Source organism: Theobroma cacao, chromosome 4, assembly GCF_000208745.1.
Source record: "Theobroma cacao cultivar B97-61/B2 chromosome 4, Criollo_cocoa_genome_V2, whole genome shotgun sequence".
NCBI lineage: Eukaryota > Viridiplantae > Streptophyta > Magnoliopsida > Malvales > Malvaceae > Theobroma > Theobroma cacao.
Genome location: NC_030853.1, coordinates 24,422,916 through 24,494,302, shown reverse-complemented (window position 1 = coordinate 24,494,302; position 71,387 = coordinate 24,422,916). Strand labels below are relative to the sequence as shown.

The 71,387-nt window shown below is 34.2% G+C and overlaps 6 protein-coding genes across 10 annotated transcripts in view; 1 reads left to right on the top strand and 5 right to left on the bottom strand.

Annotated features, from left to right (window-relative positions):
* LOC18602450 (flowering time control protein FPA) overlaps positions 1-9,375 on the bottom strand; it is an 11,406-nt gene extending 2,031 nt beyond the window's left edge. The window contains exons 1-5 of the mRNA XM_007033834.2: positions 8,959-9,375; positions 5,591-5,836; positions 5,344-5,433; positions 4,219-5,216; positions 2,237-3,549 (exon numbers count right to left, since the gene is read on the bottom strand). Coding sequence (XP_007033896.2) covers positions 2,253-3,549; positions 4,219-5,216; positions 5,344-5,433; positions 5,591-5,836; positions 8,959-9,240 — 2,913 coding nt within the window. The 5' untranslated portion in view covers positions 9,241-9,375 and the 3' untranslated portion in view covers positions 2,237-2,252. The remainder of the gene's footprint in view (positions 1-2,236; positions 3,550-4,218; positions 5,217-5,343; positions 5,434-5,590; positions 5,837-8,958) is intronic.
* Positions 10,974-19,684, bottom strand: LOC18602449 (3beta-hydroxysteroid-dehydrogenase/decarboxylase). Its single transcript, XM_007033833.2, has 12 exons — positions 19,158-19,684; positions 18,011-18,100; positions 17,759-17,892; positions 17,488-17,658; positions 16,992-17,108; positions 16,827-16,906; positions 15,974-16,172; positions 14,946-15,063; positions 14,208-14,382; positions 13,325-13,481; positions 11,651-11,717; positions 10,974-11,564 (listed from the first exon to the last, which is right to left on the bottom strand). The coding sequence occupies exons 1-12, from the start codon at positions 19,432-19,434 to the stop codon at positions 11,359-11,361; spliced, it is 1,791 nt and encodes a 596-aa protein (XP_007033895.2). The 5' UTR covers positions 19,435-19,684; the 3' UTR covers positions 10,974-11,358.
* On the top strand, positions 21,533-26,786 carry LOC18602448 (cysteine--tRNA ligase, chloroplastic/mitochondrial). Of its 3 annotated transcripts, none has more exons than XM_018120471.1 (9): positions 21,533-21,953; positions 22,074-22,137; positions 22,748-22,909; positions 23,579-23,749; positions 24,455-24,736; positions 24,849-24,974; positions 25,366-25,566; positions 25,968-26,069; positions 26,295-26,786. In XM_018120471.1, the coding sequence occupies exons 1-9, from the start codon at positions 21,577-21,579 to the stop codon at positions 26,529-26,531; spliced, it is 1,722 nt and encodes a 573-aa protein (XP_017975960.1). In that variant the 5' UTR covers positions 21,533-21,576; the 3' UTR covers positions 26,532-26,786. The 3 variants fall into 3 exon arrangements, with proteins under 3 accessions (XP_017975960.1, XP_017975961.1, XP_017975962.1); XM_018120472.1 differs by having other exon boundaries at positions 21,539-21,953; positions 22,070-22,137; XM_018120473.1 differs by having other exon boundaries at positions 21,702-21,953; positions 22,714-22,909.
* On the bottom strand, positions 44,441-51,448 carry LOC18602443 (probable hydroxyacylglutathione hydrolase 2, chloroplastic). The gene is made up of 8 exons (XM_007033826.2): positions 51,288-51,448; positions 50,235-50,417; positions 48,234-48,437; positions 46,515-46,638; positions 46,220-46,320; positions 45,578-45,652; positions 45,386-45,484; positions 44,441-44,777 (listed from the first exon to the last, which is right to left on the bottom strand). The coding sequence occupies exons 1-8, from the start codon at positions 51,339-51,341 to the stop codon at positions 44,631-44,633; spliced, it is 987 nt and encodes a 328-aa protein (XP_007033888.1). The 5' UTR covers positions 51,342-51,448; the 3' UTR covers positions 44,441-44,630.
* LOC18602442 (calreticulin-3) lies at positions 52,525-60,356 on the bottom strand. The gene is made up of 14 exons (XM_018119421.1): positions 60,101-60,356; positions 59,543-59,650; positions 58,242-58,434; positions 56,346-56,604; positions 56,023-56,079; positions 55,880-55,927; positions 55,557-55,643; positions 55,419-55,476; positions 54,961-55,028; positions 54,411-54,506; positions 54,276-54,332; positions 54,090-54,173; positions 53,662-53,694; positions 52,525-52,912 (listed from the first exon to the last, which is right to left on the bottom strand). The coding sequence occupies exons 1-14, from the start codon at positions 60,210-60,212 to the stop codon at positions 52,901-52,903; spliced, it is 1,272 nt and encodes a 423-aa protein (XP_017974910.1). The 5' UTR covers positions 60,213-60,356; the 3' UTR covers positions 52,525-52,900.
* On the bottom strand, positions 62,041-70,611 carry LOC18602441. Of its 3 annotated transcripts, none has more exons than XM_018119420.1 (5): positions 69,554-70,610; positions 68,718-69,453; positions 67,781-68,089; positions 67,040-67,131; positions 62,041-63,462 (listed from the first exon to the last, which is right to left on the bottom strand). In XM_018119420.1, exons 1-5 carry the CDS (start codon positions 69,700-69,702, stop codon positions 62,592-62,594), a joined length of 2,157 nt encoding a protein of 718 aa, XP_017974909.1. In that variant the 5' UTR covers positions 69,703-70,610; the 3' UTR covers positions 62,041-62,591. The 3 variants fall into 3 exon arrangements, with proteins under 3 accessions (XP_017974909.1, XP_007033883.2, XP_017974908.1); XM_018119419.1 differs by having other exon boundaries at positions 62,592-63,462; positions 68,718-69,782; positions 70,223-70,611; XM_007033821.2 differs by having other exon boundaries at positions 68,718-69,680.

Genomic DNA, 71,387 nt, shown 5'->3' with positions numbered 1-71,387 from the left:
ATTTATTAATCAATTTAAGTACCTAAGCCGCTCGTCCAATTAATTGCAACTGTATTTTTTTTTTCAAAGGTTTCATTGCAACTGTATTAAGTGAGATTAAAATATTTGGCAAATAATATGTCAACATATTATGTTCCAGTTATCTGACCAATTCTTTTTTAGTTCCTTGACCTTCCATAGTGTTTAAATTTTATCAGTGTTCCAACTCCTCCCACATCATCAGCAAGGAACTCTATTCCCCTGAAAATATGGTAAGGAATGTCAAATTTGGTTGTGTTTACGAATCTTTTACACTGTAAAATTTGTGGCTTTCAGAAACTTGGAGAAAAAGATGGTGACAATAAAAAAGCGTCTTTAATTTCACATAATTGACCTTCATAAACTAAAATAGTGAACATAGTTTCTTGGTCTTCAGATTATTGAGGGTACTGAATTTAGGTTAAGTTTTGGACTCTATATAAGAGCACTACTCATACGCTAGAGACTACCGCACCTAGCTTAGTGGTAAATGCTTGAGTGAAAAAACACATTTTTAGCATTTCAACATAGCCTTTCAAATTTAGTAAAAACATTTTTACAAAGTAAAATTACATATTTGAATCCCATAATATTTACATTTTAAGAAGTCTAAGAAAGGCTTATCCTATTGTCTAGTGAAAAGTGCAAACTAAGGCAACAAAAAGCTTCAAAATCTATGCAACAGTAAGATAATAATATAGATGAAAATATAAATACACAGTAATAATGCTTGCAAACAAAAGAATAAAACAACTAACATATCATATACCGCTTGGAGAAAAAAACATATGCATACTGTGATAACATCAATAAGGAAGATTAAACAGTGAAGAGCCAGAAATAAAACCTTAGGAGCAAAAATTAAAACTTATGCTAAAAACAAAATCAATTAATGCACCAGACAAAAATCATCTCCATGCATCAAAACCAGAGAGGAAAAAGATATTAGACATCAATAATAACATGCAGAAGGCATGTCAACACAAAATGTACTCAGATTCAATAAGGATCATAATTATTTATAGAACCAACTATCTATATATAATTTTATCGAAGAAAAAATCTGCCTACCTATAAGCACTAGAAAGAAGTGTCAAATGAACACACAGTAACCTTCATAACTTCAGCTAGGTACCTCTCATAATCTCAGCAAAGAAAACTCTACACATTTGATAAATCAGGATCAAGCCCAACTAAACAGCCACTCCAAAAATGCACCAATTAAATGTTTAACTATCCAGCAATTCCATAGACTAGATCAATCTGGAACCTCTTGATGGCACCATGAAACTTGCAACTTAGTCTACTGCCAGGTACTGAAACATTTTCCAAGACATCACTTCAAAAATAGACACCAATCATTACTATCCTCAATTCATGGATAAAATCTTTTGACCAACATAAGAAATGACCAAAAATTCTTGCCTCAGGTCAAACCACTTCATCCTAGCTTGAACTATTAAATAATCATCATCCTTCTTAATCCAAGAGGTAAAAAAATCAAACTGCGGTAATACAGCATTGAGAATAGGCAAATGACTGACAAGGGAAGGCTAAGAAGAATGGTGCGCAAAAAGGTACAATATTGACCCCATACTAACATACTACAAAAAGAAAATAAAAGAAACCTGACTCCAATCAAAAGCCTTAATTGTGGACAAGAAAGTTTCAACTTTAGAGACCACAGTCCCTAAGGACCACCTAAAAAGGGAATCAACTATGAACAGTGCATGGTGATATATAGGATATATGACTGATGTAAGTAAACCACCCTGGAAATAACCTCTCCAAATGCACAAATCAGATTAGATCAACTCCCACATCCTTATTGTCACAGCCAACCCCATAACATTTTCAAAATGCCATAAATTCTCGAAACAGTTCAACAAAAATTCAAAGCACCTCATTACATCAAATAACACCCACTACTTTGGCATTGATGCCCCATTTGCTATTTTCAAGACAGTAAAAGGTCTGGCAAACCCCATTAATTACTTGCCCCAACCACTACCACTAAATTTTTCTAAGCTCTAAATCCACAAGATTTTACTTCATATACATAATTTACAGAGTGCATAAGCTGGCCATCTAAAAGAAGGAATAATATCAGTCAACTAACAACTATCATCACATAATACACAAGAAACAAGACCATTCCCTAAATTAACCAGTTTGCATGCATCCATTCAAGAAAACAAGCTATGGCAAGAATAATTACCTAGATGAAGGAGATTTCACAGCTGACTCCCCGTCCCTTGTCCGCCTGGAGTATTTGTTTGCTGCTGCTGAATCTGGAGGAGAAGGCTTGCAGCAAATTGCAGTGTTGACTGGTATCGCTGATTCTTATCGACCTCCACATCTGATGTGCCCTGGCCAGCTCCAGAAAGCACAGATTGCAGCTGCTGTACTTGACTAGGAATCTCCAAATTTTTTCTGTCACCTTGCATGACATTTTGTGGCTGGGAAACATTTGCACCATGAACCTGATTAGACAAAACATTAGGATTGCTGGGTTGCTGAAAAGCTGGTGCACCATACAACCCAGAAGCATCTACCCCATGCATCATTCCATAGCCTTTCTGTGTGTTGGAAGGCACTTCAGGCTGATACGGCTGGCTGATAGGGGCAGAAACTGCACCATGTGCACTTTGAGAAGGAGTATTAAAATTAGTCAATGGCCTTGAAGATGCAGCACCTTGCTGTTGCAGGCTACCTTCAGATTCCTGAAACTGAGTGCTCCCAACGGCCATTTGCGCAGAATGGTTGGGTGTACTTGATATAGATGAGTAATGCTGAATTGGTGGCAATTGCAACTGAGGATTAAACTGTTGGAAAGATGGGGGTGGAGGTTCAGAAGCTTGCTGGTCCTGGTTCCAAGTTTGTGCAGAAGCTCCTTTAGGTGCAAGGGTTTGAGCAAATGGGGACTGTGTAGTTGATGTCACCAATGGAGGCTGAACACCTCCTACAGCAGTAGATTGTGAGGTTGTCGGGAGTAAAGAAGCTAGAGTAGCAATCAGATCTGGTGTCAAAGCAACACCAGTTTGGGACAGTGCTGCAGTATTACTGGGTGGTTGACTTTGCATGGTAGATTGCCCAAGGGGTCTTGCAGGAGGTTTGGTATCCTCATGCAAAACCCTCCCATACTCCATCTGTAGAGCCTGTTCTTCCTTCAAGTGTGAAAGACTATAATCAGGCTGAGAAAGAAGAGGTGGATGTGGTTGCAGTGTTGTAGCACTAAGCACCTGCGGAGGCAATTTTAGAACAACACCATAGAGCCGTTCAGGTCCTACAACTTTTAGAACCTTTGTCAAGAAATCTGATGGAGGCACCAAAAATAACGTTGTCCCATCATCAAACTTAGCAACACCAGCTCTGTTTTTTAAGCCAAGGTAGCGGAGGAATTCAGTGTATGAAGCAAAATCATCTTCACTATCCGGTAAGAAGAAAACTATATCAAATCCAATGGCCTCACGATAGTGTTTTGCTAGCATATCCAATCCTGTTCTGGCTGAACAGTTAACAACTTCGGGACTGACGAAAAAAACAGGAAGTTTAGTGAGAAACATTAAACTTAAGACTGACTGGAAGGAATTCAAACACATACAAAAGAAAAATTGCAACAAAGAAAACTCAAATTTAACATAGTTCAAGGAAGCGAGCCTTTGAAATAAGGACCTTATTAGGCATTGCCTCAACCACAAAAACAAAATAAATTCTTTAGTAAATAAGAAGCTTTCCTCAGATCCCTGAGATAATAAAGAAGTGGTCTATCAGTAAATGTCAAATTGGCAGGTTCAACATAAATAGACCCTAAAGAAATCCGAGAGGAATTTAGTTATCAAACAAATTACAAGAGTGCACAAAATAATTCTAAAAGGGCTCTCCAACTTTAAGCTACTTCATCACACTTTCTCATTGGGCATGTCTGGTGTGTCTGAATGCTTATTAAATTTCACCTTTGATTGCAATAGAATATTCATAATAGAGTATAAAGTATCACACAAAAGAATGTGTGTCCAACAAAGATTTTATAAAAGATCTATCAGGTAAAACCACAATATGCTCTGTTCATAGATTCAAAACTGAAGGTAAGCCACATTAAATGATCTACATGGACCAAATAAGGGATTGAGCATTTTCTTTATAAATGGAAAATCCACAGGGAAAGTAGTCAAGTACCAAGGAAAAAACAACACTTACAGTTCTGTCTCTACCCCTGTTCCTATGGGAACACATCGAGCATGACAAACTGGTGTTCCACCCTTAGCAATAATGCCACGCCATATGTAATCATTATCAGGACGGGCTAGTCCAGGTCCACCAGCAGTGACCTTTCCAGGCACCGGACTTAGACGACCCTTCCCTTGGATAGTTGCAAATGGACCTGAAGCAGCTCCACCAATTACTGGCCCAAGCCCATATGAGTGGTCTGAGCCAGGCCCAAGATCATCCATCTTTCTTAAAGGAAAAGAAGTATCATCAATAGGCAATGAAGCCTCTATCCTTGAACGTTTTGCATCTCTCTGAAATTGGTTCACATCATAAACATCCCATGACCCAGAAGCCTGTCTCATTGGAGGCCTAAAACCTTGGGCAGAAGGGAGAGGAGGAGAAGGCCTTCTCCAATTTGGACTTATAAGAGTTTTAGGATCAGCGTCCTGCATATTATGATGTGCAGATAAATCGTTGAATTCTGAACCCGAAACAAGAGGCTCATAGCTACCTTGATGACTAAAAGGCCTGATTGACACATTTGATCCAAGAATGCTGCCAGGTGGTAATGGTCCAGATACTGAATTTGGTAATACTGAATGATTTTGACCAAACATGTCCACTTGTGAAGGTCTAAATGGATGATCAGTGTAGAGCATGTCTGGCCTTGGCCCCTTTATGCCTGAATAAAAGCCAGAGTAATCTTTCCCAGGTGCAAGTTCACTACTTGAGAACATAATAGTGATCCTTGGATCATTAAATAAACGACCCTGTAAGCCCTCTTTTGCACGCCGAGCTTCCTCCACACTCCTGAACTCCACAAAGGCATAGTGTCTTGAAGGGAAGCTCTTAATTCTCTCAATCTCACCAAACAGAATCATAGCATTATGAAGCATTTGTTCATCAATCTGCACAGAGGGAGGATAACCTACCCACAAAACATTGCTAGGCTGACCATCTCCTCTTCGGCCACCTAATTGAGGATGCTGCAAAGATGATACAACAAATCAGAATGCAAAAAGATTCTAGTTAGGCTATGAACGTAGGTGCAAGAACAAGGTAGAATAATTATGATAAATCTACTTCAGCAGAGGCTTTCAGTTTAAAAATCACCAGTCTTTTTGCCATGGAATGGCCCTCGGAAGGCCCCATCCTACTAGAAAAAGGCCCATCTCTGAGGTCATGAGAATTAGGCCATTGTTCCTGTCAAAAGGATCAAGGAGAAAATTCGTTCAGTATGACACCTAACAGCACATTGACACGTTTAAAATGGATTCTTCAAGATACGTAGAAAAATAAAGAAAAATGTGTTGGAGATGTGTTAAGCACAGGAATTCAGACTTAAAATACATGTACTTACTCTTCTTGAAGGGTGGGATCTTAAGAAATCAACACGTATCTGTTCACCACCTATTCGCTTCCCATTCATGCTTCTCATGGCCTGGGAAGCATCTTCCATTCTGAAATACTCAACAAATGCAGTATTACGATCTCTAAGGAACTTGAAATCTTCAATTTTACCAAACTTGCAAAATTCTTCTTCCAATTCTTCCTTAGAAACAGTTTGGCTAATTCCACCAACCCAAAGATTCTTACAAGGTTTTGCCTGAGGAATTGCACAACAAACACCAAAAATTTCAAAGGTTAGACATGGTTCCTCGCATTAGACAGGTCATGTTAGAGGACAAAGTTAGATGACAAAGTGCAGTTTAAATCAAATTAATTGTTAGAGGACTATGAATCATATAATTGCAAATTTAGATCACAACCTATTCTTCATATCTAATGCTAGTATCCAATTGCTTTAAAATTCATATAATTGTACAAAGCTCTAATACATATTCTCTTGCAAGCAAATGTTTACATCTGGTATTCTACCCTCCTTCAAGTCAAGAATGAAAAGCAAGGAAGAAAAAAGAAAGAACAGAAATCCATTTTCTACATCAATTTCTGCCTTGTGCAGCATATGCTACTCACTTTCCAGTCAAGAGCAAACACAAGAAAGAGACAGAAATTCACTTCCTTTCACAAGAAAATTAAAATTCAGGCATACTGAAAAGATAAAAGAAAGAAAGAGGCAGTCTCTAGGTATTCTAACAAGAACAATTTCTGGCTAATGCTGCACAAGGTGATTCCTCCTTGGCTCTAAATGTCAGAGTGAACAGAGTTTAACCAAGCATAGTAATATATGAATTATAACACTAACAATGATCTTAATACTACACCATCTAATGAAATATGCAGCAAAAGGAGTTATGAGATTCTAACCATCTCAGTTTACTGTCTAATCACATTCAAGAAGACCTAAGAACCTTTTGTGATGTATGAAGTTAGCAAGCAAATGGAAAACTCGAAGAACATCCCGATTTGAAGGAGTTCCAATATTTTAAAGCTTTCTGTAGCTTTCCTTATTAATTAAGATTGAGGACCAGAAGGTCTTCACATATTTTTTTCTTTTGTTCTTTCTTCTCAGTGCAAATACCTAACGTACAGATGAGTTATTGGATTTAGTAGACAGAATGAAGATAAAGATGGATTCTAGTACTATGAAACAAATTTGTATTTTTAGATCTTTTAAAGGCCATAGCTCTAAATAACCCAGCAACTTTGGGACCAAGGCTTAGTTGAGGTGAGTTTAGGGTTTAGGGTTTAGGGTTTAGTACTATGAAACATAAATATTTGTTTTTTCCAACCTCCAGGAAGAAATGGATATATTTGTAAAGGTCATATCCTCATTAAATAGATACACTAGACAATAATTTTGTTAAATTCCACTAAGTCATCCAGCTTTTTGAATTTTCACCTAAATGGACCAAAACTTAACTAAACTGACACAATCTTATTTAATTCTATACACTCAAAGAATAAATTGCCAAAGATCAATTAGCATCATACAAGAAGAAAAATGTAAAAGTATTGGCTGAGGCACAACATCTCAAGAACCAATTTGATCAAATCCTATTGTACAAATAAGGCTATAAACCTTACAATTTCATTCTTTAATCAAAATTCTTTGCCCCGGTAACCTAATGAAAAACATTTAAATATAACCAGTTTTAAAGGAATTACTTCGTTAAATGCCTTGACCATATGTATAAAGGAATGATGTCCATATTTTTAGTTATTCAAGAATTCACCAAAATAAAGTAACAAAAAACATATCTTTTTATTAATTGATCTGGAAAGGCATTTAAAAAAGCAGTGCAATGAATTCACAGAACACTTTGAGAGGTTTCTCTCAATTCATACCATTTTATACAAATTTTCTTTTTGGGAAGTTTCCTGTTATTGATATAAGGACTTATGTTTGCTTTCTCTTTGTTTGGCAAAATACACAATATCTTGTAATTTTTTGTTGTGATAGCACATTAATTACTAGTTGCCTTAAAGAATGGACCAAGGAATGGAGACATTGAAGGTAAAGCAACCCTGATAGTTTTCTACCAATAGTTGTTGTCAAGATCAATGGAAAATAGGTTAAGCTAACAGCTGATTTAAGCTATCTAAGGTGGACTACTTTAACTCGTTTTGAAGAATGATGTTTGTAGCTTTAAAAACCATATATAGCATTTCAGTGATACAAACTTGTTGCTTGGAAATATTTCCCACATTAAAAGAACCAAAGGAAAAGGATGCAGCGCTTATTTGTATATTTCCTTTCATCAACCATTGTTCAAAAAGACCACCACATTGTTATGGTGCACAAGATATCATGTTGATATATTAAATGATACTGTGATTGCATGATATGAATTGTTAGCGTATGTATGAAAGTAAGAGACTTGCCTGGGTCTAGTGGACTATACCCGCATAAGTTTTTAACCATCTGTTGCTAGTTTAATTAAGGGGAGATGTAATAGACACAAAAATGACATTAAAAAAACCAGAGCTTTGCTAATAAGAAGAGAATGGACATTGAGATCCCTTTAGCAATCCATTTAAATGCATTGGCATCCATTTTTCTATTCAGAAATAGGTAATAGAAATACATAACACATTAACATCTGACACAGTTAATCAATTGCTTGCTTTTAACCATGTAACATTATTATTGCTACAAGGAAAAAAGGTAATGTAACAACTGGAATATGATGAGGAACAACAATAAGAACTAGCCTAGAAGTAGTTTGGTATGTGTTAATCTTCCAGTTACTCATTTTTCTTTTGACACGAAGTATCATAAGAGATTAGAACACAAAAAATTGCCTTCAAGATCCTCAGCATTACCGTCCTTAAGCCATAAATCCATAAAATTTGGAACCATTTCTTATTATGTTCAGAATGCCTATGGCAGTAGCAAGGATTTCTAAATTCCATTATGCAAAATATAACCAAGCTTTCCCAGTCTGAGGCCTAAATTGCTTTCCATCCTCGACAACCAGATTAGCTCTTGATTCTTTTCAATTTCAAAATTCCCGTTTAATAATTCAATAATTACATCAGATTGAGCTTGCATTACTTAAGTTTTATATTCCTTAATAAAAATTCCAATTCTTTCAATTAAATATTTCGACTGCATTACTTATATTCGAAATTTCTTGCAAGCCTTCGTTGACACGGCATCTATGATATATGCAAAACTGTGCAAGATATATATACGAATTTGGAACACGTGAAATATCAAATTTCAATTCTGTTTCGTTCAGAATATGAGCACAAATAATTACACAAAAATTGCGAAAAATTTGAACCTAATGAGACGGAAAAGAGAAGAACAACGAAACGAACCGGTCGAGCGAACTCAATCTTGATCTGGTTTCCGTGCAAGGTCGCTCCTTGAAGCGCGTCCTTCGCCGCTTTCGCATCCTCCACGCGCTCAAAGAACACAAAAGCGTAGCTTCTCAACGAGTAAGTTGTGACGCTATCGAGTGGGCCGTACTTGTTGAACAACTCCATTAGATCCGAATCCACCGTCTCGCCCGACAAGTTCCCCACCCACAAATTGTTCGACGGTGTTTCCAATTCATCCGATTCTTTCCCTAGCTTGTGTTGCTTCATAGGCGGCACCATTGTTAGGGACTTTAAAGTTAGGGTTTTAAGAAATTGTTTAGAGAGAGAGAGAGAGAGAGAGATCTGAAACCCTACAATGTTAGGAAATCGGATAAAGGAATATAAAAGAGAACCGATGGAAACGAAGCGGGTCTCGTGGCGGTTGTGGAACTATATATAAACGGCACGTCGGAAGGAGAAAGGATAGGGCTACTCGAAACGATACCGTTTGGGGTCGAAGAGGTGCATCGCCCGTAGTGCCACATCATTAAAGTAATTAAAGTTGTGCGGGCCGTTTCGGTAAATTGGAATAGTTTTAGGGGTAATATAGGATAATAAATTCTAAGTTGCGTAACTGATGAGATCATGAGAACATTTTCGGTTGGGCTGACGTGGCTGTTTTGCTTTTTGTGTCCAGCGTGGACATTTTGTTTGGTAAGAAGAGTAATTAAGCTGACATATAAGCTGTTAGCTCACCAAGTTATTTGTGGTTAAATCAATATTAACTGATTCAATATATTATATGACATATAAGCTGACAAACTGATGTGATGAAAAAAATCAATATTTTGATTAATAACTTCCACAAAGTCATGTTAGCTCACCAAGTTATGTGTCACATGGGTGAAAAAAAAAATCGATTGACAATGAGTAAGAGGACGATAAACTTTCATTAGAATTAAAAGTTTGTTTACATTTAAACAAAAATTTAAAGATTTAATTAAAATGTAAGAGTTTAAAGCAAGGTAATTCAAATCACAATACCAATTGAATTTTAAATTAAATTTTAATTTAGGTCCAATTTAATTCTTAATCCTAACATAAATTTAACTGTTGTTAAAACCAATGTTAACTCACATTTTCAGCTCCAGTGGCATATGATGCATTAGACCATATTAACTTTCACATAACCATGTCAAATAGCAACTATTAAGTGATTCAACTCAGTTACAACTATAATTTTTTAAGAAAAAAAGTGATTCAAATAGCAATACCAATTGAACTCTAAATTGAATTAAATAATATTTTATGCAATAAACGATTAGTATTATTTTATGTAATTATTGAATGAGTTTTTAAACCTTATGAATGAATTGATATGTACATATCTAGCTATTAAATTTATTAAATTAATTTTTATGATTATAGTTTGATAAACAATTCATAACTCTATGAAGCTATTTACTTAAAAAATTCCAAAATATAAAATATAATTTTTGATTAAATTCTGGGTAAGGTTGTTCATACCATGCTAACCATAAACTTAGTCATAATTAAAAATTATCATGTGAGTATTTATGAATCCAATCTTAATAATAATTATGTCAGATTAATGAAAAGTTTGAATCAATACATATTTTTTTCAAATTATTTTTTCTCTTCTTTAATTTTTCCTTACTTTTCCTTTTCAGATAAAAATACGAATACTTTTAAAAATCCTAAATCCCTTTTTACCTTAAAATCAATACCTGTTGCACCTTTGAAACAATATATCAGACTCCCAGACACAAAATCCAATTCCATTTATATTGGAATTAGTTTGGAAAATGTTGAAAGGTAGAACTGTTTCCATGAATAAAATTTTTCTTTTTCGTCACCAATTTCCTTTCTAGTTCCTATCCAGTCCACCTTCCACCATTGCAGGGAACCTGGAATGAAATGATTGCGATGCACACCGCCACCACTGCCTGCCACGGCAGATAGGTGAAAATGAAAATGCTCGATACAGAGCTTTGATCTGAAATCTGGAATCATTTGTCAAAAGGGGAAGTCACTGGTACAATGTAGCTTCACACAGCTACTACTGCCCAGTAGCCACATTTCACCAGGTAGAAATATTTCAGATAACATGAAGATTTAGAATGAACTATTGCTAAGCAAAGGTCAAAGTACATTTTTTTTCTAGTACGCTCCACATGTGCTACAGAAACGTTTTTGTATGTGCATGTATCCCTATGTCCTACTTTGCTTCAAAATGAATAATTGGTATTAATGGAGAAGGGACAGAACTTATGCTGTTTGATTAAACTACTGACCCCATTTCCTTCTCTATTTTGCGAGGAAAACAATTTTTCTGCAAGTCTAACCATGATAGCTGATCACTTACAGAAATTAAAATACTCCAAGCGCTTGATCCGGCTATTTCCACTCCTTTACCACAGCAGGAGCTTTTTCTTGATCCAAAATTTTGTAGTTTCCAAGAAATGATGTGATGGAAGCTGGTAGGGTCCTCATCAACAATCCTTTTGATCCCATGATACCACAGCACAGAACCTTCCCTAATCCATCAATCTCTGATTCATATTGTTCATAAACAAAGAATGCAGTGAAGGCAAAAACCAGAGCTGCATTACCAATTATTTTCCAAAGTCAATACCAGGATAAACCAAAACAACTTGTCATTTATTGGCAAAAGTAAATTGTTACTCACCAATGCCAATAAGCACCGCCATCGAATAAGACAGAATCAACATGACAAAATAAAGAACAACCACAGCCTGAATACATTACATGCATAAGTCAGAAGTTCAATAAATATAGAAGAAAAGCTTGCATAGGTAAAGCAATATTCATCATAGAACTTGATATTATGCTCATCATTGTGCATTATATGGACTTATGCATAGCTTGTCCAGTTATAATCAACCAAAAAAAATTGGAAGTCCGTATTTTGCTAGTTTGCTTCAAGTCAAAGTTCGCAAATTCTCCACATTGAGTTTTGGGCAGTTTATGCATGTATGGCTGATAAATGAGTTTTGGTGTTATTCTTCATTTCCAAGGGGTTGGAGCCTGGAGATAATAGGATGAAGGAGTCAATGACAATCAATATTTGTTTTCTAAACTCAAACCATCTCTGCAAGGGATCTAAGTATACTGTTACAGAAATCTGGTCCTTCAGCAAAATTGTGAGGAGAAATCAACGAAGGTATTTATTTGCTTTTGTTTTAATAGATGAAACCAAAGAAGCTCTAGTCTTAGATAGTGTCACCAAAAGAAGGAAATGCAATAAAGGTAGCAAATTCAATGTTTTTGACAGGGAAACCGGTCTCATATCTAATGAGACACTTCTAATTCCCTCTGGGATCTATCCCATATCTTTCATGTGTATATATATGTCCAAACTGCATGTTCTTTTCATCCTACTCCAACAATCAAGGTGCATGATGCACCTAATAACAATGCACATCAGACTTCATTAAGGCAAATGCTAATGAGTGCCTAAAGTCACTTTTTAGGGTGCTGCCTTTTTAAAAATATTTCACATTTAATGGTTAACTCTAAATGTAGTTATTTCCTATGCACTGAGTAAAACATACTCCTATTTCTTTGATCGATAATCTTAACAAGTTCCTTGGGGCACTCACTCATTAGCAAGACCTTTGTAGTGGGTTTAGGTTCAGTAAGTTAGGACTTTACGGTATGCAGTTGTAGCATAGGAAGAAATACTACAGTTTGGAGGAAAATTTCTGGCAGTGGCAAGATTTTAGGGGTTTAATAATTAATTGGTGCAGTTAGTTGGCAGTGATAAAGAGATATGCACAGGTTTTAGTTGGGGTACCATAGAAAAGAAAACATCAGGATTTCTGGAAGTAGTTTTGATGCTGTAAAGCGTGAAGAAGGATAGGAACAAGAAAGAAAGAACAATAATAAAGAATTTGCCTTCAACCATCACAAGTCATTAATCAAATAAAATAAACTACCTCAAAATCAACACAATTAAGTCCCAATAACTCAAAGGTTTTATATGGGCATAATCCTAAATCCTAAGCACAAAAGTTCCTTAAATCACAAGCTTTGGAAATAATATTCAAACTAAAACTTTAGACCACAAAAACAACCCAATAACTTTATTAGATTTAACCTGGGATGCAATGGACCATTATAGTGGCACATTTTTTTAAAAAACAATTTACTAGCATGCACCTCGATACCAGAACTCAACAGAAACAATGGGAGTTTCAGGGAGACACATACAAGGAAAAGTTCAAGGTTGGAGATTTCATATAATACATGTTACAGAATAAAAACCCATAATACTTAACTCATCAATAGAAGACTTTAAAAATGCATGAAATCACAAAAGAACTGCCATCACTATACAAACCTTGAAAAAATTGCTCCAATCCTCTCCCTTGGCCAACAATCTGATATTACGAACTCCTTTATTCCACATATATGATATGGATCTGATAGAATCTCTGACGGCTGATTCTGAGATTTTAAAGCAAGAAGAAGATATCCTTTGAACAGCAAAACCACATCTGTTGCAAAGGCAATCATAATTGAGACAATGGACATATATGCATGTGTGCTTGTCTGAAAAAGATGTTTCCAAAAATTTATTACTCCAGGAAAAATTAAACTTGCAAATTTCTAAAGTTAATAACAGGAATATAAATACTTCAGAGAGAAAGAAAAGGTTCAGGTATGTCAGGTGCTCTATTCCTTGTAAACAACCAAACTGCATTCTTTAATTGCTTTAGGGGGCAAAAAGGACGTGGCATCTAATAAGCTAGTTTTACTGTATAAGAAGCAAGCCTGGTTGAGTCATGTTCACAGAAATTGTAAAAGCGAACTTGATTAACTCTGAACCAAGGGAAACATGATAAGTACTTCAGAACATCTTTTTAACTATAAAAACTATGAAAAATTACAAAACCTTCTCCTCAAACCCACCCCCCGCCATCTCTTATGACCCAGAGCATAAGCAAAAACAGGGGAATGGGAAGAAAGATAGGTAAGAGCAAGAGGATATTAATCACAAGAGTTTGGCATTGAACACAGACACTGGATAAGAAAAAGGTGAAATGGGACAACCAAGGGAAATGAGGACTGAGCTACTATTTCACATTCCACACAGAATGAATCAATGTGTAAAAAAAGGGGGCTCAACTAAACTGTAGCAAATTGAAGATGAAACATCTTAGAAGGCCTAATGAAATGCCATAATGATAAAACAACCAAGGCATGTAATTACCAATACTCACATCTTTGATGGTAAAATGCCATATCCATAAAGAACAACTGTAACTAGCAGCAGAAGCTTGGCTGCAGATGAGGTAAAAGTTCTTCCACAGAGAAAGAACCAGTAAAATACCAAAGCCAGAGTGAGGAAGCATGTAAATGTTCTCTTTTCATTTCTCCACAGCAAGATCTCCGCAACTGAAGCAAAGCAATTCAACGTCATTATACAGCGAAAATTGCACTATCATGCCTCATTTATTTACAGAAGCCTACTTGGTTGCATCCAAAGAAAAGATGCTGACTCAATAATAATGTCTTAAGTCTTCAATTAGTGATAGATTGGTGCATCTTGTTCTATGCTTCTATCTGATTGTACAGATTGTGAAACATTGGCTTAGGCTTCAGGCTGAAGTTAACATGGACCATATAGCCTGTCAGTTACAGTTACAAACCCAAAAATCGTCACCAGCATTTGAAGAAAGAAAGAATAAAATTTCAACTATTCTTCCCATTGTACAATCTTGTGACGTGTTAGCATGCATCAGAAAGCACCTGAACTTTGAAAATCAGGCATAAGGGCAGTGGCTAAAATAGCAAGGAAAAGAGATAAACAGCTCCAAGATCAAAATCTATGAACAAATTGACCATGTGCTCACTGAAAGGATGCTACTTAAAATTCGTTGGCTAAGCATAAGCTTCAGAAAAAATTCCTATGCAATGCCATTATGGAGCTCTGCATAAAAAATCATATAATGGAATACCTATCCCACTGCCCAGCAGCTTCTCTGCTTTGGATTTTTCATTATAATTGCTGTATCTCATAAAAGATGAGTCTTTGGATGAACATGAGAATGATTCAATGGTCGACTTGACACCATCCTGTATTATCAGCAGCAAGAAACAAAAAAGATGTCAAACTTTCAGATAAAAAACTCATCCTCCCTACTGGATCTTGATAAACTATTTTCTTGTGATTGAAAAAATAGGGCAATGAGAAAAAGAGCCTTCAAATCACACTTCTATATGCTGAATCCAATCACTCTGTGCTTAAATCTAACATTAACTATCTCTTAACGAAGAACAGAATCTAACATGAATGAAAAAGAGCAAATAGGGAATGGAAATTGTCTTTCTGCTTATGAACTCAGCGGAAGGAAAAGAACGAAGACGTAAAGAACAAAAGCAGTTATCGGATTCCACGCCCAACTGCCCCTTTCTTGCTTCAATTCCTTCTACCTTTTAAATTTGGCAAAGCAACAAGAAAACCTGATTCTACCTTCATCCTATCATTTACGTTCAAAGAAATAAGCAGAATTAACCTCACTCTATTTACCTTCCCATCAAATATTTTCAATCTATCCATCACAATGGATATGCTTAGGAATATGAACAACAAAGCCTTAGCATTGTTAACTTATTTACATGACAGCTTGTCAGGAAACGAATGAATTGAACTCAAGAATGTTTAATTGACTGTACAAATCAACTGATGAGTTAAAATCCAGTTGATGCTTTAGAAGTGGAGACCAGCAGTAGTGCTTCCAATCTATAAGAGATGAAAGATATATTCAAAAGCAATACAATCCTTGGCTAGTTAACTGATAAAAAGTACTGTAGTTTCTGAAAAGTCCTAACATAAGTCTTGAAAAACTACAGGTTAATAGAATATCTACACATATTCTATAGAATATAGCAGTTCCAAAAGAATGGACAGGTCAGGGGAATATCATACAGTAGAAAGGAATGCACTGACATAGAAAGAAAGACAGCAGCAGCAACAGAGACTTACTTCTAGGGAGACAACAGGTGAGTATCCAAGATGCTTTTGAGCGGCAGAGCAGTCAAAAGTTCTGGTGCGTGAAGCTAACTGAACAAAGTAATGAGGTGACACAGAATAGTTATACATTCTGAAGTGCAATTTGTCATATATACATTGCTGAAGTGAGAGACTATAGGAAACCATCCAAGTAGGAATTTTTATGAACGGTCTGCAATGCAAGTGACAACTCCAGTTAGGTAAAAAATGTTAAAAGTCTGGCAACATAAAAAACAAAAAATAAAAAATAAAAAAGAAAATAATTTGTGATTGCTTCAGCAACCAATCTAGCAGAAAGACAAACCACATAAATTGTCAACGGAAAAAAAAAAAAGGATTCAGAGAAGGAAGTCAAACAGAATGGTAAAACATGTAACAACAGATTTTGTATACCATAAAAGTAGGAATCCACTACCAAGCAAGCAAGAAAACACATTCCTACTTAAGTATCCTTGTTGCTAATTGTATGGCAAAATCCAACTTGCATTTTATGCTGAGGAATAGGCAATAAACAGCTCATTTCAAAATTCAAGACCAAAGCAAAGCATCCAAATATATAATAAGGGCCCGCCACATAATCACAGTTTCTTTGTTCCCTTCTGCAGCCCATCATTACCTCTCTTGGTTCGGGGAAGTGCAGGGGATTTAGGTAGCTATGCTGTGGCAACACTTGAAATTTATACTATTAGAAAAACAGTCTTACTAATGAAAGTAAATCTTATTACATGTCACAATCATGTTATTTGATTAATCTACAGCATAGTAAATCAAGTAAATTAGTATGATATAGCAGAGTTCCTCACATATGAAAATCAGCACACTTTACCTTTGATAGCCTAAGCCTTCAAGGATGAGAGACACAAAATCCCAGAACATCACAGGCTCAAGATTCGTGATGAAAAAAGCCTACATATTGAGATCATCTCCCTTATGCATAGGTTCATATAAATTAAAATATGATAGAATAGCTAACAACACTCTTAAGGAGTACCTTTCCAGCCACAGAGACTATCCGAGAATCTAGAGTTTCTGCTGCACAAATATAAGCATGAGCAACATTTTCCGCATAGGTAAAGTCAGACATATTTTCACCACTTCCTATAATAAACTGAAATGAGAAAACCTGTTACTATAAAAAGGATCAAATAGAAATATTCTCTGTTCCATGACAGTAAAGAATAGATGATTATTTTTCCAAAATAGCAAAACAAGTAATAGAATTCTACAAACAGACAACCACCTGCACATTGCCAAAAAGCATTCAATAATCTAGGATGCATAAATTTTACACAAGATAAATTCAAAAATGGGAGACGGTGGCTAAAGATGAAGAGGTTCTTAAAGATTCATTTCTTTATTTCACTTTCAGTCCGTATTCTGTTTGCCAATGTATAAATATCCATTATGATCAAGTTGGTTCCAAATTAATAATACTAGTAAATCTACAGCTCTAGACAAATAAAGTGATGTTGAGACAGTTCGCAAACCTTTGCCAAACCAGATTTGGCTAAATTCACTAGCAAAGGCACAAACTGTGTGTCACCAGGTCCAAAGATGTTGCTAGGGCGAAGTACACATGTTAGAAGACCATCAATATTGTTAGCTAACCGGACCAGTCCTTCTGCTTGAACCTTAAGGTCAATCAACATATCCTGAAACTGTATTGGTGCATCAATAAACAAAAGGACAAATAGCAAAGAAAAAATTGTAACTCAAAATCCAAATTGTTTCATCAGATTGCAGCAATAAGAAACATACTTTCCCTGGGCAAGTGAACAATTCATCACCATTATGTATATCCTGTGAACCATCAAACACAACATCTGCAGAACTGTTGTATATGAGTCGTCTAACTTTACAATCCCGGCAAGCATTAATGACATTTTTTGCACCTGAACATATTATCAACACAAAGTATCATTTTAAAAATCGAGTATACAATTATGAATTGACAACATCAAAAGAGGGGGAGAAAATACCCATCATAAGAGGGAAGAAAAGACCCATTACCTTGAACTATGATCATGTAGCAATTACAGAAATCATGCGTATTTAAAACTGATGGTTCCATGTAAAACACAACATCTGCACCTTTAGTTACTGCAAGAGGTGAATTGTAGAGGCAGAGTCAATTTCTTGAACATTTTCATTGTTGCGAACATTCTAAAACTGAAAATGAAGCTAATGTGTAAAATATGTGAATTCAATAGATTCCTTCTGTCTCAGTATCCAGTTCCGTTTCTTAACAAAGAGTATTCAGATACTACTTTCTTTTTCAATTTTTTTTTTGCAACCAAACAGAAAACAATAAATTCCGTAAGACCATTAGTTCCATGCTTAATTTGTGAACGGAAAACATAAACAAAAAGATTGACTAAACTCTAGCATTTTTCACTGTTTCAGTTCTGACATTTTGTCATGGTTTCTCAGGAACTAAATATCGGTATCATAGACCTTAATTTTCCATTCTTTCCAGCTAAAACTAAATCCATCCAGTAATATTTATCTTTGGGGAAGAAAAATCATTTCAGAATTTTCTCTTTTATGGTTAATTTCAGAAAAAAAGAAAGTAAATGGACAAAAAGCCACCATTTCAATTAAGCAAGGAACTCTTTAGTTGCTGCTTTTACTACTTGCTTTTCATTTCCAAGAAAAAATCGAAAAGTGTTTAAATACAAAAGCAAACAACATTATTGAAAAAATAAAAAATGTAATTTTTAGATAACAAAATGTATGATTTTACTTTTATATAGACTAAATATTTTATAATTGCTATTAAATTTTAATCATTTGTTCATTTTTAATGAACTATTATTTTGCGTTTACTTTATTGCAACTTTGTAGAAAGCAAAAATCAACGAAACCTTTTATTAAAAAGAAAAAAAGGAAAAATCATGCAAAATTCAAGCAATTTTAAACAAAAAATGCTCAGCGCAAAGTCAATCCTTAGCTAAAAAAACTTAAAATCACCAAATATTTGAAAATATAGATAAATAAATAAATAGCTGATCAAGCTTCCTTTTCTGGCAGTTCTACAGTAACCGAAATGCATATACACACACAAGCACGAAATGCTTATATCATATGTAAAGAGGCATACATACGAATAGTGATCGTATAATAACGTTTATATATATATAAAACAATTTCTTTTTACCTTTGATGATTTGAGAAGTATCGCGAACGTCGACGTTGCAAAAGGAGGCTTGTCCAGAGCAGAGAGCATCGGAGAGGAGAGAGTCGGAAGCGGAGGAAGGATCGAGCTGCAGAGAGTGAGAGGATGAATCGGCGACTCGGACGATCCAACCTCCCAGTCTCAGCAGCCTGGCGACAAGGGTTCTCCCTAAAAATCCTCGGCCTCCGAGCACCACGCACGTTCTTGTCTCGTTCCAATCCCCATATGACACGTCATTCGCCGTCGTCGTCACCACCATTCTCCTTTTTCCTTTTTTTTCCCCTCTTTTCTGTGTTCCTTTTGTTATTTCTTTTTCAGCGAGAATCGGGATTGTCAATGTTTTCGATTACTGTGCGGAGGACTATCCCTATGGGCGTTGTAAAATAAGGAGGTGTTCGCCGGGAAAACGTTGCATTAATTTTTTTTTTTCTTTTTCCTTTCTGGTAGGACTTAGGAGGCAAAAAAACGCAAAACTTTTTTTGGGTAGAGGAGAAAAAAGAAAAAGCGTAGATAAATTGGATCGTGGGAGGTGGGTCCCAGGGATCGGTTGAGATGGTCCACGGCGTCAGATGCTTGGGCGCTTTCGGGTGAAAGTTACTACTCCCACTGAACCTTGTTTGTCTCCTAACATTCGTCTTCTCATTTGACGATATATTTGTGCAACAAGTTTCATTTTTTAGGAACAAAAGTCTTATTTACAAGTAAAAGAATATTTTCACATAAATAGTGATTGTGTTAAAATAATAAAGTATAAAGTGTTATCATATCCTACTTCATTGAAATATTATTTTTCATTATTTATTCTTAAAGATTTTGATTATTGTTTTTTTAAAAAAGGAGATTTTGTTTAATTGTAATCTTTATTAGTAGTATTTACTATCTAGTATTTATTTTTTTCAAAAATTACTATAAATTAAAAATAAATAGGTAGAATATTTAAAAAAATTTTAAATTATTTTAAAAAATTTAAATAAATTTATATTTTTTATTATATTTAATTAAATCTTTATATTTTTATTTTGATTCAAATTTATCTTTGTAATTATTAATTAATATATCATTTGTTATTTTATATTATATAACATGTTGGACATGTCATAATAAGTGATAGTATGGTCATATGATCTTATAATATTTTTTATTTTTATGTGAATGTTATGTCAGAGATCCTACGTCAATAAGAAATGAGGTAGACATTAGGTATATAAATATAAACATTCGATCATTTATTAGACAAGTATTTGATATTAAGAATGTGGGTTCATGATTTATAAGCTTATTTAAATTCTATTTTTAAAATTTAAGACCATCCACATGAAGCTGGGTTTAAGTTTCGGTCTTTGATATTTGATATTAGAGCAAACCCAAACACAAGGGTTGAGGTAAATCCAGATTAGTGTAAAACTCTCTTAGGTAAAAGAGTCGGTGCAACGAGGATATTACATAATTAAATAGGGTAAAATATCACGGCTCTCACATATCTAAAAGATAAAGTAAATTTTAAGTATATAAATACAGATCTTCCACCACGTATTTCGGATTAAAAACGTAAGTTCATAATTTATAAACTTAGTTAAGTTATATTTTCAGAGTTTAAAACCGCAGAAGGTTAGATTTAAATTTCGGCTAGTGACATGTCAATCGTACTTGTATAACTTAAAATAAAAATCTAAAAACTTAATTGAAAATAATAAAAAATTAAAAGATTTATTTAAATTTTATTAAATAATTGAAGAATTTTTATAAATATTATATCAAAATATCTTTAAAAAAATTTAGACATAATATTTTGTAGTACATAATAATAGATAATCTTTTTTCGTCTCATAATTTCACTTCTCCTATATTGTAATTCGACTTAAAAACTTTTAAAATAAACTCTATAATCTTGAGAAAACATGATAGGTTAAAAAAAAAGCACAAAATGATTATTTCAACAAGTTTTTGCTTGATTATAAGCAATACATTTGAACTTTAATTTAGATGGATAGGAAATTAATTACTAAGAATGGATTTGATCTCTATAAAACTGCAAAAAGCGTACTAATTAACTAAAATGTTAGTCCAAGTTTTCAACAATCACGTGAATTTTTTTTCAAAAAGGAAAAAAAAGTTTAATTTTTCCCTTATTATAATATTTTCATGTTTTTCTATGGTTCAATTTCATTTTATTTTGCTTGTCTTTCTCTTATGTTCCCTATTTTCTCCTTTTATTTTTCTATCCTTCTTTTTTATTCTTTTTTTATTCCTTTAAGACTTCAACCCAAAGACAAAAACGGTGCATCTCTTCATGGTATATACAAGAAATTCGGTGTGAGTGTAATATACCATAACAGCTCCGTAGATAATTAGAGAACCAGCCCCAAAACTCGAAACTCAAACTGAAACGGAAGTATAGCAAATGGGCACTCTCTTAACGTGCTACAAGCCTCTTCTCTCCATCAGATTTTCTTCGTTCCCCAGCTCACTCCGCACATTCCAACTAAGAACTCACTCTTCCAACAACCCAAGAAGAAGAAATCCAATCCGTCGCTGTTTCAGCTCTTTGAGCCCATCTCAGCCGTTAATCAATGGCAAAAGTGTGGACAAAACGAACGGCAACCAGCCTGCGAGTCCATCAACAGAGCTGTGGCTGCACAACACAATGAGTAAAAAGAAGGAAGTGTTTAAGCCCAAAGTGGAAGGCAAAGTGGGGATGTATGTATGCGGCGTCACCGCATACGATCTCAGCCACATTGGACATGCTCGTGTCTATGTTATTTTTGATGTTCTTTACAGGTCTTCCTTCTCTGCCTTGCCAAATTGATTTAGTAATTTTTTTTATTTTAATATAATTGGTTTGGGTACTAATTGGGAATTTGATTTTTTTTAATGGGTTGAAATTGTGGAATTAGGCAGATATCTTAAGCATTTGGGATATGAAGTTTGTTATGTTCGGAATTTCACCGATGTTGATGACAAGGTCAGTTTAGTCTTCATACATAGCGCTTTATTTTTAATTAGCTTCATATTTTTTGTCCTGCTGGACCAAGTACGAGGTTGGCTTGTTGTAGTTTTCGTGTATAGTTGTAGAATGTGTGGTGTCTGTAAAACTTGAAATTTATGTGAATTATCTTTTTTAGTAATTAAGTATTTGAGGGCATTGATTGGCTGTTGCTTTTAATAATTGCTTCTTTTTTTTATCCAAAAAGAATTAAATTATTGTTTGCTTTTGCATCCAAATGTTTTTTTGCCTTTATTTGGAAACAAAAAGCAATTCATAGAAGTAATAAGAAAATGGTTTCTTATTTTTTCAGAGGTTTTTTTGTTTCTTCATTAGATATTTATAAGAAGTAACGAAATGGGATTTCCGTTGTCATTGCTAACCTACATGACAAAAAATTCATCAAATTTTGCTGCTTGCAAAAGTGTATCTTTTAAGTTATTCTCTTTTTTCCTTCTACTCCTGACTGTCAAAATTCTAACTTTGTTGTTGTAGCTATTTTATAGCGCCCTTAAGATTTGGATGCCGACTGTTCTCTTTTAATTGATATGACAGGATAGCTGAGTCTGCACTTTTTCAAATTCTGTAGATAATTGCTAGAGCAAATGAATCGGGGGAGGATCCAATCAGTTTGAGCAGACGTTACTGTGATGAGTTCAATCAAGATATGGTGCATCTTCATTGTCTTCCCCCTTCTGTTGAACCTCGTGTCTCAGATCACATGCCTCAAATCATTGACATGATCAAGCAGGTAATTTCTGGTCTCATGATTGCTTTTTTTTTTGTTCATTTTCAACATGTCTTCTTTGGCATGCCATATTGGTAGCTCTTGCAAAAGTTGCTATCTGTAATCCTTTTGCAGTGCATTGGTTGCATGCTGCCACTTTATACTTGCTTATTGCCTTGTCATGGGTGCTCTTGATATATTCAAAAGTGCAGGGAATGATGTAAATATTCAAATATTACATCTCATTCTAAAATTCTTGGGATAAACTCGTTTATGATAGTACTGTATCAAACATCATTCATAATTTTTGTTTATCTTTCTTGCTCTTCATGTGAGCTATATGCTAATCGTTAAGAGAGAAGAAAGTTTGCTGGGGAAGAGAATTAAAAAAAAGCAATGTGTGTTATATTTCTGGAATGTGAATCTTGCACTTGTTAATGATAAAGTTTACAGGGTCGCCTGCTCATGCCATTTTGGGATTATTTTTGCAGCCTTAATGAGACAGTTATTTGGGCTATGAATTACAACCTTTTGTTTGTAATAGAAGGCCTACAGTTAGCCTATTTAACGAATTGCTTCATAATGTCAAGACAGGCATTGCTTCTTGTTTTAACTTAAAATTCAGGTTTTTTTTGAATTCTGCTGTAGCTGAATGTGTTTTTTTTTTAATCTACAATGTGCTACCTTGAACAGATTCTTGATAATGGGTATGCCTACAGAGTTGAAGGTGATGTTTTCTTCTCGGTGGAAAAATTTCCAGATTATGGCCAATTATCTGGGCGGAAATTAGAAGACAATCGAGCTGGGGAGCGTGTTGCTGTGGACTCAAGGAAGAGAAATCCAGCTGATTTTGCATTATGGAAGGCAAGCTCTGTCAAAAGCATAACATACCTGTGTCATGCATGCATTATATAGTATCATTATAAGTTGAAAATATGTTCTGAGTATCACATAATGTGCCTGACTCTTAGTAGACTGAGATTATAGTTTCACTTCATTGTTTGCAAACAACCAGGCATTGATGGGTTGTGAACTTTGGGCAATTGAGCCACAGCTCAAGTTATAGAGTGGGATGGATCAGGCAGTCCTTGGTTTCCTAAATGGTATTGCAAACTTTGGTGGGTTTGAAGTTGGAGAAAACAGTTTTATGTCAGTGAGATACTAAATAAGTAAATATTACTTCAAAATCCATTTTCTTTTTGTTTTTCTTTTAAGTTTCAGTTTTGGAAAATGAATATATCCCTAAATACATCCTTAAAGCTCATTATTAAAATATTCTTGTGCACCACATGTTTAAGAATTATAATCAACTTATATTACTTTCTGCAGATTGGTTAACTATTTTTTCTCTCACTCATTCAATTTAGCATAGTATTATTGTTTATCTTGAATTTATGTCAACTTTGCCAATTATAAATGTTAAAGACAGGTGCATCTTTTTTTCTTTTTTTTTGATAGAAAATAGGAAAACCATGTGGTCTACTTATGCTTGCAGCCAAGTTAGCTTCGTTATAGTTTTAAATATGATGAAATATTGCTTTTCATTAATTCATTCTGAACTTTTTGCAGTCCACAAAAGAAGGGGAGCCTTTTTGGGAGAGTCCATGGGGGCCTGGAAGACCTGGATGGCATATTGAGTGCAGTGCCATGAGTGCTGCTTATTTGGGTCACTCTTTTGATATACATGGTGGAGGGATGGACCTTGTGTTTCCTCACCACGAAAATGAAATTGCTCAAAGTTGTGCTGCATGCAAACATAGTAATATAAGCTACTGGATACACAATGGCTTTGTCACTGTTGACTCTGAGAAAATGTCCAAATCCCTAGGAAACTTCTTCACGATTAGGCAGGTAGGGTTTGCTGTGATCTTCTTTGACATTTTTTGTTTTATTTTTATTCTACTTTTGAGTAATTAATAACTTTGCTAAGATTCTTATGTTGCTAACCTTTTTACTTTCTCAGGTTATAGATCTTTATCATCCATTGGCTTTGAGACTTTTCTTAATCGGGACCCACTATCGATCTCCAATCAACTACTCTGATGTGCTACTTGAAAGTGCTTCGGAACGTATTTTCTACATGTATCAGGTGGCTCAGTCTCTCCATCACTTTCTGTGTTTGTGTGCATGCATGTGCACAAAGATATAAGTGTGCAAGTTGTTGGACCACTGGACCTTGTCAATCACATTCCTTTCCACCATGTTGTATTTCTGCCTAGATTAATCTGCCACAGTTATAGGGCTTAGCGATACTTTGTCTTTGGGTTTCTGATATAGGTTTCCTTTGGAGGTATATAGATTTCTGAATTGATACATGTAGCAATTTAACATTGATGTTGAATGATTTGCAACAATAGGCATTATCTACAAACAAAACTGTGAAATAGTTTAGCTGCATTGATATAATATGTTCTTTGATTCATTCTGATGGAAGCATATATCCTGCTGTGTGATTTATGATGTGATTCAATTGGCTGCAGACACTACATGATTGTGAAAATGCACTGAGCCAGCATGACACAAGGCTTCAGGGGTCCATTCCACCTGAGACTTCAAATGTCATCAACAAGTTCCATAATGACTTTTTGGTTTCCATGTCTGATGATCTCCACACTCCAGTTGTTTTGGCTGCATTATCTGACCCATTGAAAACCATCAATGATCTGCTACATACTCGTAAGGTATCAGGTTTTAAGATGATTGTTTTATCCATTTGTAAACGTTGTATATGTAACTTCAAAATGTTTCTTTGTAGTTTATCCATAAGGGAAGTATGTTGCCTCACATAAACTTTGATGGTTAAGAATTGATTTGATATGAGGTTATAGTTAGATTTGAATCAGTGGTCCTGAGCGTATGGAATCATTTATCACTGTTTTCAACTCCGAACCATCCTTAGGATGAAATGAAAGGGTTCCATTTTTTATGAACCCATATTGTTCATTTTTCTCAAATTTGGATACAAACGTGAAACTTTTTAATTGTTGATTCCTTGTGAATTAGGGTCTTTTTTGTCACTAAAGGTATTGATATTATTTTGTAATCTTTGTATTCTTTATAATTCATTCAGTGATCCTTTCAGGGGAAGAAGCAAGCAATGCGCATAGAATCAGTGGCTGCTCTAGAAAAGATAATTAGGAATGTTCTAAGTGTCTTGGGGCTGATGCCGACTAGTTACTCCAAGGTAAAGACTTGATGTCAATTATTGCTCTGTTTGCAGAGTTTTAGTGTAAGAATTTTTTTTTTCAGTATCAAGTTATTTTATGAGATATGATCTGATTTTGTTTTGCATAATCTAAGAACTTCCATTTCCCAATCAATTTTCAATTATCATTTTCATTTGCTCCCTTATTATTGTTGTATGCTTTTTGCCTATATTTGGTTCACCATTAAACCGTTTGAACTGCAGGCACTGCAGCGGCTGAAAGAAATGGCACTACAGCGGGCGAAGTTAACAGAAGATCAAATTTTACAAAAAATAGAGGAAAGAAGTGAGGCAAGAAAGAACAAAGACTATGAAAAATCAGATGCAATTAGAAAAGATTTAGCTGTTGTGGGGATCGCTCTTATGGACTCTCCTAACGGCACAACCTGGAGGCCAGCTATTCCGCTTGCACTGCAGGAGCAGCAAGTGGCTGCAACCTGAATGACTTATGGTGTCCACATTCTCAAAACTTTATACTGTATTTAGAATTTTTGTGAACACTCTTTACAGCAATGCAGGCAATGTAGTTTGAGGATTTTGAACTTGGAAGTGTACCCCTTCCTGTTCAGTTCAGAAAAGAGATAAGACTGAGGAGAAACTTCAGTGAGCATGTGGTGGAAAAATTTTGTTCACCATTTAATGTTATTATTATTGATTAAACTATACCTAAAGCTTGGGGTGCATACCATTTTGATATTTAGTTATTTACAGTTTAAAATGTTATTAGTAATCTCTACAAATAATGAAACATTTTTTCTGTCAGTGTTTCTATTAAATTTCATTTTATGTGATAACTAGTCTATTACCTTCTTTTAAAATTCATAATGTTAATTTTAAATACATTCTCATATACAAAATAAAATAAAATACCATAATAGTGAAAAAGGATAAAAACTAAAGTGATTTTCACGAAAGGATCTTAATATTTTCATATTTGTTCAGAAAATATTAAATAAACTTCTAAAGTTTCTGTCAGGGATATTTTTTTATGATTTAATGGCTATGGTCTGTAACTTGTTTTCCACATATCATTTTTTATTTACAAAATGATAATTTAGTGAGTTAATAAGATTCTTTATATTATGAAATGGTAATATATGTTACCTTTTGTCAAGTAGAGGTGTTCATGAATTAAGCTTTAAACATATATGTTAGACTCACTTTAAAAACTTATAAATTTTGATAGGATCTAAAGATATTATTACATTATACTATGTTTTCATTAAAATTTTAATTTTGAAATATATTAAAAAATTTAAAATATTATTTTAAAAAGAATTTTTATATATTTTAAAAATAAACTTAAATAAATGAAACAAACGGAAAAAAATCTAGTTTAACTAAAATAAGTGTTTTGCTAATGCAGTTCAACTCAAAAACACCTTTGACAGACAATTCTCCTTTTATGTAACTATATGTTTACATAAATCAATGAAATAATCAAACAAGCAAATGAAACCAAGCTCTCTTCTAACTCTAATATGGCACTTAATGTGAAGACCAAACAACCAATCAACTACTGACGCGTTTGAAGTATATATGCTTTCAATACTAAAAGTCATCTCCGAACCAGGAAAGTATTAGCAACTGTCACAATCTTGGCTATATAAACCAGAGCTAACTCTCGCTTCCCTCTTCTATTGTTCAGAATACGATTAACCCTGCACTAAAGCCTTGAAAATCAAGACAAGGTCATTCAGATTCTGCAATGTATTCAGCATCCAAAATGGGTTCGCTAGTCAAAAAGCTTGGTCGTAGCAAGCCCAGGCTTTCCTACTGTCGGCTGGCGGAGGCTGAGGACACCAAAGCCGTTCAAGCTCGACGAGGTTACGTGGCAATGTACGTGGGCGAAAAGGCAAAGAGGTACGAGGTTCCGATAAAGTATCTTTCTTCTCCAGCGTTTCAAGAACTGCTCATGCGATCGCAAGATGATGATCTTGATACCAAGATAGATGGGCCGATTACGGTCGCCTGCACATCAAAGAGGTTTGAGCAACTGTTGAAGGTTGCCAAGCACCATTAATATGATGAAAGCTGTAAACCTTGAAGATTGGATTCTAGCAAGGTCTTTTTTTTCATGATTTAATGACCATGGTCCACAACGTGTTTACTATATGTTATTTATTGTAAACAAATTTTTTTTTACCAAAATGATAATTTAATGGGTTTATAAGAATCTTTAAATCATGAAATGCTAATACCTGTTATCTTTTGTCAAGTAAAGATGTTTATGGATTTAAGTTTTTTTTTTTTAATGGTTTCATGGATCAAGCTTCAGACATATATTTTAGATTCAAAAAAATCTTTTAGATTTTGATCCGATTAAAAATATTGTTATAATATATTATGTTTTAATTAAAAATTTCATTTTGAAATATATTTTAAAATATAAAAATATTAATTTAAAATAATATATATGTTTTAATAATAAAATTAATTTAAATAAATAAAATAAATCAAAACAAATAGAATCAAGTTTTAAAAAATGTGAATTGTGCAATCGTGTTTTGTTCGAGGTAATTTAACTCATAAACACTTTTGACATATAATTCTTTTTTTATATAACTATATCTAAATAAAAGTTATATTTACAATCAAATCTAACATTGAGAAAAAAAAATACTTATCTTTAATACATAAAACCGATGAAATAATCAAACAAGAAAATGAAAAAAAGCACTCCCCAGACTAATATGGCACCTAATGTGAAGCCCAACTAACCAATCAACTACTGACGCGTATCCCAAAAAAATGATAGAGTCGAAGTATGCTTTCAATACTAAAAATCAGGAACGTATAACGCGTATCCCAAAAAAAATGATAGAGTTGAAGTATGCTTTCAATATTAAATATCATTTCCTAACCAGGAAAGTATTAGCAACCGTCAAGAGAATTCCTGGCTGTATAAATCAGAGCTAACCCTCCCTTCTCTCCTCTATTGTTCAGAATTCCATAACCTTGCACTAAAGCCTCGACAATCAAGACAAGTACATTCAGATTCTGCAATGTATTCAGTATCCAAAATGGGTTCGCTAGTCAAAAAGCTTGGTCGTAGCAAGCCCAAGCTGTCCTACAGTCGGCTGGAGGAGGCTGGGGACACCAAAGCCGTTAAAGCTCGAAGAGGTTACGTAGCAATGTACGTGGGCGAAAAGGCAAAGAGGTACGAAGTTCCGATCAAGTATCTTTCTTCTCCAGCGTTTCAAGAACTGCTCATGCGATCGCAAGATGATGATCTTGATACCAAGATTGATGGGCCAATTACGATCGCCTGCACATCCAAGAGGTTCGAGCAACTGTTGAAGGTTGCCAAGAACCATTAAATCTTGAAGGACCAATCATGAAATTACCTAGTATTTAAAACTATATGTGTTAATTTATAGTCTGATGTCAAAGATGTTCTTCGGTGTTCTATTGGAAAGTTATGATGAAAAACTACCAGCATCTAAGATCTCTTGGCTGCCTTGCCCTTTGCTTAGTTACTTGTCATGTTTTGACATGCCACCGAAAAGATACTGCCATAACGGACCCAAAATAATGCCTTTGCTTCTTCGTGGGTACCAAACCCAGCACATACATTACGGACCCAACATGATGCCATAATTTTTGGCTTGTTTTTTGCCCTAAATAATGCGTACAATTCTCTTCATTCGTTTTTTGCCACTCTTAGCCCAAGTTCATGCCAAGTTTTTCGGCTTAAGCTCTTCTCAATACTTGGGCTTCTTTGGGTTTGAGTTTTTGAGGTGTTTCCTCAAATTGTCATGATATGTTATCTGTGCTCCTAAAATGTATAGACTGAATCTGGGTGCTCCATCTAAATTATCTTCACTTTGGCCTTGTATATATTTATCAGGTTCCTCGCACTTCATACTAGTCTAAAATGAAGAAAGTTGTCGTGTAGATAAGCAAATAATTTGTTCAAATTAGCTTTGAAATATACTCAAATTTTGTATGAACTTTGACATATTCGAAAGAATATATAGACATGGTAAACACTGGTGGTGTTTATTTCAGATATACTCAAATCATGCTCACTTGTGACAATCTCATTATCTAATCACAGATGAATTGTCAAAAATAAATACTAATAATAATATCACTTACCAGCACAATTTTGACAATTAAACCGCTAAAAAGGCCCTACAAATTAGTTAACAAACAAGAAAATCCCAGAAATTACCGTAGGCAATCTCTTGTTGCGCCGGTGGGCTACTTGGGCTGCATAAGCCTGGTGCACCTCATTCTTGGGCTCTATAGATAATGCAAATTTTGAATTAATCTGCCATAATGGGTGCACACATGATTAATACCCTTTCAGAAATCTGAGCCTCAGAAAAGATAAATATGACTGACTAAAGTATATTCATGATCGCAATATATATTTGTATTGTCACAACTCAAATTCAGATTATAATCGGCGTATGAATTCAATGGGTATAATCCACTAAGCCTAAGTAAGTCTATTTATGCAATCCCGATTATCATTCCAAACCATCATTTTTCAAACCCATATTATAATTCTCAACTAAAAACATTTCAATAACATTTTATAGTAATCCAATACTCACAATTGTATTATGCTAACATAGTATTACTCATTTGCCATCTTACAGTGGCTTCAGTAACCAAATATACATATTTGATTTTTTTTTTTAACATGAATCTTAGTGGTCTTCATTGCTTATACATGTACACAAGCATAAGACCTTTGACCGTCAGCGGAGTGACCGTAGGTGAAGGTTCAGCTACTGAGATGTTATAGTACCTACCAAAAAGGCGAGCATATGTGTGCGATTCAATCTAGGTCCCAACTTACCTCTGAATCTGAAAACATGAAGTTTAAAAACGTGAATATAAACTCAGTGAGTGAACAAAGAAGGGAACAAACAATCAATAGGAAAATTTTGAAAATCATGATGCACTTATTTTAAAACAATGCAATTTAACTTAGTGCTTATCATAATCCCTCAAGAAAACCCTAATTGATTAAATCACTTAATGTAAAGGGTCCATGCTCAACTATGGTACTAAAGAAGTGGAAAATAACGCAGCAATCGATCAAGCTACTAAGCGAAACAGAAAGTTTTTCGCTGTAGTGAGATTCAAGCCATAAAACACAAACTTTTTGGCTGCAGCAAAAACCATGTTTGGTGAAACTCTCAAAACCCGAGAGTTTCTCTCTGCAGCGAGATTCATTTTTGCTGCAGCAATAAACAGGTCACCAACAAAAATTTCTCGTTTCCTCAAGAAAAGGCCATCCTGCTGAAATGACAAAAACAACATAAAACACATATAATTTCTCAAAGTTCAACATGTCAAGTTTCACATGCATTTCAATCATATGCCATATTCATAAGCTTTTATTTCATAACAATAGATATACATGAATACATAGATAACCACCAATATCACCATCATCACACCCAGCTCATGTGCATCCCCCCACATCGTGCACATAGCCGGAGTCATCGTGTGCATCCCCCTCACATCGTGCATAGTCAGTGCCATCGTGTACATCCCCCCACATCGTGCACACGAGCACTATCATCATCCACCTCCCTCACCACGCCATCACCGGCATGTGCATCCCCCCACATCGTCCACACACCCGGTTATAATCATCACACAATATCAATCATCATGCACAACATATATATCTACATATATATACCAACATAATGTAGTAGTGCACGAATCCGTAACAATCACATGTCACAACATAAAGTCAATTATCAAAAGTTTGTTCCTAAGGCACTCGTTTTTAAGAAAAGTTGTATAAAATCATTCAAATGCTTTGTACAAAACAATCACATTTCCAAAACTTTATTGAAATGCAGTTCACTCACCGGTAATTTGTTGAACCTTTGGTCGACTCCAACTTTCCTAATTGTCCAAATGGGATGATGAGGCTTCGTCGGAACCTATCATCACATTAGCATCACCAATTTGTCAATTCACATACTTATAAAGTCTAAAGCTTTCTCTTAGCTAGCTTCCAATTGCCTTTTAAATGGCTATCTATTTCACTACCCTAATCACTCTAAAATGAGTGGATAACCTCAACTACAACATTCACAAGTCTACTTACTAACCATTCCCAACACAAAAATAAATTCTAATTCATTACTCACCTTAGTAGCTTGTAACTTTGAAATTCTTTTCAATAAATTTTTTAAGCTATTATGGGAGCTTTCTCTCTTTTTCTCTCTCTAAACACCTAGCTAGTGAGAGAAAGTATGAAAGTGGGATTTTTCAAGAGTTTTGAAGTGAAAGAGTGAAAGAGCACAAGGGTTCTATGAAAAGGTGCATAAAGGCATGAAAATTGGAGCTAGAGAGAGAAAATTATGAAGTTTTCATACCATGCTTCCATAGAGGGGGAAACAAACGTGAGATGGAAGGAGGAAGAAGAAGAAGTTATTGGAAATTGAAGAAGCCGCTGGAAAGAGAAGATATTTATAACTCAAACTTATCCAATTTCCTTAAAAATTATGAAAATGCCCTTTAGCAAGTTAACTTGTTCTTCTCTAATCCTTTGTGCAATCTTTTTATTCTTTTGACATTGGGACAAGGTCCACAATGATCTAAACTACTCGGGTTTACGAAAACTTAAAATTTTGACTTGGGGTGCAAAATGACCATTTTACCCTTTTTGTTTCCTTATGTTTTAATTTAGTCCTCCCAACACTCATTTAACTCCAATTTCCTTCTATTACCTTCTTCTACACATGTACAAACAAAGTATGAAGTTTGTAATCCAATGTGGTGTCTCCATAATATTTAAAATATTTATTTGTCCGCGCTATCTTTACTTAATAAAGACACATGCCCCTATTAACGTCATTTTTCTCCAAAATTCTCTCATTCTTCTCCCCCACTTAAATTGACCATATACTCCTTCTTCATGAAAAATTTTGACACTGAATAAAATATTAATATTTTTAATATTTTTTATTAATAAAATATTAATATTTTAATATTATTTTATTAATAAAATAATAATATTTTAATATTATTTTGTTAATAAAAATATTATTTTATTTAACAAATTTTCTCTTGTCTCCTTGGCACCCAAAATACCTTATTATGCCTCAATTGACTTTCGAATCACTTTTTATCTTGCAGATTCTTCTCAGATAAAAATATTATTATTTTCTTGCATGCGAAATATTTTATCCCAAACTATTCCTTAGGCCTACTTGGACCTTAATAACATTAGAAAACTACTTTTAGAGGATCACCAAAAGAAATGACAAAATTACTCCTGATCCGTATTATCGCGCCTACTTCTAGTTATGTGCCTATGAAGATCGAGATTTCACAAGTTCACTTTTGAATTATCCTTTTTAACTCAGTAATCAACCTCAATTAACATCCGTAAACTTTATTAGCTACCGTATCAAAATATAGGGTACTACATGTATTATCAAGCAGAGACATGATCCTCTAAAGGGAAGAAAACACCTGTTGGACAGAAATCAACTGTTAATATATGTATCAAGAACAACGAAGAAGATTTTCCAGATTATAAAGGATCATGATATATATATACTACCAAAAATATACACTTTATTTGGCATGAATTTAACTTCTTGGACCTTCGCATACTTAAAGGCAACTAATGGTCGAAATAGTAAGAGAACACATGCCAAAATAAAAAGAACAGAAAAAAAAGATCCCTCAAGGACCAAGTTACTTTTCAGAACCAAACCACAACTATAATTTCAGTTAATATATTCTCATGCACCACATTTCCAGTGGAATTATAAGGCAAACCTCCATGCTGATGATTGAACTACTACTTCACAAAAAAATAACTCCACACCTAACACTTCAACTTTTTTCTCCCAGACATAGTAACCTATTTACATCTGTTAATATTTTAATCTTTTAGTAACTCGTTAAACTTCTTATCTAGATTAAGAGAGGTGAAGTAGTTGACCTTAGGGTGTCAACTAAAATGTCATAAAATGTAGAAGTCGAGATTACCTGCTTAGGGGTTCCTTCCAAAAGCTTGCCGCATGATAAGCTAGAACAAATAAGTATCTCCAGTAAATATGGCTCCAGAACCAGGGAAATAGAAGCTGATATGGCCTGCATGCAACAAATTTCAATTTCCGAAATATAAAGAAGGGGAATAATAAAATGTTTTAAAGTACAAGCTACAAGAAGATGCAGAATCACAATCATGACTTTTCTACATTCAAGTGTTCTTTTACTGAATTTTGAAAGGATCAAAAGTTTCTAATTCATGTGATTTCGCCAATGAAATTGAGTAATGAAATCTAACCTCGGGCATGACCAGGAGTTTTGATGGCATGCACCCCATGACCAGCATAACTTGTCCCCATCATTTAGCGCTATATCAATTCCGGGAATTCTATCCTTGTCTATTCCTGAACCAATCACCTACACGGAAACAAGAACAGTGTAAAACCTTTCTTTTTTGGTTACACAATGTAAAACTTTACAAAAGCTTCCATGCATCACAAAACTGGACAGATTTATGAACAAGAATGTTTCTATACAAATATATATAATCTTTCAAACATAACCCCAAATACCTGGATAAAAAACAAAATGGAAAGCTATGAGTAAAGGACAAAAATGATACACAAGGTTTTTCCAAGCCTTCAATGTAAATTCTTCGAACATGATAATCCAAGGCGTACTTGTTTCAGCATGGAGAAAGTTATTTTTTTTCAACAATAATTAATAATTTTCCCACCATTCCAAATTCTTTAAGTTCAAACTTTGGGGTCATGATCTTGTATAGAGCATAATCCTCTCTGAACTGCTGACAGACTTTACTTTTTCGAGGCTCCTTGTTCCTAAAATCAAATTTACAACATAAATTTGAAACTCAAGTGAGCATATGAGGTTGTAGTTAGATTTGAATCAGTGGTCCTGAGCATATGGAATCATTAATCACTGTTTTCAACCTGAACCATTCTTAGGATGAAATGAAAGGGTTCCATTTTTGATGAACGCATATTGTTCATTTTTCTCAAATTTGGATACAAATGTGAAACTTTTTAATTGTTGATTGCTTCTGCATTAGGGTCCTTTTTGTCACTCAAAGTATTGATATTATTTTGTAATCTTTGTATTCTTTATAATTCATTCAGTGATCCTTTCAGGGAAAGAAGCAAGGAATGCGCATAGAATCAGTGGCTGCTATAGCAAAGATAATTACGAATGTTATAAGTACCTTGGGGCTGAAGCCGACTAGTTACTCCAAGTTAAAGACTTGATGTCAATTATTGCTCTGTTTGCAGAGTTTTAAAGTAAGAAAATTTTGTTCACCATGTAATGCTATTATTATTGAGTAAATTATACCTAAAGTTTGGGGTGCATACCATTTTGATATTTGGTTATTTACAATTTAAAATATTATTAGTAATCTCTATAAATAATGAAACGTTTTTTCTGTCAGTGTTTCTATTAAATTTCATGTTATGTGATAGCTACTCTATTACCTTTTTCTGAAATTTGTAATGTTAATTTAAAATACTTTCTCATAAAATAAAATAAAATACAATAATAATGAAAAATGATAAAAATTAAAGTAATTTTTACAAAAGGATCTTAATATTTTTCATATTTGTTTAAAAAATATTAAATAAACCTCTAAAGTTTCTATAAAGTCTTTTTTTCATGATTTAATGGCCATGATCCGTAGCTTGTTTTCCACATATCATTTTAAACCTATTTTCTGATTGCAAACAAAACTCTCATTTTTTTTTGCAAAATGATAATTTAATGGGTTAATAAGAATCTTTGTATCATGAAATGGTAATATATGTTACCTTTTGTCAAGTAGAAGTGTTCATGAATTAATTTTTAAACATATATTTTAAATTCACTTTAAAAACTTTTAGATATTGATCGGATCTAAAAATACTGTTATATTATAATATATTTTTATTAAAATTTTAATTTTAAAATATATTAAAAAATGTAAAAATAATTTTTATATATTTTAATAATAAACTTAACTTAAATAACAGAAACAAATAGAGTTTAAATTTTTGAGATATCAATACTGTTTTGCTGAAACGGTTCAACTCAAAAGCAAATGAAACTAAGCACTCTTCTAACTCTAATATGGCACTTAATGTGAAGTCCAAACAACCAATCGACTACTGACGCGTATCCCAAAAAATTGATAGAGTTGAAGTATGCTTTCCAGGAAAGTATTAGCAGCCGTATCCTGGCTAGATAAGCCAGAGCTAACCCTCCCTTCTCTCTTCTATTGTTCAGACTTCCATAACCTTGCGCTAAAGCCTTGAAAATCAAGACAAGTTCATTCAGATTCTGCAGTGTTTTCAACATCCAAAATGGGCTCGCTAGTCAAAAAGCTTGGTCGTACCAAGCCCAAGCTGCCCTACAGTCGGCTGGCGGAGGCTGAGGACACCAAAGCCGTCCAAGCTCCAAGAGGTTACGTAGCGATGTACGTGGGCGAAAAGGCAAAGAGGTACGAAGTTCCGATCAAGTATCTTTCTTCTCCAGCGTTTCAAGAACTGCTCAATCGATCGCAAGATGATGATCTTGATACCAGGATTGATGGGCCGATTACGATCGCCTGCACATCCAAGAGGTTCGAGCAACTGTTGAAGGTTGCCAAGCACCATTAAATCTTGAAGGACCAATCATGCAACCACACAAGAAGAAGAGCCCAGAAAAAATGATAGAGAAGAGGATGGTTTGCAACCAATGTTGTTACATGTTCAGATTTTCTGGTGGTTAGCTGTTGGAGTGAAATCATTCATAATGTATTTGATTATCAGTCTTTAAAGTTTATGCAAAACCTTTTTTTTTAAGATTAAAGTTTATGCAAAACTTAAGGGCATAACTTTGTACTCATTTACGTAATATTTTCATATTTGTTAAGAAAATATTAAATAAACCTGTAAAGAGTTTGTGTCGGTATCTTTTCTTTATGATTTAATGGTTATGGTTCACAACTTGTTTTCCACGAATTTTTTGCATAATGAAGATAATTTAATGAGTTAAAAAGAATCTTTATATCAAATGCTACTATAAGTTATCTTTTGTCAAGTAGAGGTGTTTAACAAAAATCTTTTAAATTTTGGTTTGATCTAAAAATATTATTATATTATAATATATTTTAAATTATGAAAATATTAATTTAAAAATAATTTTTATGCATTTTATTAATAAATTTAATTTAAATAAGTGAAATAAACACTCATACATCAACATTTCATCAAAAATTGGGCAATCCATTCACACATTGTAATATAACCACCACACTTAATCATAGCATATCCAAAAGTCGTTAAGATCATATATCACCTAGATATCTAATAGCTCATACTTTTTAATAACAATCACAAACAAACACATATAGAATTATTGTCATTAAAGAGGTTAAAGATCTGAACATCATCACATTTGATGAGATTTGTGGTTCTCTTATCACTCATGAACTGAAGCTTAAGGAAGAAGAAGAAGAAGACCGAAGGAAAGCAAAGAAAAAGAAAAATAGTATTGCACTTAGTTTTCATTATGTTAATCAAGTTTTGCTCCACGTAGACAATCCTTTTTTTATATAACTATATGTACAGATAAAAATTATATTTACAACTAAATACATAAAATCAGTGAAATAATCAAACAAGCAAAAGAAACTAAGCACTCGTCTAACTCCAATACGGCACTTAAAGTGAAGTCCGAACAACCAATCAACTACTGACGCGTATCCCAAAAAATTGATAGAGTTGAGGTATGCTTTCAATACTAAAAATCATCTTCTGACTAGGAAAGTATCAGCAACCGTCAAGCGAAGTCCTGGCTATATAAACCAAAGCTAACCTTCCCTTCTGTCTTCTATTGTTCAGAATTCCGTTAAGCTTGCGCTAAAGCCTTGAAAATCAAGACAAGTTCATTCAGATTCTGCAATGTATTCAGCATCCAAAATTAGTTCGCTAGTCAAAAAGCTTTCATACAGTCGGCTGGCAGAGGCTGAGGACACCAAAGCCGTTCCAAATCGAAGAGGTTACGTAGCAATATACGTGGGCGAAAAGGCAAAGAGGTACGAAATTCCGATCAAGTATCTTTCTTCTCCAGCGTTCCAAGAACTGCTCATGCGATCGCAAGATGATGATCCTGGTACCAAGATTGATGGGCCGATTACGGTCGCCTGCACATCAAAGATGTTCGAGCAACTGTTGAATGTTGCCAAGCACCAGTAATGTAATATTATGAAAGCTTTAAATCTTGAAGATTGGTTTTTACCAAGGTCTTCTTTTTCATGATTTAATGACCATGGTCCATAACTTGTTTGCTATATGTCATTTATTGTAAACAAAACTTTTCTTTTTTTTTTACAAAATAATAGTTTAATGGGCTAATAAGAATCTTTATATCATGAAATGCTAATATTTGTTATTTTTTCTCAAGTAAAGATCTTTATGGATCTAAGTTTTTTATTTTTTGAATGGTTTCATGGATCAAGTTTTAGACATATATTTTAGATTCAAAAAAATCTTTTAGATTTTGGTCTGATTAAACATATTGTTATATTATAATATGTTTTAATTAACATTTTCAATTTGAAATATATTTTAAAATATAAAAATATTAATTTTAAAATAATATATATGTTTAATAATAAAATTAATTTAAATAAGTGAAATAAATCAAAACAAATGGAGTTGAGTTTTCAACATATCAATAGTTCAATCAAATCTAATATCAAGAAAACAATACTTATCTCTAATACATAAAATCAATGAAATAGTCAAACAAGAAAATGAAAATAAGCACTCTTCTAAGAGCTTATTTGGCCTGATTTTTTTCTAACTTAAAATCTATTATGAAACTTTTATAAAAAATAATAGCTTTTAAAATTAAGCTAAATTTATTTGGTAAATTTCTTTTTATAAGTTATAATTTTTGTTATATTTTTAATATTGTAGATATTTTTAATAAATGAGGATATTTTTTAAACAAAAATAAAAATTCTCTTATATTTTTAAAAAAAGAGAAGAAAAAACTACTCCTTATAGCTTTTTTCTAAGCTTTTTTTTTTAATTTTGTTCTTAAAAAAAAACTAATTATTTTTAAGAGCTTCTAAAAAAATATGTTTGATCTGATTTTTACTTTTAAAAAGTAAATAAATTAAAAAAAATAAAAAAAAAACTAAGCCAAACATGCACTAACCTAATGTAAAGTCCAACCAACCAATCAACTATTGACGCGTATCCCGTATCCCAAAAAATTGATAGAGTTGAAGTATGCTTTCAATACTAAAAATCATCTCCTAACCAAGAAAGTATTACCAATCGTCAAGAGAAGTCCTGGCTATATAAACCAGAGCTAACCCTCTCTTCTCTCCTCTGGTGTTCGGAATTCCATAACCTTGCGCTAAAGCGTTGAAAATCAAGACAAGTTCATTCAGATTCTGCAATGTATTCAGCATCCAAAATGGGTTCGCTAGTCAAAAAGCTTGGTCGTAGCAAGCCCAAGCTTTCCTGCTGTCGGCTGGCGGAGGCTGAGGACACCAAAGCCGTTCAAGCTCGAAGAGGTTACGTAGCGATGTACGTGGGCCAAAAGGCAAAGAGGTACGAAGTACCGATCAAGTATCTTTCTTCTCCAGCGTTTCAAGAACTACTCATGCGATCGCAAGATGATGATCTTGATACCAAGATTGAAGGGCCGATTAAGATCGCCTGCACATCCAAGAGGTTCGAGCAACTGTTGAAGGTTGCCAAGCGCCATTAAATCTTGAAGGACCAATCATGCAACCCCACAAGAAGAAGAGCCAAGAAAAAGATACAGGAGATGATGGTTTGATCTTGTTGCATGATCAGACTTTCTGGTGGTTAGCTATTGGAGTGAAATCATTCATAAAGTATTTGATGATCAGTGTTTAAAGTTTATGCAAAACTTAAGGTCATAATCTTTGTACTCATTTACGTAATAGTAGATCTCTTTTTGCTTTGCCCCGTGGTTTTTTTCCTTCGTTTGGAAGGGTTTTTCCACGTAAATTTGATGCCTCTCTCTTCTTTACTTTTTATTTTTTTTGGCCGTTTGGTTGATTTATTTGCTTGTCTGATATGTATCTCCGCCTGTTTAGATATATGTTCCATCCATTGATTGCACATGCAGTAGCTTTTACCATACCAAGAACTAGAATTGACTCAAGTATATATTTATTCTGATTAATTGTTTGGTTGATAACTTAATCACAGATATTTAGGGGTTGTAACAGTTTAATGGATTAACTTTTAACAGGAATTAACAATGTTTGAATTCGGCATTAATTTGCTTCTCATTGTTTTCTTTGACCTGCTGCAGGTTCTGCATAATTTGCAAATATTTATGAAGCTATAGGTGTTGAAAATTTTGTTTGCTGGCGAATGATTCTACGAAACGTATGTTCATGGTGTCATATATCTCTTCTGCGAAGCACTGCGAGCCTCCATTCAGCAACCGGCAGCACCTCTTCTCCATGCATCAACGTTGACTGCATTAGAAACCCAAATCTCCACGAGCTTAACTACTGCTATTCTTTTAGGTATAAGGAAAAATAAAATTAAATCTTAAATAGATATAAAAAAGATATCGATGAATCACCAAAAGAATAACTTTAATTCTATTATCAAAAAGATTGTCAAAGACATTAAAACTTAAACGAAGGTTATCAAAATATGTAACCATTTAATTCACCCCTTGATGATTAATATTAACCCCAAGCAAATCTCTAGTTAGTAGATTTCATTAATGATAATGACTGCTAGCAATTTTAAATTATCAAATTCTTTTGACTTTTATGAATTACATCATTGTGTCAGTTAATTTACTGTAGTTGGTAATCAATTTCATGAGTTAATTTATGATGTAGAGGATCCAAAGTCTTGATTAGATTGTATTACCAAGAGGGCATTTGAAGGTTTAAAATTAATTAAAATACTTTCATATACACTTAATGTTATGGATTACAAATTCCTGATTTATTCGATTTCCGACATTGATCTCTTATCATTGGTATAAGAGTCATGAAGGTTTTACTTAAGCTTTGTAATAAAAAGTCAAACACCTCTCATTCAATATGAGAAAGCAAAATGAAAAATTCTGTCTTTATTCAAAACCCCAATTATAAATCCCCAATTATGATGTGATTCAATTGGCTGCAGACACTACAAGATTGTGAAAGTGTTCTAAGCCAGCATGACACAAGGCTTCAGGAGTCTATATTCCACCTGAGACTTCAAATGCCATCAACAAGTTCCATAATGACTTTTCGGTTTCCATGTCTGATGATCTCCACACACCAACTGTTTTGGCTGCACTATCCGACCCATTGAAAACCATCAATGATCTGCTACATACTTGCAAGGTGTGGGGTTTTAAGATGATTGATTTTATCCATTTGTAAGTGTTGTCTATGGAGCTTCAAAATGTTTCTTTTTAGTATATTCATAAGGGAAGTATGTTGTTCCACATAAATTTTGATGGTTAAGATTCGATTTGATATGAGGTAATAGTTAGATTTGAATCAGTGGTCCTGAGCATATGGAATCATTAATCACTGTTTTCAACCTCAACCATTCTTAGGATGAAATAAAAGGGTCCCATTTTTTATGAACCCATATTGTCATTTTCCTCAAATTTGGATACAAATGTGAAACTTTTCAATTGTTGATTCCTTCTGCATTTGGGCCCTTTTTGTCACTAAAAGTATTGATATTACTTTGTATTCCTTATAATTCTTTCAGCGATCTTTTCAGGGGAAGAAGCAAGCAATGCGCAGAGAATCAGTGGCTGCTCTAGAAAAGATAATTAGGAATGCTCTAAATGTCTTGGGGATTGGGGCTGATGCCAACTAGTTACTCCAAGGTAAAGACTTGATGTCCAACATTGCTCTGTTAGCAGAGTTTTAAAGTAAGAAAATTTTGTTCACCATGCAATGTTATTATTATTGAGTAAATTATACCTAAAGCTTGGGGTGCATAGCATTTTGATATGTAGTTATTTACAGTTTAAAATGTTATTAATGATCTCTATAAATAATGAAATGTTTTTTCTGTCAGTGTTTTTATGAAATTTCATGTTTATGTGATAGCTAGTCTATTACCTTCGTTTGAAATTCATAATCTTAATTTAAAATACATTCTAATAAAATAAAATAAATTGCAATAATAGTGAACAAAGATAAAAACTAAAGTAATTTTCACAAAAAGATGTTAATATTTTCATATATGTTCAGAAAATATTAAATAAACCTCTAAAGTTTCTACCAAGATCTTTTTTTCATGATTTAATGGCCATGTGGTTTGTTGTTTGTTTTTCACAAATCATTTTAAACTTATTTTTTGAGTGCAAACAAAACCCTCATTTTTTTTTGCAAAATGATAATTTAAGGAGTTAATAAAAATCTTTAAATCATGAAATGGTAATATATGTTACCTTTTATTAGGTGGAAGTGTTCATGAATTAAGCTTTAAACTTGTATTTTAGACTCACTTTAAAAACTTTTAGATTTTGATCGGATCTAAAAATATTATTATATTATAATATTTTTAATTAAAATTTTAATTTTAAAATATATTAAAAAATTTAAAAATACTTTTTATATATTTTAATAATAAACTTTACTTAAATAACAGAAACAAATATAGTTTAAATTTTTGAGACATCAAGAGTGTTTTGCTGACACGGTTCAACTCAAAAGCAAATGATAAGCACCCTTCTGACTCTAATATGGCACTTACCGTGAAGCCCAAACAACCAATCGAGTACTGACGCGTATCCCAAAAATTTGATAGAGTTGAAGCATGCTTTCAATTCTAAAAATCATCTCCTAACCAGGAAAGTATTAGCAGCCGTCGAGAGAAGTCCTGTCGATATAAACCAGAGCTAACCCTCCCTCCTCTCTTCAATTGTTCAGAATTCCATAACCTACCGTTAAAGCCTTGAAAATCAAGGCAAGTTCATTCAGATTCTGCAATGTATTCAGCATCCAAAATGGGTTCGCTAGTCAAAAAGCTTGGTCGTAGCAAGCCCAAGCCTCCCTACGGTCGGCTGGCGGAGGCTGAGGACACCACAGCCGTTCAAGCTCGAAGAGGTTACGTAGCGATGTACGTGGGCGAAAAGGCAAAGAGGTACGAAGTACCGATTAGGTATCTTTCTTCTCCAGCGTTTCAAGAACTGCTCATGCGATCGCAAGATGATGATCTTGATACCAAGATTGATGGGCCGATTACGATCGCTTGCACATCCGAGAGGTTCGAGCAACTGTTGAAGGTCGCCAAGCACCATTAAATCATCAACAATGCTTGAATCCGTCGCTTGTTTCTCATCGTTTTACTTTTACTTGCAGATTCTGCATATAATTTGTAAATAATTATGAAGCTATAAGTTTTGAATATTATTTTATTTGGTAGAGAAAGATTCGATGAAACTTATGTTCACGGTGTCATAGATCTCTTCTGTGAAGCACTGCCAGCCTCCATTCAGCAACCGGTCCCACCTCTTCTCCATACACCAACGCTGACTGCATTACCAACCCAGGTCTCCACAAACTTAACTACAGCATTAAATCTTAACTACATATCGAGCATTAGACACCGATGAATCACTAAAAGCATATCTTTATCAAGAGGATTGTCGAAGACAATAAGACCTAACGAAAGTTCATCAAATTATCAAATTCAAGATCGCAGTGGGTTCCGCTGAGCTTTCAGTACTAAGAAGCTAAACACTTCTCATTCTTGTGACCCTTTCAATATGAAAAAGAAAAATGAAAAATTCTGTCTTTATTCAAAACCCCAAATATAAATCCCCTCAGCGTCAAATATCATTGTTACCTGTAATATATTACCTAATATCTTATATTTGGATCGAAAAAAGGTTGGTAACCATTATTGTACATCAAAAACTACCTAATATTTAAACTATATATGTTAATTTATAGTCTGATGTCAAAGATAATCTTCGGTGTTCTATTGGAAAGTTATCATGGAAGACCGCCAAAGTCAACCATCTCTTGGCTGCGTTGCCCTTTGCTTAGTTACTTGTCATGTTTTGACATACGACCGAAAAGATACTGCCATAACAGATCCAAAATAATGCCTTTCCTTCTTCATGGGTACCAAACCCAGTAAATACATTACAGACCCAACATAATGCAATCATTTTTGGCTTGTTTTTTCCCCCACAATAATGCCTACAATTCTCTTCATTCTCCTTTTGCCACTCTTATCATCCCAAGTTAATGCCAAGTTTTTTGGCTTAATCTCTACTGATTACTAGGGCTTCTTTGGTTTGAGTTCTTTGAGGTGTTTCTCAAATGAAGAAAGTTCCTTTCACTTCATTCTAGTCTAAAATGAAAAAAGTTGTCTAGTAGATAAGCAAATAATTTGTTCAAATTAGCTTTGAAATATACTCAAATTTGGTAAGAACTTTGACATATTCAAAAGAATATATAGACATGGTAAAACACTGGTGGTGTTTATTTCACATATGGAAGAGCTAAAATCACCTATACACAAACAGGAATCTGAGTATTAACTAATCCTAGAAATTATCTTTTCCTCGCCGGATAACACCCAAGGCCTCTGCCTCACTCGCGGTGTCTGGAATACCTAATGCCTGCCTGATCTCAGCACTAGATGTGCGAAGGAATGGATTGCATGCCTTCTCCATCTTTAGTGTAGTTGGAATCTGACAGTGAAACAGCACATTGATCGTCAAATTATCATGGAAAATTTAGATTAAAATGCAGCAGCATCGGGCAAAAGGAATAGAGGGGATTGAGTCAAGCCACAGCCCAGTGCTCTTTCATAAATTGTTGAATCAAGACATGTGATGTACACTACACAAACAAAATCATAAAGCAAAAATAGCTCATACCAAAGTCACAAAATGGAGATTATACTCTATCTAAACCACCTAATATAACTAGGTTAGAGTTGAACCAACATATAGTCCCACATTGCAGATGAGAAAAAACAAAACCATATGATCTAAGAACTTTAAATCATTCAAATAGACAAGCAGATCACTGCACTGATACAAACAGAGTTAGTTTAAAAAAGCCATTAAGTCTATGCATACTGAAATTTAAAATAAAAAATAAAAAAATTACAGCAAAGAATGCCCCTTAGCTCAAACAAATCAGGCTCACTTGTGACAATTTCATTATCTAATCACAGATGAATTACCAAAAATAATACTAATAATAATAACACTCACCAGCACAATTTTGACAATTAAACCTCCAAAAAGGCCCTACAAATTAGTTAACAAAACAAGAAAATCCCAGAAATTACCGTAGGCAATCCCTTGTTGCGCTGGTGGGCTACGTGGGCTGCATAAGCCTGGAGCACCTCATTCTTGGGTTCTATAGATAATGCAAATTTTGAATTACTCTGCCAAAATGGGTGCACACATGATTAATGCCTTTCAGAAATCTGAGCTGAAGAAAATTAGGTGGTTGGGTCCAAAAGATAAATATGACTAACCAAAGTATATTCATGACCGCAATATATATTTGTATCATCAGGCAGAGACATGATCCTCTGAAGGGATGAAAGCATCTGTTGGACAGAAATCAGCTGTTAAAATATGTATCAAGAACAACGAAGAAGATTTTCCAGATAATAAAGGATCATGATATATACTCCAGAAATACACAATTATTTGGCATGAAATTAACTTCATGAATCTTCAATTAGTATACTTGGAGGCAACTAATGTTCAAAATAGTAAGAACACATGCAAAAAAAAAAGAACCATCAAGGACCAAGTTACTTTTAACAACCAAACCACATCTACAATTTCAGTTAAAATATTCTCATGCACTACATTTCCAGTGGAATTATAAGGCAAACCTCCATGCAGATGATTGAACTACTACTTCACAGAAAAATAACTCTGCAGCTAATACTTCAACTCTTTTCTCCCAAAATGATGACTAAGGTCAAAGCATAATAACAAGAAAAAATACTTCAACTTTTTTCTCCCAGACATAGTAGCCTATTTACATCTGTTAATATTTTAATCTTTTAGTAACTAGTTGAACTTCTTAGCTAGATTAAAAGAGGTGAAGTAGTTGAACTTAGGGTGTCAACTAAAATATCATAAAAGGCAGAAGTCGAAATTACCTGCTCAGGGGTTCCTTCAAAAAGCTTGCCGCATGATAAGCTGAACAAAGTATCTCCAGTAAATATGGCTCCAGAACCAGGGAAATAGAAGCTAATATGGCCTGCATGCAACAAATTTCAATTTCCTAAACAAAAAGAAAGGGGAATAAAATGTTTTAAAGTACAAGGTACGAGAAAATGCAGAACCACAATCATGACTTTTCCACATTCAAGTGTTCTTTTATTGAATTTTGAAATGATCAAAAGTTTCTAAGTCATGTGATTTCACCAATGAAATTGAGTAATGAAATCTAACCTCGGGTATGACCAGGAGTTTTGATGACATGCACCTCATGACCAGCAAACATCCACTTGTCCCCATCATTTAGCGCTATATCAATTCCAGGTATCCTATCCTTGTCTATTCCTGAACCAATCACCTACATGGAAACAAGAACAGTGTAAAAACTTTCTTTTTTGGTTACACAATGTAAAACTTTGCAAAAGCTTGCATGCATCACAAAACTGAACAGATTTATGAACAAGAATGTTTCTATACACATATATATAATCTTTCAAACATAACCCCAAATACCTTGATACAAAAACAAAAATGTAAAGCTATGAATAACTGACAAAAATGATACACAAGGTTTTTTCAAGTCTTCAATATAAATTCTCTGAACATGATAATCCAAAGCATACTCGTTTCTGCATGGATAAACTTAATTTTTTCAACTATAATTTGCCAACCATTGCAAATTCTGTAAGTTCAAACTTTGGAGTCATGATCTTGTATGGAGCATAAACCACATTGATTATAATTTGGTATGATGACAACACTCACAGTAAAACCTACCCCGACCTTTCGATTTTTTTAACTTCCATCCAGCTCCCCCACTCCTTTCTTATTTCCTTATTTTATGTAATCCAAATTCTCAGCCTCATATTGCCAACGGTTAAAAAAAGATCAAGTAGGATACTGAGCTGTTCCAAGATCCATTTCCTGCATCAAATTGAAGTAAGCTTCAACATGTAGGAATATGTTACAGCCATTTAATTTTTCCCTTGGCAACTATTGTTTGAACATTTCTTTTCAAGAATGTTACACCTTGAGGAAAAGAAGGCATTTGAATTACAGAGATTCTTTTTTTTTTTTTATACAGCCAATAAGTTACAGAGCCTCAAATGTGGTCTAAAGAACTCAATCTTGCAGAATTACCCAGATGCATTGCAATCCTATTACCAAACCTTGGATACCATTGAACCATAAAAAGAACACTTTCAAAGCACAATTTAAGCAAACCAGGCAGAACATTAATCAGCATATTTCAATTCTTCAAACTTAACAAAATGAATGGTATACCCTTATAATGTTCTCACAAATTTCCTGCAGATGCAAATTTTGCACATGGTCATAAGCAAGAAGTTAAAAAGTAAGAAAAGCATGCTTATAAGCTCCAGTCCACAAATTTTCTCATCTTTAGAAAGATGAGTTCTATACACCCTTTACAATTGGTAATCACACCAGTGAAACGGCTGCTGTGACTTCTCACCCTGATGCCAGTCCCTACTTTACTAGGAAATAATCTCACACAACACGCTGCTTTTCTTGAAAGCAAAATCTACAACCTCAGTTTTTAAAATCATTAATTCTTATTAGAAAAATTTTTTGCCTGATCCTCCTGTCTTTTCATGTGATGAGTCCATCACAAGGTCAAAAACCTACAACAGTCATCACAAAATCGTTTCCAGGAAAAAAAAAATCAATCCATGAAAATGTAGAAATTTTATTTAACAAGGGAAAAAGAAGAGCTAGCATTCCTCAACTCCACCTCAACATGCATTACAAACTAACAATCAAACAAAGAATATCCCAGCGTATGATTAATTCCCACCACTAAAGGCAAGATGCAGAGGCTTTATTAGACTAGAGATAGTTACTCAATTTATAAGTCAATCATTTGAGAGGCAATTAACAGTCTCATATGTCAAAAGGTGACAGAAAAGTTGCCAGGAGATGACATATTCATACCTTAGCGCCAAACCTTGCTTTTAACTCCGCATTCCCACCAGTGTGATCATGATGGTGGTGGGTATTCAATATATAATTCAAATTCCGGTTTTTCCTACTTAAAGCATCAACAATAGGCACAGCTTCTGAGGGATCAACAACTCCAACTGTGCCTGTGTCCACATCATGTAAAAGATATGCATAGTTGTCACTGAGACATGGTACCTGAAAATGAAAACAGTTAATGAAAGATTCATATCTATATGGGTAATGTGCATGAAATTTTCAGTTATTATAACCTTCAAAAATAATAAATCGAAAAACTTTTCTTTTTCTGCAAGTTATAAGCTTGTATAAAGCTATTCTAGGAGAATCTAGGAAAGCGAGCATGCAATTCAATATTATTCTTTCAGCTCAAACATTAAAAGTAATACATTTCAGGGTCTTTGTTCCTCAAAGAACGCAAGTATAATTCCTTGCAGCTCTTTTTTGGAAATTATAGCTCTTAGTTGTTAAAGTTATCAGGCAACTTCTGCACAGGCCTATCGACACCACTCAAATGGGGGAAGATGAAAGCATGATGCTTCCACATTTACTGCATTGACTTGAAAATTTCCGGTACAATTTCAAGACTTGGCTTCCTGCAACAAGAAGACGGTGCACATAGTATCTGCTGCAACACCAGCTAGTTAAAACGTGACAGCTGAGTCAAACACCACAGAAATTCTCTGCACAAAAATTCTAGGCTGCATAACTCAGTCTGTTTCTTCGCACCACAACTACGTAATAAGTGATTCAAAAGTGGCAGGAGATGCTAAACAAGATCTTGAATGCCTTATTTTGTGAATTCTGGGCAAAACATGTGACAATAGCTATAACTAGACCATATATTTGACATCAACTAGGGCCGCATACCATACCTCCTCTATATTTAAAAATCCCCTCACATAAAAGTGGAATAAGGCCCTGGCTATACGTTTCATGACTTCAACATTTAGAATTTTCTTGTCCATGGTCTTCACAATTTTTTATTGAATTTATGCACAATATTCTGTTTGTGTGATGTATTGGGTACTGCCAATGACCACAACTAACTTAAACTCATCCTTAGATTGGAAAACATTCCTTCTGTACATCATAGATTATATCATTTTGTTTAATAATTCAGCTACATAATAGTAGATTGGAAAGCGTCCTTCTATCCTTCAAATGTCTAATAAAAGAAAATAGCAATCATACATACACAATAACTCATTGTACTATTACCAAATTTACTCTAGACCCTTAAGCTTTTAACTTGGGGGATAAAATTCTTGACCTATTTTTAAGTTTGAATCTCATTATCTCACAGGTTTGCTTGATTGATTAAACAAAAATAGTCATTGAATGAAATTTTTGAGGAAGTTAAGAGATTAACTACCTTGAATTTCATCTTTGCAAATTGTCTTTTCACTATTCCAACTAAAATTGTCTTTAACAATTTAAAAACAATTAATAAGAGAACAGATACATAAAATTTGATGTTTTGCATATTGTCTTTTCAACATTTGAACTCTAATATCTATTTAATTATTTGAAATAAGTTTATGAGTGACTAAATACCTTAAATATGATGTATCGCTATTCAAATTAATATCTGCTTATTATTTTACAAAATTTGCAAGGATGAAGACACTGAACCTAATAAATAGTACAAGGATCAATTTTCAAAGTAAAAGTTTAACGAGTTAAAAGAGGTTTCTTAATAGTTCTAGGGGCTCTAGTGTGTTATCACCCCCTTCCCCGTTTCCCAAAAAAAATGTGAACAAGGGCACCTTCAACCATAAAAGCCAAGTTTCATTGCATTTTTATTAACAATAGCAGAACATCCAACATTAAAACGAACCATAGGATGGCACCACCAAGGTAAAAATGATATCAAACAAAAATTATGAGTTAACAAAAGAAAGCCAATAAAGAGTGATTAAAAAAATGATTAAAACCACACATTCAAAACAGAGAAAGACAAAGAAATCAGCTCACCAATTCAATCTGTAATGAGGAAGACATGTTGGAAACACTGCAAAACTCTGCAACCCTAAGAGATCGACTAGCTCCACGCAAGGTTTTGAAGGGTGTCGATAATAAGCGCATAAAGCCATACACGAGACCCTTTCTAATGCAGAGTTGCCTCATTCCTGGCCACACACAAAGCCCACTCCTCACCTAAAACATTGGAAAAGCATGTCTTCAAACTTAAATACCATAAATCAACATATACTCAGAAAATAAGTCCCGGACTAACAATTAACAGATTTTAAGAAGCTCTATAGCAAATAAAAATACAAAATTACATATAAAGATTTGGAATTATATTGAGATTGTAAACCGTAAATGTTCTCTTAATGAATACATAGCAATCTTCTACAGGAAACAATCTCAGAGCATTGATATCTACATGCAATATGATCAAAAGCATAGACTGAGCCACAAGTTCATGTCATCAAGACTTTGTTTTATGATACGCAGGGAATGATTCATTACATGCAATTCTGAAAATGAAACTCTCAACAACCAACCGATAATCCCACACCAAAAAACATCTCATCTGCACCGAGTAGGAAAGGAAAAATTCATATCAACATGTGGTGACAAAATATTTTGCAATCTTTCTCAATAAAAGTTTCAATTGTTCTTTCAAGGCAAAACTACACAAAAGTATATGACTCAATTTCAGAGAAAAAGGAAGAGTACGAAAAGATAGTTATAAAGCAAATGATGTATCACTAAAGCCAAAGCCCAGACTTCCCGTTAAGCAAAAACTAAACAAACTCTACGCCAGGGGAAGAGGGAGTAAAAATTAATAAGTAAATAACAAAACAAAAAGAACCATTCCCTCAATTAACCACAGCAAGAATTGTCATTTTCCTCAAATGGGTACAAGAAAAAAAATAAAATCAGATCTTTACCATTATATTTCCATTTCTCCAAAGAAAACATACAAATTCACAGAAGCAAAAGCAAACTTGGCAAGGCAAAAAAAAAACAGACGAGAAAATACATAAAAAGAGATGGAAAAAAAAGAAATGAGCAAACCCTGGAACAAGGAAAGGAGGCCATTGCAGATGAAGCCTTAGAGAGCATTTGCATAACACTTTCTCTCTCTAAAATGGGCTCTCCTTTTTTAGAGAAAGCTTTCTCTTTTTGGAGAGAGAAAGAGTGTGCATTTGTGGGCTGTCACTCAATAATGTGTGTTTTTCCTTTTAGTGTTTGTGTGGGGGAGAGAAAATAAAAAAGAAAATCACATATTAATTTTAAAAGAAAGAATTAAAAAAAGAAAGAAAATTGAAATAAAACATTTTTATTTTTTAGGGAACAGGGGAAAAAATGATAAATTAATTTTACAAATTTTCAAAAAAAAAGAAGAAGGAAAATATTTTATTTTATTTCTCATTTTATATTTTCCCTCCTTTATTTCTCAACGCCTCGACACACAGATAGAGAGTGCTAGGAGTAGGAGACGCGTTTATTTATTTCAAATTAATTTGGACCATTTTAGCTGTGATGGTAAAGTTACTGGTGGGTGAGGATTTGTAGGCGCTAGAGCCGTTGTTGGAATCACACGTGGAAGTGAGGTTGGGCCATGTTGGTGTCATGATTGCTGTTACTCTTTTGTGGGACATTGTTAGCTTCACCCACCACTAATTGAAATGGTCTCCCCATCTTATTTATTTATTATACCTTTTTTCATCTTTTATTGCCCTTTCAGTGTTTTTTCGAGTGCTAAAAATTTTAAATGAGAATTTAGTACCTAGCATTTTCATGAAATCTCAGTGTCACCCTTAACATTTCAATTGGTTCATTTCAATCCTCATGCATATGTGAAATGAACGAAAAAACAATATCACTCTATGACATAAAAAAATCCCAAAAATAAGTAATTTGGGAGAATATATATTTGCCTGCTTAAAAAAAAATTATTGTAAAAAAAATCAATTAGTAATATGAAAGTAAAAAATAATAAATCAACCAATAAAGTTGAAAAGTTCGAACTAAAATCCATTTTCTAGTTAAATTAAGCGAATTGACACTTTCATTCTCTTAATTGATGTTCCAATCATTCTTAATTAAGTCCTTGCTTTAATAGAAACTGTTAAGCAATGTGTTAAATATGTCACCTGTTACAACAATTTTCCATGTCATCCCTAGTTATTTACTTAAACAAATAAAAACATTTCACTCGCTAATTAAAATACATGATCTCTTTTTTTATGAAAAAAAGTTAAAAGTAAAAAGGTGAGATAAGATTGAGATGTAACAACAATAACATAAATGAGATGAAATAAATTATGGATGATATTTATAATATAAGTGCATTAGGATTGACAACGGAACAGGGCAGTTTAATAGTGCAAAAGCCAGAGTAACAGACTGCTTACAAATCAGTATTTATTAGTTGAATGCTGATGCAAAGCATAAGACTGCATCATTCATTCCAGCTCCAGATTTTTTCAGCTTTGGGATTTCATATTAGTGCAACAATAATGTTACAACAACAATTATACAACAACCGGGACCGGACATGCTTCAGACAGAGAAACCAATGCTGCTTCTCTCAAGGTGGCAGCATTGCTTTACTTTTCTTTCTTTTTTTTTCTTTTTTTTCCATTCAAGTGAATCATAAAATTTGTGAAATAGCAGCAGACACCTCATAGTTCATCCTGCAGGGGACACAAAGAAGAATGGAGTTAGGAGTCTGGTTGGAACGCTTTTTAGTTAGGGTCGAATACTCTTTTTGGTGCTAGTTCATGCACAAGAAGAAATCATTGAACAAAAGGCAGAACTATGGTTTCATCCAAAGAGCCAAGAGGGGCCAAAGTTCTACAAGCTATTGGAGTTTCAAGACTAGTCAGTATTAAGAAAATGTTTCAAAAGAAACAAAGTAAAAGAGGATCAATAATTCATCCTGGCCAAACTTAGATCTCAAAATAATATTAGAAACCAGATGTGGTATTATCTTCCATCTTTTCCCCTTGTGCCTAATAATAATGTGGTCCCATTCTTGAGAAAAGTCTGACGCCATTACAAATGGAAATCAGATTTCGTATTAGCATAGTTCGAAAAACTTAATAAAAGAAATGAAAAATCTATGATCGCCAAAAACTTAGATGTAACATATTTCTTAATAGTTCCTATAATTTGGAAACAAATAGATCAACTAAGCAACTACAAATCATACAAGGAGAAGTACTTTCTTAAGATGAGTTTAGAGGAATAATCTATGCTAGGGAAAGGGAAGGACTTTCCTTAACCCTAATGGTGGTTTACTCACGGCATTGAATGAATTAGACAGCAACTTTTACCACAACTGTATTAATTGATTTATTTGAAGAAAAGCTCAACAAAAAGGAAAAAAATGGTCACATAAAAGAAATTTATTGAAAGGGTACAAAAAGGTAAATGCACTTACATGGTAATCATCCAAATAATCACGGGGATCGTGCTGCCAAGAAAAAAAAAAACCCCACGTTAAACTTAAACTCATGCTTTATAACAATCTCACACTCTTCAAACTAACTCGTGATTGCATCTGTTGTCCCTATCTTTCTAAGCAACCTACAAATGCTTCTTCCAATTCAATGGGACATATACACGCAATTAGAACCCATTAAATCTCACTAACAATCACAATCTGTCAAGAAATTTTTGCAACTTACAATAAGCGCCACAGGCAACTTAGACTTGGCTTATTATGATTAAAACTCTACACTTCCCACAAACATCTTGCACAATGATCATGCATGGGGCCATTGCCATTATGTTGATTAAATAAATTCCCAAAGATTAAAAAAGAACACAGTTTTAGAGAAAAATAAACAAAGATGAAAAGTAAAATACCCTTCTTCGGTGCCTCCTGTCTCCATATCGATGGTCCCTCTCTCTTCTCCTCTTTTCACCCCCCTCCCTTGCTCTTTGAGCTTCCTGCACAAATAGCCATTCAAAGACTTCAATAAATATTCAGAAAGAGTACAGCTGATTCCATATTCAAAGCCTCAAGAGAAATCAAATTATCAGGCTAACAACCTCCTCTTCCCGAGCTTTTCTTTCTTTCTCTGCTTCTTCAAAGGCCTCCTTTTCAGCCTGAAATTTTACATGCAAATTAATTATCTATGGCACTTAAATTAACAAATGTATAAAGTCTGAAAGGTAACAGCTCACCTCCCTATTCTTGGCCCAGATATCTTCTACAACTTGTCTTGCATATTGCGGGTCATCACAAATCAATATGTTGTCAAAAACGGAACCAGCCTTTACCTGAAATATGAAATTCATTCCATTAAAGCATATGTCAATAGCACTGGTATCATAGTCTTCTTAGGTACATTTGGATACAGGGACAATGCTGACTAAACAAATTAACTCCTGAGAAAAGTAATCCCCATAAGCATATGTCAATAACACTGGTTAAAGCAAGGTAAAGATCGCAGTCTGATAATTACAAAGAGCATGACCATACATTGGGTGGAATGAAGGGAAAAAAATCCATGTATCCTACCCTATTTAGTTTAGAACAAGAAGTTAATGTGTTGAGTGCTAAAATAGATATATTGTTGACCTCGTTAATATGCCATGTAACAAACTCTATTTACAAAAGAAATATGATTGCAGGCGATCACTTTTGGAACTATAGGATTATTTCTTTTGTTCCTGAAAGGAAAAGTCCTATCTTCAACCTCTAGAAGAATATGAAGAAATGCATGATGCTTACCTGCCAGACTTCAATACCCACATATTTTATTGGTTTCAGCACATAAAGGTCCGGATCATCCTCAAACTCTAGAGAAGGACAGAAAAAGGAAGCAACAATGAATACGGAAATTTGACATTGTATATTTACATGGGATTGAAGACAGGCAAAGATAAGAAATGCATGAGTAAATCAAACTGAATTGAAAAGCATAACAGAAATGTCTACAATGAAACTTGGAGGCCTTTTTTCCCTCATTCTCTCTCTCTTTAGAAAAGAATTCAAAAATTACTTTTTTCAATCTTTAACAGGTCAATGTTTAAATTTGCAAACTGTAGTTTGGAGTTCGGACTATGGCTCAGTGACTACTTCAAGACTATGTTCAAGCATTTCTGACAAGTTAAGTCAGCTACTCATGCTACAGTTTCAATTGTGTAATTTTACCATCAAGCCACTGACATCTACTGGAAAAGACATACCAGGGTTATCAATCCATGGAGTTTTCCATTTTCCCTTATAGTTGGGGTTCTTGATTTTCTGCAGGAGAGACAATGTGCAAAAGTTAGAACTGCAGCAGAGATTTTGCTTTCTATTTACTATTGGTAGCTTGAAAGCACCTTGCGCTTCCAGGGTCCTTTGTATGCTGGATTTGGGATCTTAGGTGGCTTCCAAATACCATCCAGTTCTTCGTCCCAGTCATCAGGCTATAAGAACAAAGTCAAAGCATGTAAAGAATGGATACTTCTTCTCATTGAAAGCATAACAACTACCAGAATTAGAGCTTAATTATGCAAGGGAAAAAAGGGTGGACACATGATTGATAGAGAGGCATAATGTTTAAACAAAAGAAAGAATATGAAAAGGGTCCAAATTATATCTGTCTTCAAACTGTTTGGGATTTGAAAATAAGACTTTTGGGCATTAGATAATTGGTGCAAACCTCTTTTGCCTTTCTATCTGGAATCTCAGCAGGAATTGAATCATATCCCTACAAATAACCACATAGTAGAAGTGTTTAGGTCATAGTAAATCACATGATTGTTTCAGACATCAAATTCTGAAGAGACACGCAGAACATGCTACCTCTGGTTTGACATCATTAGGATCGTCAATGTATTCTCTATCATCCCAGTCTGCAGGCTGTAACAAGAATGAAAGTGAGTGTAAATTATTTGGGGGCAAGGCAGGTAATTAGACTACAACATACCAGCAAATTACAAAAACAATGAGAGACTCTGATCTTTCCAGATAGTAACACATACAAATAAATGCTTCTTCAAGGTCTTCTGAATATATAACTTCTTAAGATTAGATTTAAAAAATACAGGTAGAGTATTGATGCATCGTATCAGATATCATAATTCCTGGGTGTCCATGAACACCTATTTTGATTCTTTGGGTCCTACCCTTTTGGCTTTAACATCCTTGATTTTCCGTGGAGGAAGGATTTCCCAATCAGTATACATGCTTCCGGATTCTCTCTCTCTATTATCAACGAGGATGCTATATGAGGCATCAGGCCTTAGAATAAATGTGTAAAAGTGAGTTAGCTTGTCTGTTTCACATTGTAAATCCTTTTTAATAGGATAATTCTGCCCGTGGTAAGATAGTATAAGATGGAGCTTTTTGGTCTGTGAGCCACAAATATCTGGTCCAAACATCACACTGCACCACAGGAAAAGACCAATCAGCTAGTGTTTAAAGTAATATGAAACAAGTCTTAAATTGGTTTTAGCTATCTATAACAACATACTTCTCAATAACAAATGCAAACGTGTCCAACAAGACAGGTAAACGATGCAATCTAAAACCACAAAATGATCTGCAATACCAAAAATATACAGATAAAAGCAACACACATGGCTTTGATATAAAATAACAGGTCTTTTATATATCATTTTTCCTTAGTAAGTCAACTTCTATGTTGCTTTATATCCTCCACCCATCTTTGAAATACTTTGAAAAACCAAATTGCAGGTGAGCAGTCTGCATTTTATGTTGTCGATAACTAACTATCTCAGTCATTTCATCCAACCTTCACACCCTTACGGCTTTACCTACTCTTCCAATCTATTAGTTCTCACAAAAATGACCACTATCATACCTGAACATCATGCATTTTAAAACATTCATCTAGACATGGTCACCCTATGTATATATAGCTCAAATACTTATTTCTCACCCTTTCCTATCACAAGAAGAGTGTAGTGCAATAAATTCTATATGTAACATTGATTCAGCAAGTCTGAGTGGATCAAGGTATCATTATCCCCCTTAGCCGAAAAAGCTGATTTCTCATCTTTTTGCCATCTTTTGCTCTCCTCACTCACCATGCCTCTGGGCCAATAGGAGATAGGGGGGAGGAAGAGAAAATGGGAAAGAGTTCCTTCCAAAGTAACACTCCCCCCATCCCAAGTTAGATGTCGATCTTTCCTTTTTCTGATGTCCTGAAACTATGTCCTCTTTCATTTTTTTAAACATCTACAACTCTTACTTTTTTTTTTTTTAACATTCCATATTAATTTTTAAAAAAAAATTCAACTTTTTGGCAATAAAAAGTATAGAACAACAATACCATAGAAAAAAGGCAGTGAAAAATGTTAGAAATTCTCAATCCAAATGGCAGTTTGATAGATTCAATGGCAAGGACTATAATTTTAGTCAACTTTAAGGTCAGTTCTCTTTTGTCTCAAGTCATAATAATTTCAAAATTGAAGAAGTCTGACAGTTGAGCATTTCCATTATGAAAAATTTTAAAATGTTACTACAAAAACCTAAAGTCGAAGCGTTTTTCTTAATTTCCTCGTAAAAAGTTAACATTCAATTTAAGACAAGGGACTACATTTGTATGTCACAAGTTTGACCAGAGTAATAATTCACATTCAATCTGTCAGAGAACACAGAAAGAGTCATTTTCTTTTCTTCCTTTCGTAAAGATTTGAAGCACCAACTCTGGCCCATCAGCCTCTGTAAGTGTTATACCCGTGTGACTATGAAAGGTCTATTCAAGCCCAACTAAATAAATAAACTAATAGTCATAACCCTAAAATTATCACATCACCGAATTGATCAGAAACAAGGAACTTTTGAGGTCAAACTGGCAGGAAGGAAACCAATAAATATCCAGTCAACTTTCAAAAGTTAAGACTGTATAAAAGCAAAAGACCAAAAAACAAATTAATTAGGCCAACAAAGGTTTCGTTACCAACACCCTCTCAAATTTTGCATGTAGATTATCTAAGATGTGAAGTATAAAATTTGTCACTGGCAAAAAAATTATATGATTAAACAACTTGCCAGACCTGTAAGGCGTGTCACCACCAAATTTCTTCTGGTTTACATAACCAGAGAGAAGCTTAATGTAACCACCACCACATTCAATGTCTTGTTCCAACTTAATAGAATACTGAACCACTAGAGTTCTGTTCTTGTTGCTGAACTCTGGTATCTTAGCAGAGATAGCATAATGTTTGGCATCATTATATGTCTGAATACCTGCAAAATTTCCAAGAAAATAAACAAGAGCAACAGTCAGCAGTACTTTGCCACATATAATAGATACAAAAAAAGACTCCAATTGGTTTAGCCTTTCAAATTAGCAAAAAGGACTGAAAAAGTTTTTGCCTGTGTAGTAAGGGATATTTGCAGCCAATTTTAATATAGGCCCAGTTGCTCCCATTCAGTAACTGGGTTCCATTTACTGGTTTTTCAACATTCTTATTTTACACCCAATTAGTCAAACATAAATCTGTCTGAACAAGTGACAATTGCTGGCTATGTCTAATGAAAAAGCATACAATTTGAAAAAAAAAATTTCCAATAGAACACAGTCAATTTATGAAATCATTTAATTGCTTTAATCTCTTACAAATAAACAGCTCTGTTCAACTTTAAGCGTTCAAAGTTGGCACGCCTAGCAGCTGTAAATTCACCCATCAGCCAACAGACTTACATAACCAGATGTAATCATCATGAAAGGTCATCCAAGTTCACAAATTTTTCACAACTTCTATTATTCATGATTTCTGCTAGTCTAGAGATCAAGTTTTTGTATAGCCAACAGTTTACGATTAGGAGTAAAATTAGAGACAAGAAAATAGCTGGATGGGAACAACAACGGGAACCAAAAACTGTTGTATCATTAATAGTACAACCATCTTCATAAAATAGGTACAGTTTATATCCTATTTCATTAAAGTTAAAGACTTGCCATCAAATTTGCAAAAAATAAGTGATTCAAGACATAATTAACAGCAAGCTATCGTTTTTTTAATTGGCATGGCATCACAGTAACGCTCTGAGTTTCACTCCCAACTTAATACCCTTTTAGAAGTCAAAACCTCACTATTAAGTCTAGAACACTCCACAAAATTCTATTTAGACAGTCCGTAACACTAAAGAGAAACACAATATGCTAAAACGCAGGAGAAAGAAGCAGATGCATGATCCAGCAAAGGTGCATCTTTTATCTTAATTACTAGGCTTCATTAATCCATTAATGTTTTTTATTTCTCAGAACTTAAATCTCTAAAATGTTCAACCAAGCAAAAATACTGTAACATATGCCTACATATGTACATAATGCATGCTGAGAAAATTATACCTTTATCATCAGGATCGCCGGACCACTTGCCTGCAGTGTGCTTGAAGGTGCCGGCTTTTCCCTCACTCCTTTTCCAATCTGATAATACCCATCTGCTCTTCCACCCATCTGTCTCCAAATTCCAATATAAGAATAATAAAAGAAAAGAAAAACAAAACATTTACATTCATAAGCAATCACATTTTACCCCAAATAATTCAATAACACCGCATTGAGCATTCATTCATTGATAACTAGTTAACTACTAGTAATAATTGACCAAAACTTCCAGAACCTTCCTTTTATATCACTACCAGCTAAATCTTTCTGTTTAATTTAGCTACAATTTTTCTGTTACCAAATCCTAAAAGAAGAAAGCAGAAGTTCTTCACTAGTTTGCAAAGAAACAAATTAATCCACGAAAATTCTAGAAACTTCTTCTATCACCAAAAAAAAAAAGCTATAATAGAAGATAAAACAGACGAAAACAATTCAATGATATTTGATTTAATCTCTTCGTTATAAAAAGAAATAAAGGATTAAAAATCATAAGCATTTGTACTTCTTTTTCTTTTTTACCTTCGAAGCGTTCTTCGAAGAAGATTTCGGAGAGAGCGCAATCGAAGAGGAGAGAGTGAAGAAAAAGGAAAAAGAAAAGGAGAAGCGCTTGTTTGGCGGCCTGCCCTTCCATTTCCGGTAAAGATTAACTCATTAAAATGGCCTTTTCGAGTCTTTGATCTCAAAGAAAGAAACCAGCTAACCGTACAGTGAACTCACTTCACAGCTACCCTTTTGCTCTGTCTTTGAACCCCCTTTTTTTGTTTTTTTTTTCTCTATAAAGACAGGCATTGCTCTGTTCGATCCGGCAGACTCGTAATTTCATTGAAGCCCTTACAAGACCTATATTTACGGAAATATCCCATAATGTATCACCCTTCGCTTGCATATATCTCTCCCTCTGTTTTCTCTTTTTTTAGGTACTTATTAATGTCTATTACAAACTACCCAATTAAATTTACTAATATTTCTTTCAAAAACAGGAAAAAAAATAATTAGGACTTATGACTTTCAATTAAAATGAATCCAAATAATAAGTAAATTACTTTTTAAATTAAGATAAAAAATTACTTCTGGTCGTGGAAGTGCTGATGCTATCACTGCCTTCGATAGTGGAAAAAATTTAGAGAGAAGGATATAAGTAGATAAGTAGAGAGAAAGAAAAAAATTAAAGAAAATGAAAGTAAGACTTATCTTATATAGGATTTTAATTTGTGATATTGATTAAGGATATTTTTGTTTAATTATTTTTTTTTTTTAGTTATTTCAGCTCAAGTAAAATATTCATTTTGAGAGAAAAATCCTTAATAACCATTTTGACTATTTTTGGAATGATCATTCTGTAAAACAAATAATATCATAAAAAATAAAGAAAGAATATGAAATAGTTATTTTCTTTTTCTCGATTAAACATGTTTTATTAATTTTAAAATGCATGATACTTAGTTTAGTTCAAAATTGTAACAATCTCACCCAACAAAATGTGCAAATTTAATTTTTCTTATTCTATTTTCCAAATATTAATTTATTTGGGAAAAGAATGCGAAGCTATATGAAATTGTTGACTAAGTAGTTTGTCTGTTAAACCTTTTATATTTACAAAAGCAAATTACAAAGAAGAATTACGATCTCCGTAAACTTGTGTAAACCCTGATAAGCAATGAAGCAAAATTCATGAAATAAAAGTATCACTTTTGAAATAATTGCATTGTTATACACAAAGTGGAACTCTTATTCATTAAGTAATTAATTAGTTCTTAATTATATTATGGAAAAGTAGACTTTTGAAATAGATGTCACGTGGGAAAGCACTTAGTTAGTGGCGGTGAGGAAAAGCCAGAAGAAATTGTTAAAAAGAATAATGGCCTAGGAAGGGTCAAATCAACATTATTTCTGAAAGAAAGAATTAAAAGTTTTCATAAGAATTTGCATAATCATGATGTTATGTGGTGTGAACATTAATTGCTTCCACAGACCGAAGGACGCACAGGACATGGATGCTGAGAATAGGATAAAATGCAGCAACTAGCCTGCATATTCGATTCCTGACCATCATCTTTCAAATGTTTTCTTAACAATTCAATCTAATTAAGATGAATTCTTACAATTCTACATCGTTATATTACAGTAATTTATTATGATGAATCTTGCTGTAACATTTTTATTAAAATGATATTGTGATCGGTAATCAATTGGAACGAGTGCTTTGCGTAGTTAAATAAATAGAGAAGACCTATCTATTCTAACAAAGTGATGTAAGAGACCTAATGCAGACTTCATGGAAGTAGAAACAAGCAATTCTCCGAACAAATATGCAAATTCTGCTAATAGTCACTTGTTCAGATGTTAATGCCAGGGTTAACTACTCATTTTTTTTCATACTAGATGGATGAGCCATTCTTTTTACAATCTCCTTCATCACAAATACCTACCAAAATGGAAGGGCTGACCAACCCATTAACTAAACAAGCAAGTCTTTGCTTTTGTGCAAAGATTTCTAACCATACATACAAAAGACGGGCTAAGGAAGAGTTAGATCACAGATACAATATTTATTTGACAGTCATGCTATGTACTGTCTAGAATGCAATGCCTATCAACTGAAACTAAAATTTGACATCCTGCATCTCGACTGCTACTGCACTGCCAAGGGAACTCGGATTTTTAGAATAACTTTTCCGATTCTGAAATGAATTTTGAAAGTTACATATTCAAGTTGGACATAGAAAAAGCTCCCTCCCAACTCTTCAGACTGTTTTCATTTGTATAATTTCAGGCAACCAATAACAATGTGATCTTTTTTTTTTCTTTTTTTCCAAGGAAAAAGAAAAGAAAACACCTGCACTTTGCATCAAACACATTTCTTTTGATATGACTACTGCATCTACACCTCGAACCCATGTAGGATTTATGTACATGATAAATTAGTAAGCTCCTCCCACCTTTGCTGGATGAGGGGCCTAACTGCTGTGCATCAACACTGCATATGTGCATTTCATGTAGGCTAGCCAAGTCACTTTTTTGCTTTTGTTTCAACTGTGCGGGTGCATGGTGACGGCTGTGATCCACCACCTAGAGCAGCAGCAGCAGATTCAACATGTGTAAGAAGATACTCGTATATTTTCTTCCTTAGCCTATCAATTGTCTCCAATGAAACATTGGGTGTCTCTTCTTCATCTTTGCTTGAACTAATTTCATCCAACCAGTCATTGACACTCTTGAGTTGTGTCAACATCCCAGCTATTTGACCATTGTCTGATAAAGCAGATGTGTCCACATCAGCATCCAAGAATTTCTCCACAAATCCTAAGAACCAATCCTGGGATTCCATTCGCAACATTTCAGCTAAGTCAGCAGCCTCATCAAGGCCATTTCCCCTTGTCCATTCTGGTGGTGGTTGGACCGGTGCCTTTGGACCAAGGCCTGAACCATCCCCTGCTTTGCGAAGAACACCCTGTGCTACAAGCTTAGAGATAACTACTGGACGAGTTTTCCCTTGGGCTTTTGCAGAAGCATTCTTAGCAGAATTTTCTAGAACTAATATGTTTTGATTGGCAGGAATAGTCTTCTGGCTTTGTACAGAAGCTGAAGCATGACTTAGCATTGAATTAGGTTCTTTGGTAAATACAGAGAAGGATGACAAATTGGTAGCCAGTGCAGCTTGCACCCACGAGACTGCATATCTCCGTCTATCCGATGCGACTTTCACTGCCTCTTCTGATGGGCTTCCTTCAGATTCCGGGGATGAACCGACTGGAATAGTTTTTGATAAAGAATCTGCAATCATGCGAGCATTATTCAAGCTTGCATGGAGGGTCAAGAACTGATCCACCGCAGGCTGAGGGTTGTCTTCCTTGGCAGAAGTAGTAAGATCAGAATATAAGCTGCAAGACAAAATAGTATTCCAATATGTCACATAGGAAAGCAAAGCACAATCAGTTATAAATGTACTACAAAAGATTAGGGAAGATCATAAAACGTATCACTAAATACTACCAAAAATCTACAATAATTTCACTTTCTAACATGCATTACTTTTATCCCACAATTATACTTACAGTTTCATCAAAGCTGTCTTGTATCTCTTCCCTCCCCCCACCCTTTCGACTCCCCACCTAAAATTCATTGTTTTTTAACAGATCTCTAGAAGTGGCATAAAACCCCACCATCCACCATGTCCTTTTTTAAGCTGGGATATTGCAATATGCTATCATTGTTGTGAGTTCTGCTTGCAGCTTTATGAAATTTTATATTTGGATCCTGTTATTCTACCAAGTCAAAGTCTCTTTTATCTACAAAGCTAACAGTAATTAAATACACTGGCAAAACTGAATCTGACTCACAATTAGATCTAAAGCTCTGCATCAAAAAATCTCCAACCTATTCCAAAATGCCAAGAGGCGCACTTATCAGTATTAGAGATCCAAGGCCACCCCTCGAGTCCAGCCCTTCATTACCCTTTGGGATCCCTAAGGTTCTTTGACATTTAAGACTAAACTTCTTTGTCTTTTAAAGATGACCCACTTATTAAACCACATTGCTTTGCACGAGAAAACATCTTAAGCATAAACTTCATTAAAAAATTTCTAATAAAGTTGTAAGTACCAATACGCACTAACCATTGACACCTCATTCTCTGTTTTTTCTACTTAAACAAACATCAGAGGGAGTGAATTAATTGGCCTGAAAAGGAAAAATGCCCCATCACACTTTGGTGCACAATCCAAAGACCCCCTAAGCTTCTAATTTTCCTGCTGCACTTTATGAATAGGTGAATAAGTCCTTCTATCACGTGAAATCTAACACTATTTGGTCATATAATTAGCTTAACATGCATAAAAAAATGGAGAAGGAAAAGAAAGTTTGTTGAAAACAGAAGCACCTAGCAAAAAAAAATTGTTGTTTGATAGCCACAGAAAGTGATGGATAATAAAAATTTCAGAGATTTATTTTTTACATGTTTGGGTACTTATATAAATGATTATTCAAAAGAATATTTAACATGAATATTACTATTGATTCAGTTTAGAATATTTAAAACTTCAACTTTTAAACTATTATATATCATAATAGTTAATATGATTTAGAATTCCTTTCTACCAATTATTGTTATCATCTATCAAATTACTTAATTTCATTCTTTCATATATCATTTAAATAGTATAATGATAAATAAAAATTTTAATAATTTTAAAAAATATCCCTAATAGCATGAAGGTTGGCTGGGCTCTGCCTAGCTTGATTACAGCCCTGAAAATTACTCATTACAGGAATAATAATAATAATAATAATAATAATAATAATAATAATAATAATGTAATACCGGCAATCACTTAAACAAGTCCAGTTGAAACCAGATTACTCTGAACCTGTTTAATTGTGAATTTCTGACTTTGACTATTTGACCATTTTCAAAGAAAGGTCATGAACCAGATCAAACAGGTGACCAATTGAATCAACTTAGCTTGTTCAAATTTCAAAGCCACTGGATGCAATATATGACAGCAATTTCTTTTAAAGCCACCAAAGCTGTATTTACCTAACACATAAAGTATAAAGAAAACATTGCTATAATTAATATTTAAAAAGTGTCTGCATTAATTTTGTTGCTTGTAGTTTATATTGAGCAACACTACAACTTAAATCAATCAAACTGGGATTAGTAATGAATTTGACATGTCCAAACTATGTCATGTGACCCAAATCCTTATGTTAACCGTTTTAACATGGGGAGTTTTCAACGCATATCTTAATATGCAACAGTCCTAACTCCAAAGGTTTGCTCTTCATTCTCCATGAAGCATCACTACTTGCAAACAAATCTTATACACAAGAATCTTAAAGCAATCAACTGCAAGGTCTTTCTCCAGCCAACTAATCTCCATAAAGACCCATTACCATCAAGAACTCAAGAGCTTCATACGGATAGGAAAGAAACAAAGTCTTCTGAAAAGCTAACCATCAAGAACTCAAATGATACAGACAAACATAAATAGCTCTCATAGAACAACATCAGGCCAAATAAAACCTTGAAAACCTCACTCATTTAGTTAAAGAACACACAACAGTGATAGAACAGAACTTATTTTCTGGGCATGGGCATGGCAAGAGAAAGCTGACATGCCAAATACCACATAAACCATTATGGTTCCATCTCTCTGATTTTGATCTAAAGGCCAAAGCAATGGCCCAACTTGTGAACTATTTCATGCCTAATTAACATAATTTTCCTTATGGAATTTAACAAGACAAATGTATAAATTTACTTGAGACAATGTCAAGGTAACAATTTACAACTTAATTCTCCACCTTGAGATGAGATATGTGCCAATTATGTACTTTAGGTGTCCCATTGAAAAACTAAAAATTTCTTCTACCCTCTTATAACGAAAGCAAGAAATCATGCCAACTGCACATCGATTCTTAATTCTCAACTGTTTGCAATCCCAATGAAGACAAGGTTTGAGTTGCTAATGTATGGTTGCTAGGCAATCAAACTAGAATGTTAAAACTGGGTTTCACTGGGTTCTGTTGGTGGATGAGCTTAAAGAAAACTAATATGTAAGTTGGGTCAACCAGTTCATTTGGTAAACCTGCTACCTATAAGGCTGAAATAAAGCTACTGAAAGTCCAAAGACACTCTTATCTAGTACTACCTGGAAAACCCAATTCCTTGTTAGTTTCTTGCACTCTTAGAATTTGAAAAGTGAGATAAAAAAAAGAGAAAGGCCGATCGATCTAAAGATCAAAAGCATTGGCCTTATCCTTTGCCTAGCTACCATGCAAGAACAAGTTCATTACAATCATGGACAAATCCACCCAGGTGCCCAGAAATGTTAGACCCTCTGGTTTTCGAGTTTTTTACCTATACCTGCAGTCAGTTGTAAAAATTTTGCATGAATATTGCCCTTCATTTTTCTTCCCTCATGAAAACAGTTAAAGAACTACAAATTCCATCCCAAAGCATTTACTCATTTCAAATTGCTCAAACTTCAAGAAATTTTAGCTTCTTGACTCTTTTCCAAAAATCTTCCATTCTTCCTCATAAGCTATTGATAATTAAGTTCAACTAACAAAGAAGTATTGATTAAAAGGAAATGCAGGGGTAAAACAATTAACCACACCATTCTAAGCTCCAAGAGACTAGATCAAAGACATCCAAAAGGAGGAGGAAAACAATCGATCATGGAATGTATAGAGTGAAAATTTTCTGGTGCAGTAATTCTAACTTGATGGACGACAAACAAAAGTTAACACATGCAGCCTTCAGAGCCAAGACTTATAATTTTTAGAATTCTACAAGTTGTGTACAATATTAAAAAGTTTGACCAAGGTAACATGGAGAATCAAATTAATATAATTAATGTTTCCTGGTTTTGAAACTAAGAGAGACTTAAGCTTTTACTGCCAATTCATATCATTTTCTAAGCCAACAATTTTTACATTGTTAAATAGTCATACCTTAAACATCGAAGCAAGCTCTCTGAAGCAGCAGCCTCCTGTAAAGCTTCTATCGCAGCTGTTTGTGCTGCATCCCTGTGTTTCATGACCTCCTGTAGCAACAACATGAAATCAAATGAGGAATGGAAAAAAGAACAATATATTTCACAAAGCCAAAATGTGAATTAAACTGTCAATACAAACACAATAAACTATTCATGATGATCTATGAGCCTTAAGCATCAATTAACGGATGTTCTAGCCATGCAAAAAGTTTATTATTAACCACATAGCCCAGTAACTACCAAAAAATCAAATTCACACTGAGTAAATATAGTAAATATCAATCATAAGCATCAATTCAAGATAACATTCTAAAAGTTGATGCCTAAGGGGAAAGGAAAGCAGCTACACAGAACAAAGGTCAGTCCATTTGCTTGTACACAAGCCATTTATCATAGATTTAATCATAAAATGTTTTAAGGGCCTGATGCACAAGCCATTTATGCAATGCCTCAGACTCAATTATCTTAGATTCTATTTACTATATTTTTGCAAACTACCATTGGAAAATGAAAATTTTGAACACTTTTCTGCACTATATATAAATAGCTTTAATTAGATCTGTACTTGGTATTTTTCTTCAAAGGAATTTGCTAATAGCAAATACTACCTTTTTGCAACAGCATGATAACCCTTAAAAGATACTTTCATATAAAAGCGAAGAAAGTCGTCAAGATCCAAAGAGTCATAAGTTCATACCTTTCCAAGCCTTGAAAGAGAAGAGGGGAGTGAAACCCATGAAACACTTCCATCTGTCAATCTTTTACTATTTATCGGAACCTTAACCAAGTTCCCCAGGGCAGCATTATTAGTTAGTTCTCCAGATTTCTTCCCAACGTAAGTTCTTGGCTTGTTTGGTTTCTCTTGGTCATCCAACATTCCACTTGCCATGACTTTCTTAGTTGACACCTGCGATTTAGTCTCCTCTTTTAATGACCTGGTAGATGTTTGGAACTTATTCTCCTCCTTGGATGGCAACTTTTCACTTGATGTGCTCTTTCTAGGAGCCTGGCATCCACATTTCAAACAGAAAGATGAAGGGCCAAAAAGACAGCTTGACGAGAAAAGACACTGAGACAGGGCAGAAATAATACATGTGTTTTCCAAATTCTAAAACATTCTGGCATCAAAGATAATATAGGACAGAAGTCATATTCAATGCTTAAACTCATTTAATCACATTCCAAAAAAAGAGATTGAGTTATTTTGTGTTGCTTAAACTTTTCTACGTGCCCAATGTACCCATGTCTAACACATATCAAGCACTTATGGACATCGTACCTCCAAATAAAAGGAAAAACTAACAACAAATCAAACAGACCCAGGTCAAACATGTATGCCATATCCTAAGTTTAAACCAGAGTCCAAGCATCATCTTAAGTTATGTCCTTCAAGAAATACCGGTCCACAAATTGAACAAGAAAACCGTAAAAACTGAGATAAGATAAAGGAACCAAATACATTCTATTATCTCATATTTTAAACTTCCTTATGTTTTATTCATAAAAAATAAAAATAAAAAACCTTCCTTACATTCTAGAGTTAGAAGCAACAGACAGCGAAATTACCAGTATATATAAATTAGACTAAATATATATACTTCCAAGAATTAAAATTCAAGAACAAGAAAACTTACAGAAGTACTCCGAGATTCTCCCTTGGGATCATGCTTGGCAGCCCTCAGTTTAGAATGGTCCCTACCCTTCACATCCATATTCCCTTCCCAGCTCTTTCTCAAAGCCTTGGCCCCTAATTCAATCCCATGAACCAAGGTTTTCATCACGGGCACCTTTTTTCCAGTTGGACTTACCCCATGCAAAGAACTTGCCTTCTCCATAGATCCCACCTTGGGACTTCCTTTTCTCATCCCCTTTATTTCTGCCTGCTGCTTAATCCCAGTGGCAAATTTCTCAAAAGAAGTTGGCAATGAGTAACAACTTGTGGGGGAAGAAGGAATTGACCGTGAATTTAGTGCCTTAAATTTCCCCAAAGTTTCCTTCTTCATATCCAAACTCAATGCTGCTTTAGTCAATTGAGACTTCGATCTAGTCAAAGAAGTAGCTTTCTTATCCAATTGATCCTCCTTTGCACCACCATTTGATCTACTCCCAACAGATTTCTCTTTCTCTCCACCGTGACCACTACCTAACGCTGCTTTTGATGGTGACTTAACTTTCTCTCCAGCTTTTGAACCCAAGGCACTTTTAATACCATTATTAAGAAACCCAAGAGAATGAGTTGCAACAATATCCTCAGGGCTCCCTACACAAGGGTGTCGCCCAGGGACCGGCCTAACCCCACGAATTATAGGAACCGGTGAAGACGATTCTAACCGGTCAACATGAATAAACTGACCTAGTTGGATCTTATCACTAAGAATTAAATCATCATGTTCATCAGGCAAAGATACATATGTAGCATGAGATGAATCTGAAACCTTAAGGTAAAAGCCTTGGTTGGGGAACAGCTCACCTCCTGCTAGTGCAGGAACTATGCTCACTACTTGCAGTAGAGATGACCTGTGCTCGCCAGCAACCTTCACATCTGTGTTCATATGTTGTAAAAGCTTCAGAAGGACCCCTGAAACAAGATTTGCCATTTTGGGTGCCTCCAATTTGCATTACTCACAGAACAAAAACCCCAGACAAAGAAACTAAAAGATTCTGTACCAGAGAATACAAGAGACCTTGAATGAAAGAAACTGAAAAACAAAGAATTTTAGTCAATACCCAGATTAAGGAAAAAAAGTGTTCTTCTAAAAAAAACCGCAACTTGAAACAAAGAATCAAGAATCAAAGATGAGATATTTGACAACACATATAGATGGAAGAATGGGGTTATGATTTTGTTACCATAAAAAGGCTTAAGATTTAAAGAGAGAAATAAATTGTACAAGATGCAGATTAGTGTGGTTGCTCTACTGCAGCTTTTTTGGGCTCTTAAATATTAGTTTAACAAATAAAGAGATGAAAAACAACAGTTCAGACAACAACCCAGAAGAGATTTATTAAAAAAAAACACATTAATCATAGACCCTCTAAGAAAGAAAGTTAAATTATATGAGATGAATACAATAATTAGTAGTAACAACAATAATGGTGGTACAACTTGAATAGAACAAATGGGAAAAAAATGTAATACCAAAAAAAATCCACCAAACCCAGATAAGAAAAGGACTAAACCAAGAAATGATGAAGGGCGTTCGGCAGTTCATGGAGAAACCCCTTCACATATCAAGTAACAAAAACTCAAAATGGAAACGGAAAAGGAAAAGAAGTGTGAAATTGAAAAACTTTGGGTTGGTTTTTAGTCACATAAAGGATACAACCCAACCCATCACCAAGAGTCAAAAAAGGTGACCTTTAATGACGAAGAGAAGAGAAAAAAACAAAGCTTGAGGAGGAGTTGCTGAAATTTTGCAGAAAACAGAAAAAAAAAAAGGTGTAAAAAGAGAATAATAGATTGCCTGGTTTAATACATGATTGACACAACTCAAGAGAGAGAGAGAGAGAAAGAAGAGAAAAGAAAAGAAAGGAGAGAGAGGAAGAGAGAAAATGTGTGCCAGAGTCTGACACACTTACACATATCAACACATGCACAAACACACCAATGAATACAAAAATTGGAACCTGACCCACTTTTCTTCTGATTGAGTTCCAGTACTTTAAGTAAACAAAAAAAAAACTGCTTGGAATGAAAAAAAAAAATTTTGAGCCAGAGGAAGCAAAATAGGTTTCAAGAAATCTTACAAGAACTGAATAGGAATATTGGCAGAGAGAATGAGTTATCATTTATAATTCATTTAAGTCTTTTTAAATTAGTATTTCAGTTTTTTCACTAAGTTGGAAGGTTTTCCTTTTCTTTCAATTGCTAAACAAAAAACTGCAATGACCAACTTGGCATTAATTTAATTTATACTGAATTAGTTTATGTCAAAAGGAGGAGATAATAGTTTTTCAGTCATATTAGGATCTCTTGTCTTGTTTGTGTATGCATCAATCTCCAGCGCACCACTCTCACATATCTTATACCTACAAAATTGAACAGTTTTATTTATCCTGAATATTTTGCAAGAAATTTTTTTATGGCCAATGAATGAAATAGGTTGCAAGAATTCCTGTAAGGACTAAACAGGAATCTTGGCAGAGAGATAAAGTTATCTATGTATATGAGTTCAATTATAAGCTTTTTTACTAATAATTTTCAGGTTTTGAATAAGGTGAAGGGTTTATATTTTTAATTGGACTAATGGGAATTGTTATATTTGTGTATGCAAATGGTTGCATGTGCAGAGTAATGGGGTGTT

Excerpts from the sequence above, each read along its gene's own strand:
- LOC18602442 (XM_018119421.1), bottom strand. The coding sequence starts at position 60,212 with ATGGAAGGGCAGGCCGCCAAACAAGCGCTTCTCCTTTTCTTTTTCCTT. Across the intron at positions 55,477-55,556 it reads AAGGACCCTGGAAGCGCAAG|AAAATCAAGAACCCCAACTA; the intron begins GTGCTTTCAAGC and ends TCTCTCCTGCAG. Across the intron at positions 54,174-54,275 it reads GAAAAGCTCGGGAAGAGGAG|GAAGCTCAAAGAGCAAGGGA; the intron begins GTTGTTAGCCTG and ends CTATTTGTGCAG.
- LOC18602449 (XM_007033833.2), bottom strand. The coding sequence starts at position 19,434 with ATGGTGGTGACGACGACGGCGAATGACGTGTCATATGGGGATTGGAAC. Across the intron at positions 17,109-17,487 it reads CCAAATCTGGTTTGGCAAAG|TTTATTATAGGAAGTGGTGA; the intron begins GTTTGCGAACTG and ends TTCTCATTTCAG. Across the intron at positions 13,482-14,207 it reads GGCATTTTACCATCAAAGAT|ATGTGGTTTTGCTGTTCAAA; the intron begins GTGAGTATTGGT and ends CCTTTGCAACAG.
- LOC18602448 (XM_018120471.1), top strand. The coding sequence starts at position 21,577 with ATGGGCACTCTCTTAACGTGCTACAAGCCTCTTCTCTCCATCAGATTT. Across the intron at positions 22,138-22,747 it reads TCACCGATGTTGATGACAAG|ATAATTGCTAGAGCAAATGA; the intron begins GTCAGTTTAGTC and ends CAAATTCTGTAG. Across the intron at positions 26,070-26,294 it reads TGCCGACTAGTTACTCCAAG|GCACTGCAGCGGCTGAAAGA; the intron begins GTAAAGACTTGA and ends TTTGAACTGCAG.
- LOC18602441 (XM_018119419.1), bottom strand. The coding sequence starts at position 69,680 with ATGGCAAATCTTGTTTCAGGGGTCCTTCTGAAGCTTTTACAACATATG. Across the intron at positions 68,090-68,717 it reads GAGAATCTCGGAGTACTTCT|GCTCCTAGAAAGAGCACATC; the intron begins GTAAGTTTTCTT and ends TGTGGATGCCAG. Across the intron at positions 67,132-67,780 it reads CTCTTTCAAGGCTTGGAAAG|GAGGTCATGAAACACAGGGA; the intron begins GTATGAACTTAT and ends TTGTTGCTACAG.
- LOC18602443 (XM_007033826.2), bottom strand. The coding sequence starts at position 51,341 with ATGCAAATGCTCTCTAAGGCTTCATCTGCAATGGCCTCCTTTCCTTGT. Across the intron at positions 46,639-48,233 it reads AAGCAAGGTTTGGCGCTAAG|GTGATTGGTTCAGGAATAGA; the intron begins GTATGAATATGT and ends GTTTCCATGTAG. Across the intron at positions 45,653-46,219 it reads TTGAAGGAACCCCTGAGCAG|ATGCTTTCATCCCTTCAGAG; the intron begins GTAATTTCGACT and ends TCTGTCCAACAG.